Source organism: Nelumbo lutea, chromosome 5 (assembly GCF_056320005.1).
Source record: "Nelumbo lutea isolate HS-2025 chromosome 5, American lotus-T2T, whole genome shotgun sequence".
Lineage (NCBI taxonomy): Eukaryota > Viridiplantae > Streptophyta > Magnoliopsida > Proteales > Nelumbonaceae > Nelumbo > Nelumbo lutea.
Genome location: NC_142688.1, coordinates 31,859,173 through 31,915,987, shown reverse-complemented (window position 1 = coordinate 31,915,987; position 56,815 = coordinate 31,859,173). Strand labels below are relative to the sequence as shown.

General features: G+C 35.3%; 3 protein-coding genes and 1 non-coding gene across 7 annotated transcripts; 2 read left to right on the top strand and 2 right to left on the bottom strand.

The window, feature by feature from the left end:
- Positions 1-426: 426 nt before the first annotated feature.
- On the top strand, positions 427-8,452 carry LOC148851475 (small GTPase LIP1-like). Of its 2 annotated transcripts, none has more exons than XM_088944440.1 (7): positions 427-1,778; positions 3,415-3,506; positions 3,601-3,742; positions 4,691-4,995; positions 6,320-6,373; positions 6,527-6,657; positions 8,031-8,452. In XM_088944440.1, the coding sequence occupies exons 1-7, from the start codon at positions 1,682-1,684 to the stop codon at positions 8,221-8,223; spliced, it is 1,014 nt and encodes a 337-aa protein (XP_088800566.1). In that variant the 5' UTR covers positions 427-1,681; the 3' UTR covers positions 8,224-8,452. The 2 variants fall into 2 exon arrangements, with proteins under 2 accessions (XP_088800566.1, XP_088800565.1); XM_088944439.1 differs by having other exon boundaries at positions 6,518-6,657.
- A 2,012-nt stretch (positions 8,453-10,464) lies between these two features.
- On the bottom strand, positions 10,465-15,388 carry LOC148851474 (WD repeat protein). Its single transcript, XM_088944438.1, has 2 exons — positions 14,929-15,388; positions 10,465-10,733 (listed from the first exon to the last, which is right to left on the bottom strand). Exons 1-2 carry the CDS (start codon positions 15,271-15,273, stop codon positions 10,521-10,523), a joined length of 558 nt encoding a protein of 185 aa, XP_088800564.1. The 5' UTR covers positions 15,274-15,388; the 3' UTR covers positions 10,465-10,520.
- Positions 15,389-16,192: 804 nt separating this feature from the next.
- Positions 16,193-16,266, top strand: TRNAN-GUU (transfer RNA asparagine (anticodon GUU)). The gene has a single exon. It is a non-coding gene; the product is annotated as a tRNA-Asn (tRNA).
- Positions 16,267-17,508: 1,242 nt separating this feature from the next.
- LOC148851472 (ABC transporter A family member 7-like) lies at positions 17,509-34,521 on the bottom strand. Of its 3 annotated transcripts, none has more exons than XM_088946449.1 (18): positions 34,398-34,521; positions 32,681-33,059; positions 32,110-32,189; positions 31,841-31,985; positions 31,618-31,737; positions 31,407-31,525; positions 29,294-29,452; positions 28,567-28,729; positions 28,354-28,479; positions 27,815-27,898; positions 27,360-27,724; positions 26,425-26,625; positions 26,161-26,270; positions 21,813-21,897; positions 21,591-21,719; positions 20,671-20,776; positions 19,093-19,181; positions 17,509-18,097 (listed from the first exon to the last, which is right to left on the bottom strand). In XM_088946449.1, the coding sequence occupies exons 2-18, from the start codon at positions 33,024-33,026 to the stop codon at positions 17,792-17,794; spliced, it is 2,733 nt and encodes a 910-aa protein (XP_088802575.1). In that variant the 5' UTR covers positions 33,027-33,059; positions 34,398-34,521; the 3' UTR covers positions 17,509-17,791. The 3 variants fall into 3 exon arrangements, with proteins under 3 accessions (XP_088802575.1, XP_088802576.1, XP_088802577.1); XM_088946450.1 differs by having other exon boundaries at positions 34,345-34,476; XM_088946451.1 differs by lacking the exons at positions 17,509-18,097; positions 19,093-19,181; positions 20,671-20,776 and adding an exon at positions 21,244-21,325.
- Positions 34,522-56,815: the final 22,294 nt, after the last annotated feature.

Here is a 56,815-nt window from a genome sequence, read left to right as displayed (position 1 = left end):
AAACGGAATCAATTGTCTGAATGATTTCCGGGCCAAACAGTTCAACCGTGTGAGTGAATGACGTTGCAAAAATCATGGTTTGCCCATTTAACCCATAAAGAAACCCACTAAAACCATCGTTTAATAAAAATAATATGTTCAATTTTATTATTGAATTGTTGTAGGTATACAATGGAATAGAGGTGGAACGCAGTCTATTTATCCCTTTATTTATTTTTATTTTTCTGATTAAATTAATTCAAACAGAATCAAAATTGTCATTTACCGGTTACCACTTCTGTATAATGGAAGGTCGAATAAGGAAATCCACTGCAAACTATATAAAGCGGTGTTTTAATAAAAGCTGTAAAAAGGGTATTTTAATAAATGACCATCAAATTCATAAATTGTATTTATAAACAGAATTAGACATTCACCTCTAAAGTTAATACAATCAAATCGATCCAAATCATCCTACTCGTTAAGACTACAATGCTTCTCTCATTTTTTCTGGGTCGTTATGATTTCAAATGCCTTTTCTGTCTTTCTCGGCCATTAAAGAAATTGAAAACCATCACCCATTTTGGTTCAATTGAATAAAAACAAGCAATTTCATGCGTAGGCGTAGAGAGCGGGAAAAGATAGTTAATTTCTTTCTTTCTTTTTTCTGTCCTCTTTGTAACCAAGAACTGATATGCAAGTTCCAAGATATGCAGGGAATGAGGGATTAACGGTTTTTCATCTTCTTTGTTTTCATTTTTAACTTCTTAGCTTCAAACACTTGTCACATTCGTTAGCTGGATACCCAAAGAAATGATTTAACGACACATTAATGAATAACCTCTGACCCACTTAGCGCGCCAAAAGAATAAGCGAGAATGACCGATAAATCATGCTCCAAAAGACTTACACGATTTTTGGGTGTTTCCTTCGATGATTAGAAGAAGTTTTTCCACCAATTGATTGGTGTCAGATGAGAGATGGCAATATAAGATGGGTATGATTGTTTAGTAGATTCCAGTTTGACGTCAAGGAAGTCCCTGAAGTGCGGGATCCTCATTGCATTTGCCCCGTTTTCTTTTTCCTTGTTCAAGCTTTCACTTCGACTTCTCTAATAAAGAACAACCTGTAATCGCATTAATTTTTGCTACAGATTCCTCTGCTTGTATTATTAAACAGGTCGATCCAGATGAAGGGAATTGCGTTCAATTGAGAGAATTACAGTCTACGGTGTCGTCTCAGATCTCTCTCGTTTTCTAATTGATATGGAATGCTGAATACAGTTTTAGAGGGACCCATTTCGTATTTTCCGTCGCTGGGCGATAATTTCCGTTCTTTTTATTGTGAAATTGGTTCTTGACGAGACCCATTTCGGATTTTGATGTTAGATCTCTGAGGTTGTGTGGGTTTTTAATTCTGAAATCGGGACGATTGTTTCATCTCTGGAAAAGGATTTTAGAGTCTTACTCATGATGTACTGCATGGGGTTGTCGAATTTTATATTAGATCTTGGCCTGGTTTTCCCCTGATATAGATTGCAGAGCGGATCTCGGAGTACTCTTCTTCAGAATATGTTATTTTTTGTGGGAACTGTGTATGTTTGCGGGGACTTGATTGATGTAAGACTGTAGAAGGAATTCGCGCGCTTTTGTTTCCGATCTTATCTGGAGGTGATCTTGGTAAAACTGTTAAGACAAAAAGCATGTTTTGGAAGGAACGTGAAAGAGAGAACAAAGAATCCAATGGCTCTCCTCCTCCTCCTTGTGGGCAGGTTCGGGTACTTGTTGTTGGAGACTCAGGTATGCTGTTATTTTCCCTTTCCTTTTATGGATGTTGAGTTTAACCTTGGAGGCTTACTGTGCGTTAGAATGTTTGATGTTAGTTTTCTACGGTGAAACCTGATCTGTATATGACTATGGGATCTAGAACATGCTTATTTTTGTTAATCCAAGTTGATTCAACCTAGTTGGGTTTTCTATTAGAGCGAATCAAGTTGAGTTGGTCAGGATGCTCATTGGAACCAGTTGAGTTCTGCTTTACAAAGCCGGTGCAACTTTGATTCTTGAAAATTCCACTTAGATTGTGCATTATCGGGGGTAGTAGGGTATGCAGTCTGATGGCATTAACATAAAGCACGGCCATAAATATGAAATTACATTTTCAAGAAGACTTGAACGTGGGTCTTGGAATGTCAATCGATTACCAGTGGTTCTTGCATGAAGTAATGTGGTAAATTGGTAATTGACATATACGAGTACTTGAGGAAGTAGAGAAAGGTTGTGAAGGGTTTTGATTGGTTTGAAATTCCATTACAACTAACTTATATATTTAAAAAACTTGAAAAGTTTTTTTTTTTTTTTTTTGAGAAAAAGGTAATGTATTATAAAAGGCAAAAACAAGATATACAAAGCCCTGCTCAAAAAGAAATTGAAACAGGGGAAGGAGACTGAAAAGCTGATTACACTGCTGATCTAGAAAAAAACTTGAAAAGTGAGCAAGAGTTTGGATGAATTTTATAGATTCGACCTCAAAATTTTTTCATTTACAATAGTTTAACACAATTCACAAAAATTCTACAAGACTTTTGAGGAACTTATCAATTTTTTCTTAAACTTTAAAAATTCCAAGCCTCATGACTTCTAACATGAACATCCTACTGACAATGTAACAAGAAAACTCTATTTACTGAAAACTGGGCATATCAAACAATATCTCATGTTCGTGTACTTATTGTTTAGGGAAAACTTGGTCTGGCTTAGTCTTATCACTTGAATGCTCAAGTTCTATTCTTTGTACATGCTTTTTATATTGAACGTTTAGCTTAAATAAATGATTTGCACTGGATTTTTCTGGGGTATTTCCTTTTATGTAAAAATTATATGAGCTTATGGATGTTTCTGGTTTTTGAATTCGTCTCAAGAGTCAAGACCTTGTATGTGTGCCAGACACTACCAGGAAATGAAGAAACCCTTGTAGCTTTTATAGGCATAATATGCATATAGTAGGTTGTGATCCACTGCACAATTTCTCCTAGCCTGGAATCTCTTAGGACAAAAAATACTGATTGTATGATTTTACATGCCAGATTATTTTTTGCCATTTTCTTTTGGATTTTCACCATTTCATTTTTTATCATAAAGTTAATGATTGTTGGATTTATTTTTGGTGTAAGTTATGTCTTAATTGTGGACAATCAAAGGTTAGTCTCTACAACTGTATGTGCTTAGACTTGAAGTGTATAACAAATGCACCAAACATGGACTTGTTTGTCTTTTCCATCTTGATTCATGTTGTCTAGTTCTCCTCATAATTCTAACAAGAATAATTGGTTTCCTTTTATCTTTCTTGTTTCAATTTATTTCTCAGCTACAGTGTAAAACAATTCTTAGCTTTATTGTCAGATATTAAACTTCAAATTCATCCATCTGCTGGTAGGTGTTGGAAAAACTTCACTTGTTCATCTGATTGTTAAAGGTTCTTCCATTGCTCGCCCTCCTCAAACAATTGGATGTACAGTTAGTGTAAAGGTGAGGATTTACTTTCTTTCACTTTGTTAAGGCAATTTGGAGTTATACCTGAAACCTAGAAATCATGATTATTTTTTCCTGCTTCTCTGTCCAGCACATCACTTATGGAATTTCAGGTAGTTCATCTAATAGCATTAAAGGTGATACAGAGAGAGATTTCTTTGTTGAGCTTTGGGATGTATCAGGGCATGAGCGGTACAAGGACTGCCGGTCTCTTTTCTATGCACAAATTAATGGTGAGTCAACGGATTGCTTTTTTCTTCCCTTGATGTGCCATATGTCCTAATTGAATCTTCACAAGTAATTAGATGTTGCAAGATAAAGGTTAAAGTTTTCTTCTTATATACACAACTCTTACATAAAAGTTGGGTGGAGTAATGCATAGGCATTTTATAAACAAAGGATGGCGCTTCATTGATCTTTTACTATTTGTGTCAAACCATATGATCAAGTCCACAAACTTTGTTGCAACATTCAATGAATATATCTAGCTGAAAAGAAGCATTTTCTATTACTATGTCAGAATACCTGTACATACCTAGCATATCGAAAGTTTAAAACTTATCAATCTTTATAAATTTGCATGTGTATGTTTTATAAAACCTGGCAAATATAAGTACAATCAGATTCAAGAAGTATAAATAAGCATGGTATAAGCATATTAAATGGGGTACCTGCACCTGTATTTGTGTCCATAATTTGAGGAGATGGAGTCCTATGTCAATATCAGTGTATGCATCTGAGCATCGTAGTATTTAACACATTTGGTGGGTGGAGTGGAGCTAGAATACTTAATAGGTCAATCTTGTACATATCATTCTTGAAACTAACCAAATTGAATGACTGGTACATTGCTTTAGATGGCCAAAAGATAAGTATGAACTGTATGGATTGTTATGGGCATTTGATGGGGTAAGTTATTTTATTTTTTTTTTCAAGATGTTGTTTTTGAATGTGATGGATCTAAAACTCCCCACATGTATACTTTAACACAGGCAAGAGGATGTATTTTTCCTGTTATCAAGTTCTAATGTGAGCATGCCTTTATTTAGTTGATATGTTTTCAAGTTCTAACATAAGCAATCTGTCATTTTTTTAGTGCCTGTTGCAATTTGGACCTCTGCATTGTTCAGTGCAGTAAAATTATTAAATTGCAGTTTTCTTTTGGTTGTGATTCACTTTAGGTGTTATTTTTGTTCATAATCTCTCCCAAAAAAGGACAAAAACAAGCTTGCAGAAGTGGGCAGCTGAGGTTGCAGCCACTGGAACGTTCTCGACTCCTCTTGGATCTGGTGGCCCTGGTGGTCTTCCTGTCCCATATATAGTTGTTGGTAACAAAGCAGATATTGTATCAAAGGAGGGCCAAAGAGGGAGTGGTAGTAATCTTGTTGATGCTGCTCGCTTGTGGGTTGAAAAGCAGGGCTTGCTTCCATCCAGTGAGGAACTTCCACTGATAGAGAGCTTTCCAGGCAGTGGAGGCCTTATTGCAGTGAGAACTCTTAATTTTAACCTTTAATTTTCTCTAATGTTATTCTATGAAAGTTATATCCTGTGATGAAGCTGACTGTTGTAGATACAAATGTGTTATTTCATCCTGTAAATTACTGAATGCATTTTTCTTATTGATTATTTCATATCTAGATATCCAAGATGCAGATGACTAGGATCCATTTGTATATATTTTGTGAAGTTTCAGTTATCCATTTAATAAAAAATAATTAACTACCATGAAGATTCGACTTGGGATGAATGTTATTTTTTCATGGTATGTTATGAAAATATAGTTCATATCTGCTTACCAATCAAAGAAGATACAGTTTTTGCTATTTCCAGCAAGCTAAGAGTGTAAAATTTGATTGATCTTGATTCAGAAAGAAAATCTTGGCTAATGACTAATTTGAGGCTTCAATTTGATCTTCTGCTTCTTATTGGCGTTTTCAGGATAAAAGAGAAGGTTTTATTTTAAGAGATGGGGTCCATGTTGAACATTTATAAAATCTACAGAATTAAGCTACTGCTGCTAATATTATTCAGGGTTTTAGCTTGGTTGTTTGGAATTCTAATTCCTTGCATTGTTCTAGACTTCTGAAATGGAATACTAGCTTTGGCATGGGCAGCTACTTATGATAGGAACGGAGGTCCTTTTTCTGTTAGTGTTTTGGAATCTTTTTTGTCGTGTGGGTTACCTGCTGCCATTAGTCAATTATACTTTTCTAATTTAGTAACCCTATAGTTAGGTGAATGATATAGTCATAGAAATCTTCTTGGTTATTTAGGCCTTCAGATCATGACATCAACTCATGTGCTTTACTCTAAAATATATGGTGTTCTAATGAATTACTGTACGAAATCATTTGAATTGATCCCTAGATATGCAGATTTCTTGACTCTCTGAGGAAAGGAACTAATAGATATGATCTATATTGGGGAGATGACTTGACGGGTAGACAACTGCAATATTGCAACTGCCAAATGGGCTATCATGAACTTACTTTGTTATTGATAAAAAGGAATTGATACAAAGTGTTAGTAACAAGAGATCAGGAGATCTTTGCTTTTTATTAGAAATGATGGTAGGAGTCCTTTTGGTGACTACAAATTGTGTGGAATAATAACTTTTCCTTTCTCCATCTATTCTTGCTAATCAGCATTCTAGACTTTCTAGTAATCAGTTTCTATTAAATGATAAATTTGTTCTTTCAGTTTTATTTGGTAAGAGTTTAGTTCATAGCTAAGTAATTTCTCGATCCTGTTCTTTGGTAGTATGCAATTCATATACAATATGAATTTTCATTTATGTTCAACATCTGCAGGCTGCCAAAGAAGCAAGATATGATAAGGAATCTCTGATGAAATTCTTCCGTATGGTCCGTCTTTTGGCTTTAACCCCCCCCCCCCCGGGCAAATACACACAACCACAAGTTCACACATACACAAACAACAAAAGAAAAAGAAAGTAACTTTCTTTGTGCATTTTTCATTACTGTTGCTGTCTGACATTACTAGATCAGTTTTTCCAGTTGATCAGGAGGAGATATTTTTCAGATGAGTTACCTGCAGCAAATCCATGGTCTATAACACCAGCACAGAAACCTTTCCATCGTTCAGGCGAAAACTTGAGTGATAATGATCACTTCCAGAATAATACAAGGTTTATACTATTGCTCAACAACCATATTTCAAATGTTTTTACCCAAGAGGCTGCTTTTTTTTTCTCTTTATTATCAGGGGCAAACTTTATTTGTGGGGTGGGGTGGATGGGGGTAAGGGGCATGGGCATCTAAAAATTTGGAAACACTATATATATATATATATATCAAGGTTCAAAATATCAATATGCCCAATACGCCAGTATGGGCGTATCGGGTGAATTGATACTCATTTTGGTGTTTTTTTTCCGCCAACTGGTTCAGGGGAGCCGGTTTGGGTCTTCGCCACACCCTGAACCAGTCAGACCACCGATACACCCACTGTAGGGGTGTATCGGTGGGGTGCCGGAATGATACGTATTGGCCGATACGTGTCGATACTTTGAACCTTGATATATATATAAGTTGGGGTGAGAATAGGGGAGGGGGCACCCTAATAGAGAGCTCCTCCAATATATATATATATATATATATATTTATATATCAAGGTTCAAAATATCAATATGCCCGATATGCCAGTATGGGCGTATCGGGTGAATCGATACTCATTTTGGTGTTTTTTTTTTCCGCCAACTGGTTCAGGGGAGACGGTTTAGGTCTTTGCCACACCCTGAACCGGTCATACCACCGTTACACCCACTGTAGGGGTGTATCGGTGGGGTGCCGGAATGATACGTATTGGCCGATACGTGTCGATACCTTGAACCTTGATATATATATATAATATATATATATATATATATATATATATATATATATATATATATATATATATATATATAAGTTGGGGTTAGAATAGGGGAGGGGGCACCCTAATAGAGAGCTCCTCCACCTTAAAAAATGATGCAGCAGTGGTCTCCCAAAAGAGGAATCATGGCTCCTTCCTTGATTTATGTCCTACTCTTAAATGGCATGGGTGTTGATTTTATGGTTCTAGACCTTTTCCTTATCATGTATTTATCCATATTTGCAAATCACTAAAGCTCAGATAAAAAAGAAGTTTGGAACCATGGGTTTCATCTGGAAATTCAGTAGTGTTGGAATTTTGCTGTTTTATGCTCTCTTTGTTTGCATAAATCACGTTTTGGACCTTCTTGAGTCAGCTGACTTTATGAAAAAGTATGGCATTAAACAAATTTTACTCATCCTAATTATGTCCTTGATTTTTTTCTTCCATGTATGCCATTGAGTGTTTTATTTGTACTTAAGGGATATGCATATGCTTTCATCCATTGCTATTTTACAAGGTTGTTTAATTAGAATATGTGTAGTATGTGTATGCACGAGCGCACATGCATGTAATTGTCTGCTGCTCTTGTAAAGTTGTAATATCTCTATTTTCCACTAAACTTACCAGATTTCCCATTAATTGCAGTTTAATCGGTGACCCTTATAAATACAGTGTAGTACCTCCCCTTCCAGCTCAGCGAACTCTCGCTCCACCTCCCACACTTTATCCTCAGCAGCCAGTATCTGTATCAGACAATTACAGCCTTCCAAGATTTGTTCTGAATGGATCCCCAGAGATTGGCAACACCAGATCAAAGCGAACAGATATTAATGTCTGATTTCTCAGTCTTGCCTATATTGTCTTGGAGAAAGCCCGAGTTCAACCAACTTTACCTACACTGATTGGGGTTGAAAAGAGGGGAATATATCTGTAATTTTGATTATTTTTTATTCATTTGTAAGTTGTCCATTTGGTTAATATCTGTAATTTAAAAGTTGCATTAAGATTTGGTTGGATGTGTAATGATTGATTACTATAACTGAAAGTAAAGGCCATTTTCTCAACAATCAACTCCTGTTTTGCTTTTCTTCTTCAATGTGGAAGTAAAATAGTGCTGCAGCAGCATTACAGAAAAAAGAAGACAGTATCTGCTTAACAGAGTTCCCGAGTATTGCTTCAAGGGTACCTTGATATACAGCATAGAGGAAAGCGAAAAATATGCACATAAAAAATTTCTATAGGTTAACTTTTGGCCCCATAAAAAAATTTCTATGGGGTTGATGGTGAAGGTAAAATTACCAAATTGCCCATGAGATTTGATGGGCTGAGAGAAAAAAAACTATCAAATGACAAGAACGGGCATGCTAATGCACTATTTTCTTTTTTGTTTTTTTGGATTGAGCTATCGTGCTTCCAAACCCTTGCTAAAGAAGAAACCCATTTTTGTCATTTTGATAGCTTTTTTTTTTCTCTCAGCCCATCAAATCTTGAATTGGCAATTTTGTAATTTTACCTTCACCGTCTATTTCATGATAGAATAGGGGTAAAGTGCTGAGACACAGAAGTTCAAAGGGTTTTTGTTGCAAAACAAAATTCAGGGGGCTAAGTGTCACCATCCCCTACAGAGTAGCAGTCTGTAATGTATCATCATCTATTGTGAACTAAGGGAATGTTTTGTATCGATGGCATTTAACTGATAAACGTTTTATACGAAGTTTCTTTGAAAAATGAGAAAAAAAATCGTCTTTGAACATGGTCTTACAACTCAGCACCACTAGGCACTCCATGCGCCAAACAATATAAAATTGTCCATAAATATGATATGCATCATTTTTGGCACTTTCTGATAAACATCTCAAGAGAAACATTTATCAGTTAAACAGCTCAACCAAACAATAAATGGGGCATTTTTTTGTTAAACACCTATTTGGCGCTGAACTCACATTGTTGCTCCAGAAAACCATCTACATGTAAATGTACAAGGTGCCAACTGTAGCTAAAGAGTGTCAAACTGTCAATTGTGGGCACAACTGTTCATCAATCTAATTTGAACTTTGAAGCAGATATTTATAAGAAAAATATAAACATATTTTGAAGTAGATTGCATTTCAAGGAGGAAGTGAGGCCATTGTTGTTATGAACAGGGAAAAAGTAAAGCACTTTCTATGGTATTTCTTATGCATTCATTTCAGTACAATGAGCGCTCTTCTTCTCATAGACAAATCTTGCTGGTTGGTGCAACTACATCCTTTGTTTGTTCTGGGGATAGGCATAGTAATTCGACATTTTTCTGGGGAATCTGCGAAGCTTTCAAGGAAGGTTTAATGTTTGCTAAGGAGCTTTTTGATGGTATCAGCCAATTGTGTTAGGAAAGTAATTCTCAGATAATTACAGATCTTCTGGAGGTAAACACTGAACCTCCATGGCGGATTCATCATGCTATTAACTCCTATTGATTTTATAATAATCCTGTCAATAGGTGGGACCCTCCCCCATAGACGCCATATGCACTGGTAAAGCTGTTTGTTCCTTCTGTGTACTTCAAGAAGAGGTAGACAAGTTCATACATCAGCTCTCTCCAAGTGCAAAAAAAGATATGTCATATAGCCATATAGCTGGGACTCGGAAGTTCGTAATACCAAAGCAAGATGTCAGAATTGCAGATGTCTTCCAAGCAATTGAGAATGCAAAGTTCTCCATACATGCTTGGGGTTTTACCAACACCACATTGGAGGATGTCTTCATTAAAGTTGCAAAATAAGTACAATCATCTAATATGCTACCACAACCAGTAAGACCTATTACTGAGTGATTGATTCACATACAAACAAAGACAAAAATATTGCTGATAGCTACTAATTGTAGTTTGTTATCTTTTTGCTTTCTTGAAAAGATAGCTTTCAGTACTAAGATTGGAAATAGGAGCCAAAACATGGACTGACCATTAGAAAGATTTCAGTATCAAGCATCTCTGGTTGCCCCACCTGTGTTGTGTGTATAATTCTCCTATATCCCCAATTTGCTCCCAACCCCAATAAACATGGCATGCTTCTATTAATTAATTGAACAATTGAAAATATGTATATAAGAAGAAAAGCTCTTTAATATCTGAAAAGTATAGATTACATTTGTTGTTCACCAGCCATACTTTTTCAATACATCCTTGGTTCTCTTCCTCATGCGAGTGAAGACTATAACCACACAAGCAAGGACCCATGGAGGGAAGTTCCCGCCTAAGATATTGAATCTCTTCATCCATTCTGGAGATTCCTTAAAAAGCATAGCTACTAAAATGGTTATAATGGCTATCCCAAGCAAGATCTTTGTTATAGGCTTGACTAAGGAATCCTGCAATCAATAAATGAGTAAGATGAAAGTACAGTTCAGTTTAGTTAAATACAGCAAAAAACTAAATTCAACTTAATCAAAAGATGAATTGAATATCAGAAAAAGATGCATTTAACTTTGGAAATTGATTTAATAACCTCCCTAGAGACAGAACCTTTTTCACATCAGATTAGTATTTGCGTAACACCCATACCCCTACCTTGTGTTCTCATAAGTCCCATCTTTTGACATCCTTGAAATTTATGGGGGAAAAAAATACCTGACACCTATCCAGCAGTGAATTTCTCATAAAGTGAAAATCCCCTTATTGCATCACAATCCTTTAACTTTTAGAATAACAGCAATTAGATCATTTGAGTGACCAATACCTCTATCAATGATAACTGGCTGGATTGTTAGAACAGGTTCAAACAACCTTATAAACTCTTCAATGACTCTTCCACCACAAAAAGGGTGTCTTTTATTCCCATAAAAAAGAAAGAGAAAGAAAAATTGGAAGAAAAAAAAGGAAAGGGAGGGTGACAACTACATAGAAATGTCCTCATTTCACTTTTATCATCATCATCCAGGCTTTATATGGGGTCAGCTACATGAATCCTGTTTCACCATTCAATTCTGTTATGCCATATCCATTGTTAAATTATGGACTCTTAAATCATTTCTTACTACTTTGACCTATGTCTTTGTTAGTCCACTCCCAGCCCTTCTAGTATCTAGCCCCTTCAACTTGCATGGGGTATTGCAAGTATCTTTGGATACTGCACTTTCTTGACAGTGTATATTTGGTGTTATGGATCACAGTGGGTTATATTGATCAAGGTGATTTAGGATGACAAACATCCAATAAAAATACTACCTATTTACCATTTTGGATAGGGGCCATTACTTGGTGTAATAGTAAAATTTCAGCCTGGCATGCATGAGAACACAGGTTCAAGTCTGAGGACAGCCCCTTTGTGAGGAAAAAAAATGCCAAAGTTTAGGATCATACCCAATTTACTCCTCCCAAGACCCCAGATAGTTGGGACCAACATTAGTGGAAGCCTTTATTTACCAATTGGGATGAGAAGTTTAGAAAGAACAATCAGGACCGCCAGGAGGTTAAATATTGATAAAAAAAAAAATCGCCAGGAGGTTAAAAATTGAACAGGCACGGGAAAGGTAGATGCAGTCACTGTGGGCCCCTCATCCAGCCACTTTGTTGCCTTTAGGCCCCATTTCTGTGAGAATTTGTGTATTAAGGCCCAGAATAAATGCCATTTCTCTTTTCCTCTGGTTTAGTCCTTGGCTTGTAGCACAATTACCTACAGACCAACACGGAAGACTCTTAAGAGAGACCATAATGATTTTTACTTTATCTTTACTTTCTTTACTTGTTGCAAGTTAGAGTTCCCACTAAGAGGAATCATAATATTCCACATATAATGATACAAATTCCAATTTTTCCAGAGTAATGAAAAATTCAGTTATGAACCTGCAATATTCTTGCTTTCTTGACAACACCCCCCCTCCCCAAGGAGAAAAAAAAGGAAAAGAGTAAAAAAAGAAAAGAACAAATGCCTGCTTTTTTATATTGAGAGTTTTCTCAATTATGGTGGGACGATGCCAGTCCCAAGGCCGTATAGGGGTAGTGAGATTCTTCCATACTCCACCATTTGTTCTTTGTCATTCTTGTCTTCCATTTTGTTCTTTTTTTGCTCTTTTTGTTCTGCACAATGACACTATTAAATCCATCTATGAATTCCTTCAAGTTTAAAAGAAACTGTATCTGCCTCATGGGTCCAAGCCATGTCAATTAGAGAGAGAGAGAGATTTTGGAATTTGGACAAAGAAAAAAGTGCTCTTAATAAGTGTTCTTTGGCTTTGAGACAGGAAAGGGAGAATGGGTGTAAAAGGGTTCAAGTTTGATTTGGGCTATAAATCACATGGAATTGTGTATTAATTTTTTTCATAATTTTCTCAATAAAAAACTTTTCTTTTTTATGGTGAAGAGTGGATTTCTCTCTCTTGTGGATGTAGATGAAAGGTTGAACTAGACAAGTCTTTGTTTCTCTTGTATTCTTATTCTCAATTTGTTGGCACTATAGGTAAAAGTATGGTCTTGTAGGAAAATCTAGTACGGTTGTTCTATACAAAGAATGGTCATGACAGATTATGGAAAATAAAAAATGATAAAGAAGTGTCACCCTTGTACCATCTTTGCATAGTCTTTAGAAACTAACTATAGGTGGCAGCTTCATTTCCCCTTTCCATTCATATACTGCAAGGTTATGGTTATGGACACTAATATGTCAATAGGGGTAAAAGAATGAAGGGGAAAAAGAAAGAGACTGTCAATATTACATTTTTTCCCAATTTAGAGAAATTGATAACTGAAGAGCATGAGTAATGAGTTGATGTTTGTGGTGAAACTAAAGGACTTCCTCATATTCTTTCAAATACTTGGGATTCTTTTACCAGTTAAACCCTAAATTTTTTTTTTTTTTTTGAGAAAAGGTAAAGTAATTTTATTAAACCAGATAGAATACAACAGATCCCCCAAGGGAAGCACCTTGGATAGGGATCAGCCAACCCTAAACAACTTTACAGTTGCCAGAAATTCCTAGACCTCAACCAAGCCCCTAGTTGTGAAGCTTGAATCCCCTTTGAGCTGAAACCCATGAGACCAACTTTCCAGATGAAAAAGAAATAAGCTCCTCCAAATCTTTAGAGGCATTTTGGAATAACCTTTTCTTCCTTTCTGCCCAAATGGTGCTGATCACAGCAGCCGGAATAGACATCCACACACTACTGGCAAGCTTAGAGAAACCAAGCAATTCCCAGCTCCACAGCATCTCCAAAGCTTGACCATACATCACACACTCCTGATTCTGGATCTGCATCCCTCTCTTAGACAGATTGACTATGGTTAAACACCTACCCAGAGCTGCTGCCTAAACCAGATCATTGATTTTCAAGGGGGATATCAGGTTCCAGATTCTAGTTGCAGGCACATCTACTAGGTTCCCATCTGAAAGTTGAAGGGCAAAGGTTTTGACTGAAAACTGTCCATCTACACTCCAATTCCAGCTCCAACTGTCTTCTTTGTTCAGGTCCAGAGACTGAAGAGAGATCAGCTCAAGCAACTATGTAAATTTAACAATTTCCTAGTGCTGAAATTTTCTTCTAAAAGAAGGACACCAAACAACAGAGCTACCAATTAACTCAAAGCAGTCTGCCACAGCTGCATCCTTGTTTTTGGTTAGCTGAAACAACTGTGGCAGTGGGAATAGGTCTGAGAGAGGGCTGTTTCCACACCAAGTGTCTTTCCAAAAGCCAGCCTGTCACCCTTTCCCAATTTAGGACTTAAACTTCTACTGAATCTTGGGAGAATATCCATAATTTTCCTCCACAAGGAGCAGCCTAATGAGGACAGAGATGAAGTGGTTATCCAGTCTCCTCTATCGGTATTATATTTGGATGCAATTAAATCTCTCCACTATCTACCTCTTTCCACTCCAAATCTCCAGATCCACTTCCCTAGAAGAGCATTATTGAAGTTAAACCCTAAATGTTGAGGGCCTTGTGATCCTTTTTCTTCTATTTTCAAAACTTAATACACTAATCATAGTTATAAAAGGTAAAGCAAAAAAAAAAAGTGAAGCAAACGTTATAAATAGTTGTATTTAATGTGATACTTTGAACTTCGAAGGAAAATTTCTAACACAGCTTTATAGGGAGAGTTAATTACTACACTAATAAATAAGATGGAATTTTACCATTTAGTTGGAAAAAAGAAAAAAAGCCAAGATACCATCGAATTGGATAAGAAAAAACTGTCATCCAGATATCAGGTTGCAACTAATTGCCTCATCATAGTATCATACTTTTGTATAAAGTAATTAGATGTCTGGGAAATTTTAAGGAACAATCACTCAGTGAAGATAAATGGATAGGGAGCCCTCGAGGACCTTAATCGATCTTTGCCGCCCCCTAAGTCATTGTACAAACTTCTTGAACTATGAGATGAATCCTTCTTGATTTTTATTTCTAATCAAGCTCCCACTAAAAAAAGAACTTTTTTTTTTGGCAATAGAACGGTAAAGACAGATTAAGAATAGTTGTTAATTTTTATTCGTTTCATTGGTATATAGTAAAGGGAAACGAAAACACAATGAAACGGAGACAGATGACTAAGGGAAAACGAAAACATCACCTTTGGTTCCCCATCAATGAAAATAACGGATCCGTCGGTATAAGGTAGCAACGATCTTCCATTTTTAGCATTGAAACGAATGGGAACGCTTCTTCCAGAAGCAGGGTTGAATGCGAAAATCGATTTCAATCCGTATTTCTCTAGGATATCGTGGACCTCTAACCGGTCTTGATCCCAACCTCCTAAGCTCGATTTGAAGATCTCAATTGGACCTTTGCCTCGTCGAAAGAGGTGGATTTCCACCTCTGGAACTTTTGTCCTGATGGTTTTGGGCATAGGTTTCGGTGGAGATTCATCGCTGCTTTTGCAGCTCTCCTCGATCTCTCCTGCGCTCTCTTTATCCATTCCCTCTCCTTTTCAGTTTCTTTGTTGCTGCCGGCAGGGGAACTGAATTTCTCTCCGGTATCAGTAATAAAGCTATTGAGCCCAGTTTGAGAACACTTAAAATAAGTAGTTATTCAATACTAAAATAACCACTCAGATCTGACACTGTGAGGACTGAGGAATAATTACTTACTCGTATTCTTTTAACTCTATAACGAATCCTAACCGTGAATTGATGCCGAATCCACAGGTAGGATGCGGCGTATAAAGAGCTGTAATTCAGAATTGTGCATTGGACTGCAGTGTAGTTATCCTTTAAGCCAGCTATTAAAACTTCCATTACTCTACGCTTCTAATTGTATACTTTTTTTTCAACGACAATCACGATACACTTCTGCAACCATGTTTCAAAGTATGGGCAAATCTATGATATAGAAAAAAATACGATATCATAGATTTGCCCATACTTTGATGAAATCATTGCTGCAACCAATGCCATATTAATTACCAACATCAGTCATATAGCTTTGCATATCTTTTAGAAGAGGCTAAGAGAAGCACTTACTTCCGTTTTTCTGATTCAGAAATTTGAGTAGAACTTGTGTGAAGTAGTACTTCTAGTTGAATTCACACTTGGCTCTTGGTTGGGTGCGTCTTTTTTGGCTCACTATCAAAATGATTTTTTAGAGGTAAAGAACCCAGACAGGCAAACACCTAGGTGGTGTTCATTCCTAGTTTTCTTTTTTTTTTTTCTCTGTTTTTGAACCATAAAACAGCACTTGGATGTTCACCGGATTTTTTAACGTTCTCGTGCCAGGCCCATCTCAGAATGTAGAGAGGCCCATTCTATTTAGAGGTAAGTAGAATGGAGTCAATAGTCACAAGTTAATATATATATATATATATATATATATATAAAGAAAATAAATGATTAATGAATGCTGGAATAGCTCAGTTGGTTAGAGCGTATGGCTGTTAACCATAAGGTCGGAGGTTCAAGCCCTCCTTCTAGCGTAAATCTGATTTATATAGATCTAGAATTTTTAGATTCTTAATTCAATGATAAATTAAGAAAAAGAAAAAAAAAATAGCTCTACAATTTATCCAGACCAACATGAACTCTACAATTTACAGTTCATAGCCAATTTATATACTTAAATTCATTTTAAAAAATTGCCAAAGGTTAGGTTTGTATCAGTCTAGTCATTCCACCCCAAATTACTGACGGCGTAAGGACAAATTTGGAAAATATTAAAAAATACAGAACCAAAGAAATACATGTATATCTTAATTCTTGGGGAGATCAATACTGTTTTTATCTCTTTTTATAAATATATATAAATGTTAAAAATAAATTATTATTTTTTAAGTTTCAAATAAATTTGCAATAAGAAGAGAACATAACTAAATGTTGAACTTTAAAATAGATACAATTATAATTTATAACAGACGAGTAAGTTTGGCCTTCGGGTAGATGTGTTATCTTGCAATCTATTGAAATAGGTTTAAGTCTCATTTGCAGCCTTTTTCTTAAATTTATACATCAGGCAATACTGTGGATATTGGTGGAACAATGCTGAGTTTATTCCACCTGTATTATGTATATCTGTAACACTAATAGCCCATTTGGTTCATGGGAATAGGGATCTAGAATCAGATCATTTGAGGGAATGATCTGTAACACTAGGCGGAACGGGAATCCAATTCCCATTCTTGCCAGAATAGCATTCCCCCATTTGAGGGAATGGACAATTGGGCATTCCCTCCCCCTCCACTTGGGAATGAAATATCATTCCTTCTTATTCTAATTCCAATTCTGGTTCCTGTTTGAACCAAACATATTTCCAATTCACAAGGAATTCCAATTCTGATTCCAACTGTCAACCAAATAGACCCTAAAAGCTGAAATATACGTATCAGGTACTTCAAAATCATGAGCAATTGAGGATATCATATAAATTAAGGACATAGGATTTTTTAGTTGGAAAGCACTTTTCTAATTTTCTGTTATCATCTGGTAATGCAATATCTGGATGACCCCATTTGCACAATGAACTTGCTCCTTCATAGCTGTTAAAAAAGTAAACACAAAATAGGATGATTTCGACAGGGAAAATATTTAAGTTAAATATTGTGTAGTGCTTTTTTGTAAAGTCACACTTTCATTTGTTTATTTAAATTAATGTTTCATTTTCATTTAGCTAAAATAATTCAAAGGTTGCACTAAGTTGTCATGAGAAATGACAGAGACCGCTAGGAGAATTACAGAAAGTTAGATTATGTGTCAATAATTAACAGATCGATGTCTCTCTTTGCATGGATTCAGAAACTTGCATAAGAAAGAAAGGTCCAGCGAATTGAAATTTTGAAACAAAAAAAAAAAAAAAAGAAACACTTCTCTTTTGTTGATGGTATATTTTTGCTTGCAAAATAAGGGGGACTAAAATTAGAGCCTACATTCACCATGAACGAAGATGCTATTCAACTCTCTTGCTCAAAAGAATGGTATTAATACAGAATTTGCACTTGATTTACCATCTTAGGTTGTGGAAATTCTCTGACCTTGTGATGCCTCATGAACCACATTAAGGAAGACATCTTCTAGAGAGACATCAGAAAAACCAAATGCATGAAGAGCAACCTCTCTCTTAAGGTTTTGAATGGCTTGAAATACTTGGGAAATCCTAACATCTTGCTTAGGCAGCCGAAACTTCTGTGTTCCACCTATGTTGTAAATCTTAATTGCATTTGGAGAAAGGCTGTTGACCATGGAATCTACATTCTTCTCATAAATGGGATCCACAGATATTGTAAGCACATAAGAGCCACCATATCTTGACTTAAGCTGCAAGATAAGAATCAATTTGAAAAATCATTAAGTTGTAAGGAACCAAGAAATTTAGAGGGCCCCCAAACTATGTAGAACCTTTTAAATTAAATCGCCACATATATCTTCATATCTGCACACAATGTTTCATAGAAAAATTCCATTCTGAATCTATTTTCTTGGTTCTCAAATTTAATTGGTTCAAAGAGAAACTGGTAAATTGTTGAACCTGACCTAGAAACCTTTTTAAGTTATATTGCATATTTTAGATAGCTTCAGAAAAAAAAAAACTTGCCTAAAGCGGCAATTCACTTTCTTCAACCATTCTTTTAGTGCTCAGCCTATGTGGCTTCCATTACTTGCCTTACATCACCAAATCTTTTAAATCTAGATCCATCTGAAGACCTTATACCTCAAAGCTCCTAGGTCAAAAACTGAAAGGAATATGTCATGGATCACAAGGGATGAATTAATCAAATGGCACTTCTAGACACTTAACGCATGCTGTGCTTACACACATGATAATATGATATAGGCCTTTTTCTAAAGAATATTATATTAATAGTAATACGAGATAAAGATATCCCATTTACAAAAGTCAGACAAGCTGGTTAATGAGAACTACAGCAACTGCAGAATAAGCTATGTAAAGAATATACGATCAAGAACTATAAAGAAAAAGACAACAGATTCCAACAAGAATAAATGGACAATAAGAACCATGATGAAATTACCAGGGGGTGTTCAACAATATGGTTGGTACTGTTGACTGTTGTTGCAATGTTTCAATTATATTTTTATCAATATAATATAATATTAAATTTCACAAATGTAAAAAATATTTGAGAAAATAACATTACAGCCATTAAAACCAAAGTAAAGGTAGTAAACTATCAAGGTCAACCATCACAATGTTCACAAATGGATACTTATTTGAATAACAACAAAGTGCTATCATCTTAAAGATGCATGTGGTTTGGTTCCTGCAACTCCAGTATTGAGATAAGACTTACCTCTCTTGAGCTTCCCAAACACTGCAAATTGCCATTCACAATGATTCCTATGCGGTCACAGAGAAACTCAGCCTCCTCCATGGAGTGTGCTGTACATCCATTTCCATGTCTATATTAGAGCCCTACTAATCTAATTCAAAGGAAACAAATGCAGAATCTAAACAACCACCTTAATATCTTGAGTAAAAAAACAAGTTTAGGGCATTGATCAAATTGTTGTCACTTGCCAGGAATATTGATTAATTGGTACCATGTTGTCAGTTGACAGGAAAACAGATAGTAGAGGTATTCATTTTTTTTTCCTTTTGTAGGTTCCAGTGCTTTCTGTCTTCCAATAAAAAATGTTGCTGCAAAATGATATGCTATTAACAGTGAATGGACTAAATAAAGATTTGGATTGGCACCTTTTAAGCCCCAAACAAGTTATTATTCATTTTTTTCTCTTTCATAGTTAAGTATTCAAAAAATCAAAAATGGAAGAGACTTCTAATTCTCAGCTAGGAGTGCAAATCAGGCTGTGTTAGGTCAGGTTGAGGTCAACATCAACCCTAACCCAAGTTGTTGAAACCCCAACCGTAGCCCTAACCCAACACAACCTTCACTGGTCAGGGTTGGGTGGCTGACTGGCTGGGTTGGGTTGGGGTTGGCCTAATTTCTCTGTTTGTTTCTGCTTTAAAAATGTTCTCACTTCTTAGACTTAGAATTAACTGATTAGGGTTAACTCACTTTAGCATTTGTATATATATGGGCACAATTGCACAAATACTAAACTTATGTTACACTAAAAAATCTTGACCTTTGAACTTAAAAATGATTGCTGATGGCCCAGTAACTGAGATGGTCATTCGGCATCCCTCCAAATATGGACGCATGAGATCAAACCTGCATAACAGTAGGCTGCCCATGTTTAAGGTCAGTGGACCTCATGTGCACCTTCTGTGTCCCCACCCTTAATTCCCCTGTAATCCGTAATGTGTAATATGTAATACCAAATAAGAACTTGAAATTTGTTGATATGGACACAAAGACACACAACATACACATACAGACATTATATCGATACAAATATACATACTTATATGGATGGCTAGATGAATGCATACATACATAGATACATGATCATTTACATAATATTTATATATGCAAATATGAATAGACATGTTGAGTTTGGGTTGGGTTGCCTGAGTCCTCAACCCCAACCCAACCTGATTTTTTCGGGTTGGATTTGGGATAACCCATCCCAAGTTGTAGCCCTATTCTCAGTTGAAAATCCAACCCAAATGAATATACTATATTCTTCTAAATGAAAATGCAACTATAACTAAATATCTAATTCTTAGAAAATATATCACCAATTAGAGTGATGAATCTTAAACTAAACTCTTTCTCACTGCCCTTGTTATTTCGGTCATCTTCATCTTTGTATCCTTCTATCTTCGCCTCAATTAATTCTTTCTCTTTGTTATTATTAGAAGAAAGCTAACATCAGAATAAACATAAATAAACTAAGTAATCTCCCACTTATCTTTTCAAACCACAATTTGCTTCAATAAAAAAAAAGGGGGGGAAAAGGCTTACTGGTAAGAATGATAGCACGGTCTGCCTTGGCTTGCTTTATAACATTCCATACATAATTTCTTGACTCTGGATCTAATCCAGTGGTAGGTTCATCCAAAAAGACAACCTATAGAGGTAAAAAATGTTACATGATAGATGATCAATTAGAAACTAAATGTACAAGTTTTATAAATAGCAACTTTCATTAATTATTGCAATATTAGTGGGTATAGGGGGCGTCATAAGGAATGAGGAGGGAATATAATTGCATTGTTTTCAGGCCTGGTTGGTCTAGGGGATTCCATCTTTTCTGAGTTCCAAGAAGTTCTGCAGAGGGTGCAGCTTGCAAAATAGCTAAATGTGGATAAATTGATAGTTGAGGGGGATTCCAAGCTGGTAGTTGGGTGGCTAAAAGGCCAGAATCAGTTATTTGGACCTACAAGGAAGCTGTGAAGAAGTTCAAATGGCTAACCTCTAATATGATTATAATAATTCAGTGGCCAAGAAGGTTGGCTAATGGCTTAGCAGATTCTTTAGCTAAGCAAGGGATTTTTAGGGAATCTATCTTTTGGACCCAATTGTAAATTGTTTTGTACCTGAGGCTGCATCTCGTGCCTCCTCTTGGGATGCCTTTCTGTACACTTTTTGGTTAATTCTTAATATTATCTTTCTTTTCCTATCAAAAACGTTATTACAATATTAGGATATGAGCACACATGCAGAACAAAGAGACTACCAACAAGATCTCCAAGTAAGAAAAATTAAACTGATTAGGTTGGAAGATCACTATTGTCTAGTCCCTAGGCCTATTTTTTCTTAAATGAGCTTTAGGTAATCTTCTTGCAAGCATGCCGTCTTGTCCTGATATTATGTTATATGCTATAACTAACAGCCTATAAATAGTTAAGATGATCGAATTACTCAATTGTGTCCATACATACTCGTGTATATCTTATGAGAGAAATAGCAAGACTGAGCCTTCGTTTCATGCCTCCACTATATCTACCAACAAGCTGGTCACCTAAGTTACCTTCACAGAGATTCAAGCTTCTTAATGATTTATCGACTACCTGTAACACCCAAAATGCAGAACTGACTTATTTGTTTCTATGTCTCCAATCTGCAATATGATCTGAAATCAAGTTCTATATAAGCCATCTTACTTGGTGCAAGGCTTTGCCTTTTAAGTTTCTTAGCCTACCATAGAACAAAAGGTGCTCCCTTCCAGTTAAAGTCTCCCAAAGCAAGCTGCATTAAATGCTAAAATTAAAGAAAATAGGAAGAGATAAATAAAAATACTTCATTTCCATATATCATGATTGATTGCAACTAGAGATTAATATAGTTGATCAAATTTTGAATAGTCAAAACTTAAATTACAGGTAAATTAAATTAAATTTATTTTTCCAGTACAACTGTATCATGAATACCTCAAGAAAAACATAGATATCAAAAGGTGAATAAAAATTGAGAATCTACTCGCCAACTCAAGAAGATCAATCCTGTAAAATGTCTTGATATCCACTCTTGTTTAGCATTGTTCCTCAAAAGAATTTCAGACTTTTAGAATTTCTTTTTTAAAACCTTGGCAGACCTAAAAGAATCTGAGGAATTTGCATACTCCCATTCCAAAACATCTTAGATATTTTTGTACATACCTATTTTGCATAAGGATGAGTTTCAACATTTTCATGTTTTCCATAGAAAATCAAGGTCGTCGATAACTTTATGTGTCTTTTTTTGAGGAACAATAACTTTGTGTCTTAAAAAAAAAAAAAAAATTGTATCTTTCAGAAAACCTCTCACAAATTTTAGATTGTAAAACCAATCATAAATACTGTATTAAACAAACTTAGCATAGTAGACTAGTGATTCATATGTTAAAAAAGGGAAAGAAACCATGGAAGATGAAATTTAGTTTATTAAGATTCTACAGTGTAAGAGAACAGACATGTGAAGTGCCACAGACCCGGTTTAGTGCATCCTGAGTTGAAACTGAGTCAGCCCAGTCCAATGGCCAACCCAAGTCACGAAGCAGTAATTCAGAACAAATTATAGGAGCAGTGTAAGGATAAACTAGTGGATGACAGCTGGCCATCCATGATGAGTTGGCAAAATTACTATAAGGTTCCAAAACAAACTCTTAAAAGAAAGAAGATATATATAGGTGGAGACCCATATCCAAGGGGGGATCTAAGACCCAATTCCTCTCTCCCTCTCTCTCTCATCACTGACATTATGCAGGGACCATGGTGATCTGATCCCTCTCCAGAGGGCATGTAATGTAGTGCAGCCCCTCCAGGGGTCCAGCCACTTCTTCACTCCACTGGTTCTGACCATTGTCCCTCAGATCTTCGGAGCCAACCATCTCTCCCACATCCATGGTCAAACACACAGTGGTATTCATAGTTTTTGTGTGATAAGGAGATTGGTAAATTTGAGTTTTTGAAAGTTATTTTAGTAGTCGATCAAGACTACAGTCAGTCGTGGATTCCAAAGGATTTCAGATTGAGAAAAGTAGAAGGAAAGATGGAGAAGAAGAAGAAGAAGAAGAAGAAGAAGAAAGCAGAAGTACACAAGGGTTTTGAAAAGGAGGGACAGACCGAATGAATCTGCTGCTGCCACTCTCTCAATATTTATATGTTATGTTCACTAATTGTAGGAAAGGGCAGAATTGCCCTTAATGCTTACATTGCAAATAAAACAATAATAAACTGAAATAACAAGCTGTCTAAAATAACTACCAACTAACACTGACATAACTAACAAAGATTACATGTGCTGTCATAACACAGTGGGGACCACAGCCGTGGGGCCCACATTAGTGTTCTCTACAATTTTCTAGCTTTTTTGTATATCATAGAAATAATTAGTCTGAGGAGGGTGGGCCTTGGTGCAACGGTTCTTTTGCAACCTGGGTGACCAGGGTTCAAATCTTGGAAACAGCCTCTTTGTACGTGCAGAGATAAGGCTGCATACATCTATCCCTCCCCAGACCCTACATTAGCGCGATTGTCGTGCACTGTGCTGCCATTTTTAAATAGATAGTCATATTAAGGTTCAAAAGAATTTAATATCCATCAAAAAAGAAATTAAGGAGTTATATAAAGAGATTTTAAAATTTTGAAAAGTTGAAGTTGCAAACACATCAATTTTCTTGCAGATTATTTTTTCAGGGATCAAAACTGATCTGTTTTACCTGATTTGTGTGCCATTATCATCCAGTAAGACTAAGATCTCGTCAATCCCACATGTTTTCAGAGACTTATGGTCATTTTACTGATAGGATGCCAATTGTTATGGGATTTATCCAATTTTCTAGGTCTACATTGGAGTTGCTTTTCATTGGTTTAGTTTTAGTGGGATTCTTAGTGGGCATTTGTAGCTTTTTTAAAGGTTAGAGTGCATATTTGAGTGTTGATTTATCTTAGTTATGAAGCAGTTAGGAATCATTTCTGAACAGTCTCCTAGTAAAATTGCATTTTATAAAGGGAAATTTGAGCCCTTATGTGGAGCCTATAAATAGAGTCATGATTAAAACTTTAGAGGTGATTTAATGAATAAAAATTCTTTCTTTTCTTTCCTCTCTCTCCTCTTTCAAGGTTTGATCTTTCTTCTGTTTCTCTTCTCTATTTTCTTCTATTTTTTAATCTGAAACTCTTTGATTTGACTTTTCTTTCTACCATACCAGGTTTCAATTCTTTCTCTACTCTCCATGTATACCTTTGTTGGACTACTCTCCTTCCCATCCTACTAGATCAACAGCTGATCAAAAAGTGCAAATTAGTATTTATTAGTTTTTCATCAAACTAAAAAACTACAGGAAACTGCACTCTTTTCAAATGCAACTACTATCGTAACAAGTTAATGATCAGATCTCAAGATTCTATTTCTCCTGTGACAATGCAGAATCTTTGTGAAGTAGTTTTCTAGATAAAATTAGATTTATTTCAAGTCCTTTAATTGGGATTTTCTCTATTAGAAAGATTTTCCAATATCTGCCAAATAACAATTTTATTGTTTTTTGTTTAAAATGGACTTTTGGTGAATTTTAGAGGAAGAAGACAGGAAGAAATTACTTGAATGTTATTAAATGATTTTCCCAATTAGATGCTGTCCATGGATTAGGTATTTCCATAAATTTTGCTAAGAAGGTTACCAAAATAGATATTGAATTAAGATATATTCTGATAACTGTGGACATAAAACCCAGTTATCAGGTTTTGTATAAATGATAGCTATACTATTCAATCAACCTTGAATAGAATTTTCAGACGCATGGGAAGGCAGATAAAAAGCTTTCAAATGCCTATCACTACCACAAGTAGGAATTCCAAGGCCACCAATCTAAACTCATCTGCATGTGACATGCCTCCACTAATCAGTTATAAGGAATCTTAGAACTAGGTGGCAAGACCTATTTCTAGCCAAAGAAGTTTGTAGAGTCCACTTTTTTTTTCTTTGTTAAGTGGAGTATAAAATTGTATCAAATAAAGAAAAGAACCCCCAAAATGCACAAGCTATAACTTTTTCATAAAGGTGAATGAAATGTCCCAAATTTCAGACTAAATATCAGAATTATTACTATTCTACCTCCACATTGCTCAAACTCGCTGCAACTTCAACAATAAACCTAGCTTACTTCTGCCTTTAGATTAAACCATCACTTTATCACATTTAAATATATATACACCCTCTTAGTTTCTCAATTTAACATATCAGGAATCTGAGACAGAACTTCTCAAAGCAAGTGTAAGAAGTGGGAAGCAACCCTGGCACTCCAGATTTCTCATACCCTAGAACAAGAGGCTTTTTCTTTTACTCAAACTCCCCCAAGGTAAGCTACATTAAATGCTTAAGTTAGGGAAACTATAAGAAAGAAAATGTAATCACATAAATCAATAAAGAAATCTTAAGGTAGAAAGTTAATGAAACAATCAACATTAAATTGTGAATTATGTATAGATTTCTGTTGGTAATAAGCATATTAATGAAGTTGGTCAAATTGCGAGAGGCAAATTTTGATGCAGAAAATTTATCAATTATAAAAGGAAAAAAAAAAAAGAAACTCCATTTAGAAATTCATATGGTTAGTTAAGCAGTTGGAGTTTAAATCTCAGAAATCCGTTGGGAATTCAAGGGTGTTTATTAAACATAATTCTGTATTATGAAAACTGAAACCATTAAAGAATTAAAAACTTCATATATATTTTCACTAAGATAAAAAAACATTAGATTTAAAAAATAAATAAAAGAAATTACCTAAGCTTTTCATTTTGCATTCCTTTTAGATCTTGCTAGATTTTCTTAACATATCTAAGATTTCCGCAAGAAGATAAAAAAAAAAAATTATGAAGGGAAATAGACCAAACATCATTAGGATTCTCCTCCGGCTTTTTCCTCAGGATTTATCCATATCCATATTTATTCAACACATCCCAATTTTCCTTCAATATGATTCAGATTTAACGTAAAGGAAAAGTTCAGAAGTTACATGAGAGGAGATCATACTCCTGCTGTGGACAAATCGATATTCTTGTGTAAATATGATCCATATTTGATACAATGTCCATATAATCGATGAATGCAGTACCAGATGTTGGGGGTAGAAAACCAGTCACCTGCGAGGCACATGGACCACAAATTGGTTTCATATATGTGCATAGAAGCAAATACCAAGGAAAAATACAGAGAATGCGAATCATAGATAAAATGCCACATCATATGAATTTTGAATGCATGTTTAGGATTGTAAAACGGCATGGAGGTACTGACCATATTAATAAAAGTGGTCTTTCCAGAACCACTAGGGCCAAGCATACCAAAGCATTCCCCTTGGGGTACAGCAAGAGATAGACTTTGGACTGCATGCCTCCTAGAGTTTCCATCTTGTCCAAGGTAAACTTTCTTTAAGTTATGGCAAAAGATTGGATAACTTCCATTTGGTTCCTTCATTAGTTGTTGAACTTTATATCTCTGCAAAGGAAGGAAGAAAAATGGTATATTCAAATGTAAGACCAGATTTGTTGTCAATCCTATTTCCTGGTTATTACAGATAAGCTTTGAACATCTGTGGTGAACCAAGGACATATCAGAAGAAATAAACTTGTCTCTCTAAAATTCTATAACAAATAAGAATGTAATAGCCTATCATGACCCATGAAATAGACCAGAAGTTGTTTAATTTCATTAACCAAAACATACATTTAGGATAAGGATTTGCTGAGCTATAAAACATTATCTGTCAAGTTTCATGACAGATAAAAGATCTTTCGATTAAACTTAACTGTCCAATTGAGTCTTGTGCTTTTCGGCAGTCAGTGTCTTAATGGAATATGTAAAAGTTAAATTCATCATATGGAGAAATCATCAAATTAAAATTGATGTGTTCACTTCAATAAAATATGTTTATCACATAGTCAATGACCCAGATCACTAAGCATGTGCACCAAGTTTATAGCGAATGATACAGGAAATTAGGTCAATTGACTAGGGTGATCATTCTTATCCCAGCCCAGTCCAAGCCCAGCATTGTGTGTGTGTGTGTGTGTGTGTGTGTGTGTGAATCCATGCATGCATGTATTATATTATATATTACATATAATTTATATGTAAGTTTGTAGGCCCAGACCAGCCCATAACCAGCACTCAAAATTGCCTCTAAATGAAATGTCAAAGTGTGCCCTCAGTCTTGCTACAATAGATTTTACCTCTTCAGAGATGTCAGGACTCTCTAAATCAACAAATATAGTTGATCTCTCTCTGAAGCTTGGAAATGTAGGCAGTTGTTTATCCCTCTTCCAGAAGGTCCCCAAGAAAAATAGAGGATGTCTGGTTATTCCATTTCCTGAAGAAATAACTTGATTCATGTAGTATGATACAGCAAGCAAGAGTAACCATTCCAGAGCCATAATGATCAAAGTTCCCCGAATGCCATCCTTTTGGTCACTCAGATCTTCCCACTTCATGCCAAAAGTTCCTAGATTATGTCCTGCTAAGGCAGACTGTGAAAGTTCATATAGCCCCCGGTACAAAGAAAATCCAGGCATCAGCTCCATAAACATCAGCCGCCACCCTAAAGAATAGCAATCTTGTGGTTTAATAAAATCTTTAAGAAGTTTAAAATTCAAATGTATCATCTCACAGATAGCCCTTGGGTTCTTACTTGAGAAGGTTGTGTCTTCAATATAAAAATTGAAAAGGAAAGCACCCAGAAGTCCAGATCCAAAGACATAAATATATCCTGCAACTGCATAGTAGGCACCTAGTTTAGAAAGCTACTCAGGGTGAAACAGTGCTGATGATGCTGGCCACATTTCAAGCTGTACATTCAACCAAAGTACTCCTTGATCATGGACCATTGCTAGTTCATCTAGGAAAATCCCCAGAGACCACTTGGGATCGTCTAATTTCCCCTAGTATCATGGAATTCTATAGTGGATACCTTGAGGAAGCCTATACTTTTGTCTTCAGTCCAAATTTAAATGCAGACAGGATAGTTAAAACCCTTCACTGGGTTTTCAACTAACCTGACTTCTGTGATCCCTTCAGAAGATTCCCTAACATTAATGTCTCAGCACATATGTGTATTGTATGGAATTAAGGAAGTGTTGGTAAAAAATATTATTTCAATTATTTCAAGCCTTACAAAACCAACACCCATAAAGAATAAAAACAAAAGAATAGTGAAAAGGTATGGTATACCTCTTGCAGTTTCAGCTTCCGAGAAAAATGCTGCTGCTAGAAAAGCAAGTACAATTTGTAACTTCAAATAAAGTAAATAGAATACAAACTGGATAGAAAAACTATTCAACCGGAAAATCTCCAAACCTGTGAGAAAGCAAACACAATAAGAGATTTGGAAACAAAGTATAACCCTAGGTCAGTTGTAGTTTATTACTTGAAAGCAAAGCCTACCTACAATGGATCCAATAATGGCAAACCAAGTCATATAAATGAATGATATGACTAAAAAATACCCATAAGTAATCAGCCAGTAAGGACCATCTCTAAGTCCATGCAGTTTCATCATGATTGTCAGCTTGTGCTGCTTTTCATAAACTAAAGACGTCAAAAAAACCTACACAATTCCACAAGATAGTCAAACCAATATGGAATCATAATGAACACACAGTAAAGCAAAGTACACAGATCAGAAATAAATTTCTCAGTTTAGTGAATGAAAATAGAGGCTGAACTATAGGAATATACTACCCCAAATATAGTATTCAAAAAATCCTAATGACAAAATAAATCATCCCTTCTTCCAGCAACACAGAAATCGAACCGAAAAAAATGTAGTTCCTAACCATCTTCCCATCTGGAAGAATAATCAGAGAGATCTCATCTCACTACCTTACACTAATTTTAATTTAAATGAAAATTAAAGTGATGGCTATACAAACATTTTCTTTGACAAGGGAGGATACAATTTCAATCACTGACGTTTCTTTTAAATTAACCAAACTCAATCATAGACCATCATTAATGTGTTCTCAAATAGATTTAAAGGCCAAAGAAAGATTGAATCGCCCAAATATCAAGCAAAACAGATGTATAAAACCATTCTTCTTTGGGGAAACACAGAAAAAATTTTAACACATTCTTAAACAAGCCAAGAGTGAAAAAACAAGTAGAGGCATACAGGGAATAGCAACTGGATGACCCATGCAAAGAGAAGTGGAGACAGAGCAGAAGACAGATCAAGCCTCATCCTTGTCCCTGGCTTTGGCATTTCTTTCACAAATTCAAGAAAAACATGCAATTGATCATCTCTGAAATTTCGAAGGAATGCATTTGAAATCTGCATGAAAAAGAAAAGAGAAAAGAAAAGGATCTTTCACTGAAAGGACTATTTCATACAGTCAGGAGAGGTAATATAGGTTGTATAGAAACAATAGATGAAGCAAATGGTAAGAATAGCATTATGATGAATTCCTGAAGCAACCAATATGCACACATAATGGCTATACATTACATGCTCTATGGAACTGGAAAAAAGTAAACACATAAACAAGGAAATCTAACATGTACATCTAAAACAATAGGAATTCCTTATCAGATCATCACAACATCAAATTGAAATGCATGATTGGGATGTATTTGTGCATATTTTAAAAGTGGAAAGGTGACACTGGGTTTCATTTATAAGGAAAATTATCAAAGATAAATCCTAGACAAATGGGTTGGTCAAACTCATTTTTAAATATGGTGTCTTCAATACCATGTATCGGCTGCATCATGTTGTGCCCAGTGAATTGTCAATTTTGGCTTTAAACACTGGACCTAGAAGGCTAGAAGATGTAATATAGATCCATGGTGCCCAAGGCTTAAGACAGGTCTAACCAACCAGCAATTATAGCATTATTATTTATAAAAACTCTTTAGTTCAAAAGCCAACTAAAACATTTCAAAAGTTGTATCATAACCATGTTAAATCTACCAAAGTGTGGAAGCCAAACAATTGATATGTCCATTCCTTGAATTTCAATTGAGGAATGGTAATGGTACAGTTCCTTTTCTAAGTTCCTGATTCGTCATTCTATGCTAATTCACTCCAACTAATTTCTCTACACTTTTCCCAAATTGTTGAGCAATTCATCTAGAAATTAATTTAGTATACTTCATCATCACCTAAAAAATTGTTTACTTTTCAGTAATAAATGAAACTGAATAAACAATATCACCAAATTAATATAACTTCTGTCATAGTTTGGTAAGCAGTGTTGCATGGACTCTCCTAAATGGACAACGTGTCATGTCAGACACATGTCAGAGTCTGACACTGCACAGATTCTTGAGGGCACTTCTACATAACATTTCCATTTTTTATTTCCTAGCTTATTTGACATGAATGAACAGCTAATCTACAAGATGAATCTATTTTTGGTATTAAATGTCAATTAGTAACAAAAGCAATCTAGGTATATAATGTTAGAATTCAAAAAAAAAAGAATTATTTTAATAGTATATATGTTTTCCATAGATGTGTCTTCAAGTCCATGTTTTCTCATCTTTCTGAGTCAGACTCTTAGGAATATGTCAGATTCTGAGCCCCATGTCCTTGTTCATGCAACACTGTTGGTAAGTATTCTGCTACATGTGAAGGTCTTATTTAAGAATGACTAAATAAAAGACAGGATGATGGCAATGATGATGATGATACCTCGCTTTATAAGATTTGAATTTCTGAACATACTAAGCTTTTCCGTGAGATCTTACTTTCCTCACTTTTTGGTTGGATTTTCTGGAACATCTTTTTTCTTGTTAAGCTATAAGTGGAAACCAACTGTTTCTTGTTTTAATTTAAATTTCAAACATAAAATTGAACAAATAAGAAAATTTAAGGATTGGACATGTTGCTTCAATTAATTTTTTAAATATCCTTCACACATACTACTATTCATGTGGTATATATTATTAAGGAATATGTAAATGTATGGTATTAGTAGCAGATATAATAGAATTAATCAACGAATTCTTTATTTGGTTTTAAGGCAATATTTAGATAATAAGTGACGTAATGAGCAATCTTCATATTGAAGTTAGACCTCATTGATTAAATTTTCAGCACAAGGATAGATTTCATAAAATACTGAAACTAGAGAAGGAAGGAATTCCCCAATATTAGTTATGTAATTACAGAAGACATGATACCAAGCAGGAAATAGCTTGTTGGCTTTATAATATTTTTCAGATCAGGAAAACGCACTTCAAAGCATAATCAATTAATAAAGATCCAAAAATTAAAGGCATACCATGTTCAGAGCTCGATGTATCCGCAGCAAGCGTGGAACTGTAACCAGATTGTTATATGTGGAATTGTACCAAAATCTGACATTATAGTTAACCTTACTTGTGTTCAAGAAATCATAAGCTGCATAAAACAACAAAGTATTCAGAGAACTAAGTCCTAGATCCTAATCTTAAAACATAGCATGCACTGGTTAAACATAATTTCAAACACACCCCCAAGGATTTCATGGATTTCTTTTGCTGAATTTCCACCCCGATAGCCTTGAAATAGTTCTCTGTTGATAACTGATGAGTTCTTCCTCCACAAGTACAAACTTTCAACACAGTCAATATCTATGATCAAAAAAAATATGGGGCACTGTAAGTACTGTTACAAAAGTGCTGCTAAAACTAATATGCCTCTCTTGTCAAAACAATTTAGGTAAAGTCTATATACCATGATGGAATGTTGCACTGCCTACAGTCATAGGGATAGTGTAGCTGAAGTTCCCTGGGCAATGAGGTAGAATAATATTTATTGAAGAGTTGCCCAAAAAGGCTCGTTCCACAAAGTTGGTAGTCCCAGGCTTGCTGCTCGTTCCCTAAGAATTTATATCAAGAAAGAAATAAATATATGCATCTTCTGTGCCAACACATGAAACTTGAAACATATACAGGTTAAACAAAGAAGTAACGTTATTGTTGCTAGCATAGAAAGGATGATACAATGTATGAGAGTGAAGCCAAGTCCAAAGCATTTGTTGATTCTTCTGGAAAAGCATCTTGTTCGACCCTCTTGACCAGACCTGCAACACTTGAAGAATTATGGTTCTCCTAATATAAAAACAAAGAAACTCTCTTGTGGAAACCTTGATTTCTAGAGAAGGTAGGACCTTTTACCTTCTCCACTCCTCTGTACATGGATAAACTGTTAGCAATTCACCTAAAATTCATGAATTATTCAGGAAAACATATAATAAACTAATAATTTGGCCCCTGAAAGTATGAAACATGCTGAATTTTTCATCCTGATTTTTTATACTAAAATGTACTAAACACATACACATATTTTACCATTTGTTTGACGTATATTCTATTGCTTTTTTTGTTTTACCAAATCCTTTATTTCTGAAAACAAATTAAACTCATTCTTTTGTGAAGAAAATTTTTGCCATATGCTGATTGCTAACAATGCACGAATTGGCAGGCATCCACCAGGAACAAGTTCACCATTTAATGGTTCCAAAATGAATTCATGTTATAAGATGAGCAAGGAAATCAAGTCCAGTTAACATACTCTCTGCAACACTTCTGTTTTGTGCAGTGAAGATTGAAGTCACTGGGCAAGAATGTGTTTTCAAGCAAGAATTATCCCATAAGCCTCTGAATGAGTGAGCATCTGTTTGGACAGCTCTGTAGGAAGAATCTGGCACTTGCAACAAGGCAGGCCATTTTTCTGGCCGTGGTATAGGACAAGCACTAGCTTGCTTGTAAGTTGAGTACTCCAATCCACAGACCATCTTACAGGTGCTATCATTTGTGGGAATGCACTTACATCCACAACGATACCTTGGATTGTCTAGTTCAGAATTGATCACCAGTTGTAGTAAAACAATCAGCAAGCACAAGAACACCGGGAACATGATTAGAGTGCCATTCAATTTAATATTCCGTCTCTGCAAAAGCACAATATTTTCAATTGATCAGAAATAGAATAACTAGTCTATTGTGAGCTGTGACCTTGATGTTTAATATCAGTAAGCCATCATAATATGCATTCTAGCATGAGCTATCTTAAATTTGCATTCTAAAATGGAAAAAAAAAATACACAAGTAAATAAGTAACTAGGTTAAGTTAATGAGTTGAGAAATGCATTGGACCTTTGAGAACCTTATGACCAGACCGTTGATACAAACCATGATATATCAATTATATTTCCACATCATTCACATTGAAGAAACACTTGTTCTATAATTTCCATCATGAGACCAATTCAAAATCATTACACAGTGTTATTGGAAGGTTGTTCTGATGAGTTGGACTTTCACAAGCATGTGTTATGTTGAAAAGGAGAGGGAGGGACTTTATTCTTGGCACACCACGATGCATGGGGGAGGGACTTCTTTTAAAAACTCGTTACTGGGGGGGGGCAAATCGTTGTGGGATGTGAAATGTGGGGGGAGGGACGAATCAATGGGACAAAGGGCTGAATCTCAGTGGATCATGGCAGCAAGGCCACTCTGCCACTTACAATACCCCGTCACTTATAAACTAGAGAGGAAAATCTTCACTAGGACAAGCATAACTCTGTAAGATATGTTATAGCCATTATGAAGTACAGTTTAGTTAAAGATATTCCCAGTTGTTGGACTAAAATGGTTTTGCATTTAATTGTCTAATGCTGCATGGGAAACATACATATAGTAGCCGGATTTATTCTAGACGGCTAATACTTTCACTTCTACGGATTATTATCTTTTCCGGGGCATTCATCACATTTCTGATGGTCTATCCTGCCAAACGAACCATTGAAGTACGTAGGGGACCATGTTTCTGCTCCGTATTCACACAGGTCCTCAGTGAGGCCGATGGTAAGACGGATACAGTCTTTCAACATGCTCGACATGTAAGTGCAATCAGAAGAGGATGAAAGCATCTTCAAATTAGTTCCTTCAGGAAACACATTATGTCATTATCATTCAAAACTACCCTAACATCCCCTATCGTTCATGACATCTAACAATGATTTGTTGTCAAATAAATCACAAAATTGACATGTAAGCAGTGATAGCAAGGGCAACTAAATTGAAGTCGTTTTCAGTGCTGCAAGGGCGAGAAACACTAATCCAAACGACTAGTTTCAGATATTAAAGCCTAAATGCATATTCAGAAAATCAGTCTTTGTAACCATAGATTTGATTAATAGAATCGAACTTCCACATTGCGACAATCTTAATTACCTACTTGCATTTATTCAATAAAATGATCGACGAGAACTCAAATTGAGGATTACTTGTCACTTGTAGTTTGGCTGCTCTTTCCTCTTCGTCTGCTCTTAAAATTAAAACTAGAAGTTTTGGCATCGATTGCCGCGAATAGCACGAAGCCATTTTTTAATGCTCCGTGTTTTTCCCTCTAACATACTTTTCACCACTAGTAGCATATATTAATGTGACATAAATAAAAGCATAGACACATGTCCATTATCATCGACAAGTATCATCTGTCATTCATTTATATTGTCACATCTCATTTATATGTCATTCATCTAACATTTGGATATCATTTGGCATTCATAATAGTGTTATGTGGCAGATATTTCATTTGAACACAATTAGTGATAATTATATGTCATGTGACATTCATATTATATATTATTAATTTACATTTAAATGCCATATAATATTTATATATGATGCCGTGTGATATACATACAAAATACGAAATACTATCAAATAGAATCTAATGTTCTTTAGTTCATGAAAATAGTGGGTGTTCATAGTTTGATTTGGTACGATTTAGAGTAAATAAAATAGGGCCTGAGAATTTCTTGAGTCAAATCAAATTGTTTTAGAACGACTTATTATGGTTTCTAATACATTTGGGCCATTCTATTGGGTTAAATCCAATTAAAAAGCCTGAACCACATATATGCTTGTATGAATAATAAACGTTGTCTTTTAGTCACTACAAAATCATTAAATCATTATAATTGGTATACCATGTAAGCATTAATTTATTTATATTTTGAGGAATTCAGATTCAATCCTCATAAAATTTGTCCTCACACCGTCCTTACAACACTTGCAGCCTTGCATTGAGAACATGCCTCCATGGATGAAAAAATACAAATACAAAGATGTTCCAAATACATGACTGTAAGTATTGTGACTCTATTTTGAAAGTATTTCTTTTTAATAATTTATGAATTACGGTTTGATTTAATTGATAAAATTCAGGAAACCAAACCAAACTATAAATAACAGTTCGGTGGTTCAATTCAGTTTCACGGTTTGAACCATATAACGAACAGTTGAACACCCGTATCAAGAAATACTGTTGAAACCTAGTTCCACTTCAGCCGTGCCCTAAATTATACGGCTCCTCTCGTAGCCAAGGAAAAGACGAAAACTAGTTTTATCATCTTGCATGGTTCCAAGTGGCCTCATTCTAAGACACCCTTACATAAAATACAGTTTTTATCCCATTGTAAGAGGTAGCTCCACTCTTTATTGCAATTCATCCCTTAACTCTGTTTATTTGTGGTGTAAATCCGAACTGGATATAAATTTTGTATTTGATTCAGTTTTTCATCCAATTCTTTGGACTTCTGCTTCATATAAAATGTGAACTTATTGTCTCATTTGCATTCATTACCAGCGCAAAATCTCATCCAGAAAGCTAAAGCAAAATTTGCAGCACTTTCTTTCTGCTTCAGATCTCTCTTATAAATTAGGAATTACATCATCTTGCTTCCTTCCATACTCCCAAACAAACAAACAAACCTCCTTTTAACTTCGTTCTCTCCCATATATACATGTTCATGGGCCGGGTAGCCTGATGACCCAGCCCACACCCCAGTCGGGTTTAGTCATGTAATTAGGCCCGCGGGTCTGACCTCGGGCCTAATACAATAAGCCCGAGTATGTTACGGGCCGAGCTCGGGATTTATCAAAAAAGCCTACCCTGAGCCCGGCCCGACCCGACTCAGCATTATATATTTTATAAAATACATAATATGTATTTTATAAAATTATATAAATAATATATATATTTATAATTTAATATAAATATTTTTTTATTTTTTCTTTATAATTTCTCTCTCTCTCTCTCTCTCTCTCTCTCTCTCTCTCTCTCTCTCTCTCTCTCTCTCTATTCAGCCGCTTCAGCAATAATAACAACATGGGCTAAATTTCGGGCTCGGGCCCAAACCCAAGCTTCAGGCTTTTCATGAGGGTCGGGCTTAGGCCCAAGTTGTAGGCCCAATGGTCGGACTGGGCTTGGGCTTGGGCCTTAGAAAATTCTATTAATACAGAGCGAAAGCTCAGCCTGAGCCCCCGACCCGGCCCATGAATAAGTCTACTCCCATACAAATTACAAAGCACCAACCATTTCATTCGACTCTCACAAAAAAAAATCATAAAAGTCAAACATAAATTAAATTAAATTTATAATCAGATTTTTTCCCGAAGCAAGGATACAACCAACTTGAAAAGATTGGAAGCCTATTCCTGTACAGGTGGTAGAGGAAGATGGTTGCATTCATTTACCTGTTTTTAGCTTTTTTTACCTTTTACATGCGACAACTGAGCTGGCGTTCCAAATGGAGCCATTAATTTAATTTTAGGGTAAATCGATGAAACCTCCCCTTTGGTAATTACAATTACTTCTTTCAATTTTTTTTTTTTATATGGTTGCAGTTAGACTCCCTCTATTAGAATTAGAGGTCTCAATCGACCGGTTTTGGATTGGATCCAATCTGATTCAAACCTTATCAAATTGGATTTAGACGGTCTACTATAATATTTGAATTGGGCCAATCCAAAATAAATTGGTCCATATTCTTATTGATCTGAATTAGACCTAAACCAAAATTTCAATAATCCGATCATGAAGCCAAATCCTTGTTCAATTTGAAATCGGTCAAAACTGAAGCTGGCACAAATCATTTTTATAAAATTACTTTTACGAAAGCACTTTTATAAAAATAATTTTATGTTACAAAAGTACTTTTACAAAAGTACTTTTGCAAAAGTATTTTTATGAAAGCACTTTTACAAAAATATTTTTATGAAAGCAATTCTATAAAAGTACTTTAAATGAAAGCACTTTTACAAAAGCACTTTTATAAAAGTGCTTCTATGAAAGTATTTTTATAAAAGCACTTCTACGAAAGTACTTTTACAAAAGACTTTTACAAAAGAATTTATATGAGTACTTTTATTAATGTATTTTTACAAAATCACTTTTGTGAAAGCATTTCTACAAAAGTACTTTTTTAATGCCAAAAGGGTATATTTTTTTTAATTTTCAGATTTTTTAGTTTCAATATATTTTATTAATTTTTTATATGTTATATTTTTGTATATACTTTTTGATATTTCATTCGGTTTGGATTGGATCCAATTGAGTCCATTTACATTTTAATGGATTGGATTGGATTGGATCAAATTCAGTTCAATTCTCACCTCTAGTCAGAATCCTCTAACAAGAGGCACAAAGATGTCCAAAAATACTCATGCAATTACAATTGAGGCTGGTTTTTTTTTTATCAAAAAGCAATATAAAGTTTTGAACAATATAAAAAAATAAGAGAGTGACATTTGTAACTTTACCTTTGAGCAATTGATATGAAGGGAAATTTTGGAAAATAAATCAATTTCAAAGAAGAGATTGGAAGGATTTAGGATAGCGATTGATATGAAGAGAAAAATTGGAAAATAAACATTTTGATCAAAAGTATCTATATGGGCATTTTGGACATTTTTATGCCTCTTATTAGAGGATTTTAAAGAAGGGGTTTACTTGCAACTGTGTTAAAAAGCACAGGGAAGATGATTGAAATTACCAAACTTCAGGAAGATTTCAGCAATAGTCAGAAACATGAGGGGAGGTTTTAGCAATTTACCCTTAATTTTGTAAACTCCAACCCGTGTTTTGGTTCAGTGTGAGCCTTCACTCCGTAGAAAGTAACCATTTTTTTAATTATGCAAAAATATCAACAAATAATATCTATTACTTTTAAAGGAGAGCAGGTGTGAAATCGTTATGTCAACCCATGTGATAGATGGTCTGAATTTGCTTTCAACCCATCATTGACCCAGCTGGTTGGACCAGTCATCCGGTCAAGATTCTAGTTTCAGTTATTCTATAATTCATTACTTAACAAAAAAAAATATTGACTTGATCTATGACTCATTGACTCATTCACCCTTTTATTATTTTATTATTTTAAATTGTTTATTGGCATTATGCCATAGGTTGACCCATTTGACCATATTGGTTGAATCAGTGATGGTTCACCTGAAGAAAAACGGGTTCAGCCTCTAGGTCGATCGGGTTCTAAAATATATCTATACAGGCAAAATGATAAAAAATAAAGAACAAACATCAATTGAGATGTGTCCATAACAATTTTCTTAAATAGAAGCTCATCCCATCTAAGAATAAAAGGGTTCGACTATGATACCAAATACATGGTATCCAAAAAAACTTGTGAAAAGCTCTTTTGGTAGGTACCATGTTTTTCCGGCATGATAGATTTTCCCAAAAAAAATCTAGTACAAACATGATCATCAAGTTTTCTAGTTCATTTTTCAACAACCACTATATACAGCACTAAATAACGAAGACATGAATATAATTTCAAGTTTTACAAAAAAAAAAACTAATACAAAGACAATATGCAGCAATCTCTAGATAACAGATGAATTGAATATTATAAGAGTGAAACATAAAGATGATCAGAACAATTTGTTGTAAATGATCGGAAGAATTCACAAAGAATCTCAATCCAAATTTCAAGGAAGGGATTGCTTGATTGTAAAATGTCAAAACATAGAGCATCACAATGTATGCCAAAAGAAGAGGCAATTTCATCTCAACTACAAAAGCCATTAAATCACAATTCCTCCAATATTTTTATTAGACAAAAATTAAGGGGCTGTTTGGTAAGTTTTTTTTAAGGATTTTCTGGAAGTTCTGATAATCAAAAGATGTGAGTTTTTGCATCAAGATCTTAACAGTTTGAAGAACATTTGATTAAGACATGTCTTTCTACACAAAGATGCATTGAAAATGGGCATCATGCGTCTTTTTCGGGACTACAACTTTCGGTGACTAAATCTTTTCCCAACCAAACGGGAAAAGGCCAAAATGCGGGTTACCGGGCTTCTAAAAGGCCGACAGCCCACGAGAAAAGATGTACCAAATGGGGCCCAAATCATAGTCACTGCATCTATTACATTTAAAACAACACAATTTTAGCAAATGATTTTTTAAGAAAAGATTTTCCCAAAAATATTTACAACAATTAGGCTCAGCTTTGGGAAGAATGTAATGCAAATACAAGGCTTTAAAGTACATTGAAGGTTTCGCAATTTGCACGGAATATATTGTATTTGCTCTCTCCGGAAACTAAGCTTTAAGCTGTGTTTGGTTTGAAGGAAAAAATAGGGAAAGGAAGAAAAATTTTAGAAAATATAGGAAAACCTATATAAGGTTTATAAAGATTTCCCTACATTTCCCTTCTTTTACTTACCTTTTTCTTCAAACCAAACATAGCCTAACTGTAATTTCAACTCTCACAAATACTTCACAGCGTCTGCATCTGGGTTGCAGAAATTTTTTCGTCACTCCATCTTATTAATCATAACTTTGCGGAGTTGACGGGAGTGGACTCAAAAAAAAAAAAAAAGTTGAAGTCTATTAATCCCGCCTTCATTCTCCCCTCAATCGTTTTCTCCCCCCAGTTCCCACCTCTCTCTCTCTCTTATCTCTCTCTCTCCATTCTCCTTCAACAACACTGTCGTCCGATCCATCGCAACCACCAGCGGCTGACGACAAATAATGTTTCTCTCTCTCTTCCATGTTATTTCCATCTCTCTCTCTTGAGATTCTCTCTCTCCCCCTCCTTCGTTCTCCTTCAGCCGCCACTCTCACCACCCAAACCAGTACAACAAAGATCGCTTTAGAAAACGCTTTTGTTTTACAGAATTGCTAGAAAGTTGATCATGTGTTGGATTCAGATATGAGAGAAATTTCTTAGTGGCACAATCCTTTTGGCCCCCATGCTTGTCTAGGTAGAAATTCAAGTTGAAAACCTCGAGCAGAGCAATCTATATAACAAACTGTTGGTGGGATCTCTTCCACAATCCATCAAAAGCTTATTTGGCAAGCAAAAACTCCCTCTACAGGAATTTTTTTTTTTCAGGTAGCAATACAACTAAGATAGTAACATTGCAACAAGATGGATTTTAGCAAAAACAAGTTCTCAACCCAAATCACCTTAGAGATCAACCAATGCAAGCTGCTAACATTTATTGATCAGAATAGGAGTGAGTTACCTGGTGAGATTTCACCTAAGATTAGAGGTATACGAATCTTGGATCAACTGAATCTATTGAGCAATATGAAAAATCATTTTGCACTAGATGGAGGGTTGGGCTTCCGATTCCAAGGAAGAGAGAGAGAGAGAGTTCTGACGGTGCACCAGTAACGGTGGACGTTGGACGACACTGGACGGTGATAGGTTGTGAGAGCCTGATGATGGTGGAGTGGCCATAGGCCCTCATTTAATCCTCAACATGTTGGAATATCCAATGGCCATTTGACAAGCCACATGTTGATAATTGATAGTTGATGGTCATCTCCATGCAATACTCTCACACACAATCATTTATTTTTAAATAATTACTTATTTATTTATTTTCTATAAAAACAAAATTATTTGATTGCTTATTTAAAAACTTTTTCATGCATGGAGATACCAATGTTGTTGGATAATTTGGATCCATATTCCAGTTCTTATTGGGTCAATGGATGTCCATTTGAGACTGGGTGACCAAGTGGTTAGATCCTTGGTCAAGTTGAGACACTTGTCTCAAATCTAGTGGAGCATAAATTCTAATGCTTATCTCAATTGGTTATTCTAATAACTATTGTTCCTAATGTCAAGGAACTTAACATTGGAAGAGAAACTATTTAAGGGACCTCTCCCAAGTGCTTCACAACAATGAGAAGCCCTTTACTTAGAAGGGAAAATCATCCTCTCAACTTTAGCTCTAATCAGGTTAAGCTACTCTCTCTTGCATGTTGTTTGAGAGATTGGTGTCTCGGGTCCGATATTGTGAAACTACTCCCATTCGCTTTACGTGCAGGTAAAACCGCCAGAGACTTCAGCCGTTCGCTTCGACTCGCACTTGGTCTTACACTTGAGAGGAGAGAGAAGGCAGGGAGAGAGCGAAGGAAAGTGAGGAAACAGGACTTTCAAGTCTAGACAAGAAAGGGACTTGGTTTTACCAACATCCGTTAAACCAGATTCTGAAACCTATAAGTGACATGGTGCTTTCTCATTCACAGATGTAGAAATTTTTCAGCATCCTGTATGCAAACGATGTGAACTCCCTATTGAAAGGTATTTATCTTTTCAATGCGGGATGCAATAATGAGGGACAAAACAAGAAAACACTTGTTTATCAAAATTTAGGAGAAAACTAAATTTTTTAATACATATAGGTACCTGTACTTTGGGGATAGTGACAGATAGGTATCTTGAACTTTTAATTGTAACACTTGAATATCTTGAATTTTCAAAAATAGACACTTGAATCCATCCATTAATATTCCGGAGTTAAACATTGCATAATGTAAAAAATACGCTTCTTATATTTTTTTTGAGATCAGTAGATAATGTTGTCGGACAATTGAATATGTTATTTGTTGTCCATGTGAAAATGTCATTATTGACATTTGATTCAATTACCTGAGAATGATCTTAGAAATACACAATAAGAGCATTTTTGGCATTATATAATATCTGTCACTACCCCCAAATTATATATATATATATATATATATATATAATTTTAACATGACAAGCCCATTACTCAATTAAAAATCAAACAAATAACAAGATTAAAAAAATGTATATGTGGTAATAACTATATATCATCCTACAAAGACAAAAATGCCCCTTTAAAAATTTTGAATTATACTAAAAAAATTTAGAACAGGAGGTGCTTGGGTTAAGAAAAGCCAGTCAAAACCCTTGATCTCGAGGTTTCCCGCCACTTGTAAAAGAAAAAAAAAAGATTTATTAGGTAAAATATTAGCTACCCAAATACCAATTCTTTACGACCTCGACAGTTGACCGCACGCACGCACGCAGTTTCTTTTGGTTCATTCACAACTCCACATCTTCCTCCAAATTCAGTTCATGCATGTATTGATTATCAATAATGAAGCAGTTATATATCAAGGAGGGCATTTTCGAAAAAAAATATATATCAAGGAGAAACCAACTCCAGAGCTTGCTTCAACACAAAATAATATCAATTCAGTGAGAGTTTACTTCGACGAGACAAAACTAAATAAATGCTTACTTTGACTTTGAGACATGGTTTCAGAATCGTCGTGATCCGAACGGTGGACGGTCGGACCATTTGGCCTGCAACTATCAAGGAAACTGGTTTTATTTCATCCCTGAACCACTCCTTCGCCACAAACCATCGATTAAGCTGATTGAACAGTCAATTCATTTGACTTAGACAACAGTTTTTGGCTGTTTAATTTTTTATTTTAATTATTTTTCTATTTTTTTTCAATTTGCAACGGGCTATCCATTCAGATTGGATGGTAGAACTGCTGATTCCAGTTCTGGGTTGGGTTTTAAAATATTGCTTTGAGATTCTAATTAAACCGGGTCTAAGGTTCATCAAACCGTCACCCGGGAATGATTTTGGTAGTAAACCGTGTTGTTTTGTGGATAAGTAGTAGGTTAATCCGGGTTAGAGTAGGTAAGTGGATAATCAAACACAATTGGAGCGAGCGAGAGAGAGAGAGAGAGAGTCCTTTCTTAACTGCCGCAACCTAATTAAGCTAGTTGTTTTCGTAGGAATGTAGAATCCCAGTACGAAAAGTAAGATATACCGTAAAGCAAAAACAGTTTCGTCTTTAGTGGATGAACACGGTTTGATATTTGAACCAAAATACGAAGAAATCTTCTCAGAAACGAAACCGCAGAAAGTAAAATGGAGGAAGAAAGAATGAAAATCAATGAACTTCTTCGTATTTAGTTATTTACTATATATTCAGAACTTGACATGACAGAGAGAGAGGGAGAAAGAGAGAGATGAACAATGCACCTGAAACGTAGCATTCTTCCTGAACAATGCATCAGCTAGAGTAGAAAACGAGGCAACCTCAGTCTGGTTGGTGGTGGTGGTGGCCGTGACCGTGGAAGCCAAGGAAGAAGAAGCCATCTTCCTATTGGTTTTACAGAAACTTATGTAGCTGTTGGTAGAGATTTATACTGAGAGAGAGGGGGGGGGGGATTTCTACGTAAAGTGGCATGGCCTATGTCTTACTTAAAAAACTTATAAAAATGGTTGACTTACTGAAAGGCTAAAGCCCCCCTTTTTGGACAATCAGCCATAATCTTTGGAGTCGGTCACATGGATAATTTAAAGGTTGAAACTTGAAAGGTGTGGAACTTGAATACCTATTTGTGGAAAACCCTTACATAGTGGGACCTAATACCTGACTCATTCCTTGAATTAAAGTCGTTAGATAGTGCGTGGGACCCAATGCCTGATTTCTTCCTTAGAGGTTTGGTTCATGCCCTGAACATTCTGTGATAAATTCCCAATTGTCAATTACAATGCATTCTTTTTACTTTTACATCTCTCATTCGTAAGTCATAAGTCATAACCATGTAGTGTTTTGGTCCTTTTTGTTGAAGCTTCATCGATTGGGTTTCCCTTTTCACGTATTTCTAAAGCCTGGAAATTTAATATCAATCAACGGTCAGGATTCATCTGACCTATACGGTGGGGCTCAGATTTCTAAGATGAATTGAATAACCCTGTATTAAAAACAAAATAGGGTACAGATGAGCCCTATACATTCAGAAAATAGAATCTTTTGATCCTTTTGTGTACGGGGTCAGAGGAATTCGTGTGAGAGAGTTCGAAAACTCGCATCATGTGCATGAAAGAGTTCGAGAATAGTCCATGGACAAAGGCTAAGCACAGCACTAAATAACCTGATAGATTGAATAGTTCCATGGGCAATAGCCCGTGGACTCCGACAGACAGTGGACGGTGGAGAATAGTCCGATGGACAAAGGCTAAGCACAACACTGAATATGAATAGTTTGATGGACAAAGACAGACTCTAATAATCTGATGGACAAAGGCTTTAGACGGAAATAGGCTCTAGGCTTTAGGTTGAACCCATCAAGTAGAATCATGGTTTTTAAAAATGAAGTGGTGACTGAATCAGTCAGGGGTCTGGTTATCAGTTTGAATGGTCCGATCATTTTACTTGAACGATTGGTTTGTTCTGATAAAAAAAATTAAAATTTTGAAAAATGGTCAAAATTATTCAAATAGTTCAAACGGTTCGAACGATTAATTGGCCGATTCAGCAGATTGCTTACCAAAATCAATGATTTTGAGGAAAAAGATGGTTTTGAAGAAAAACAGAACCAGTCAGATCCAGTTTTTCTGGTCCGACCATCCGGTCCAGTCCGATTTCGAAAACAGTTGGCGGAATATCATCCATCAGTTTTGACGTAATTTCAAAGTAGGGAAACATGTTGCTTTAAATTTGCGCGGCTAATTGATTGGTTAAGAGAGAGAGAAGAAGTATTGCTATTATTTCAAAATTTATATCGCATCAATTATAAATGTTGGAAGTAGAAAAAGAGAAATTCATAGGATGTATTGAATTTTGCCAAATTATAATTTTGCAAACTTTTTTAGATATTTCAATTAGATAAAATAAACAAATTTATTTAATATAATTTAATTTGTTATCTTAATTTATTTATATTAACTTAATTCATTGAGCATGATAAATTAAATAATTTATTAACTTAGTTAATCTAATTATAATTTTAAAATTACATTAATTACTTAAAATTTTAAAAATAATTTAACAATTACAACTAATAACTTTAAATTAATTAATAAATTCTTTTAAAAAATACATTAACTAAAATCAAGTAGCTTAATGTGCTTTTAAAGGATAATGTTCCTTAGCTCAAAATAGACTACTACCACTATTATTACTATTATTATTATTAATGGATTTGTCTATTTTTAGTTGATTTGTTTCTAAGATACTTCCATGGCTCCATAAATCTAGAGGCATAAATCGGGTTGTATTAGCCATGTCACGATCGAGCGGGTTGTGTTGACTGTAGCCTGCCTGTTAGTACGACCTACAAATATTTATATATATTATATATTATATAATATATTAATATATATAATTTTATTTACAGTCTTATAATATTATTTCGTTTTATCATTGCATATATAAACAATTATATACATCAAAATTCATATAAAATAAAAATTTTAGATATTTTTTATTATATTTTTGTTTTTTTAATTGATGTTAAATTTTTTTTATTTGTTTTAAAGTTTTTTAAAAAGCATGGCTTTGCCCAATCTGTGGCCCGGCCTGGCCCAAAACTTGGTCCACAGACCAGCTAGCCCACGACTCGAGCCGATCCCCCAAAGTAAATTGAAATCCTCTATATTATTGTTTTTGTCCGAACAGATAACATAAATTTTGCTCTTTTTGTTTCATATGCACATTATAGTATTTTTAATTCACAACTCATTAATATCATATTTTTCTATATAGCCCAGCTAAAGAAATTTATAACATCTCAGTCTGACTTGTTTAATAAAAATTTCTCAGCTAAAGAAATCTCTTGCCCACCCCCACCTAATACAAAAGGCTTTAACTGATATCCATCTCTCGTTCTCGTTGAAGCTCAAAAGTAGTACACATGAAACGATTTAAATGCATTGAATCGGAAGTTCTCTTTTAATGATGAACAAGGAATGAAGGTGCACAAGTGGGAAGTGTCTCAAAGACGGCACCAATGCCAAACATCACCTTCATTCCTTGTTTGGTACTCTTTTATTAGGAAAACATTGTTCTAGACCATGCTTTGGAAATCAAGAAAGTGTGGTCTGGAGCAATGTTAAATTTAATGTTTTCTGAGAAAAATGGTGCATTGTTATTGATGCTGTTTGATCATAGGTAGTGTAAGAACCGAGGTCACAATCAGATAATTTTTGCTAACTGGGTAAAGCTGAGGTGGAAGGACGAAATTGCACAATGAGATCTAAAATCAAGAAAATGTCAGAGGCCTGAGGAATTATCCCTGAGTAGATATTCTGACACTTAAGTCAATAGAAAGCAGTGGACAGTCGAGCCGAATAATTAGAGAACGGTGCTAGTCCGAGCAAAGTAACAATATGGGAGTCAAAAGTTGGAACATTTACCTTGAATGGGAGGTAACTTTTTATAACTAATGATCCATGTCCTGATCGGATAAGGCTTCCGGGGTTGTTGGGATGAGGTTACCCATCGAGGTCTTCAGGATAAAACTTAATCCCCAGCGGAGTTGTCCCCATCCGCGTGATGATCTCTTATCTTGGTTGCACTTATCCACATGATGTGGTGCCAACGTGGCTAAAGAAATAAGGTACGGCCGTGGAGTTGACGCAGTGCTGACATGGCCGAGGAGATAAGCTAGATCATGGAGGTGACGCAGTGCTGACGTGTCGAAGAGATAAGGCATCACGTGACATCTGGGGCCAGCTCAACCATTACCCAAATAGTTACCAACAATGCAATGATGTGGCATCATCTTGAACGTGGGATAATATAAACCATATTAAAAACATTACTGTCACTGTACCAAGCAAAAACAGTATTGTTTTCTCAATAAACAACCTATAAGGCAGCACCCATTCCAAACAAAAAATAAACATCATTTTCAAAAAACGTTAAGATATTCCCAACAGCGATGCCAAACACTTATTTAACGTCGGTTTGCCTCTGCTCAAACCGTAAAGCTAGAGACTAGAGTAGATGGTAGGCCTTCTCGTATATAATTTATGTAGTAGTGAATTGCCTATGTATGTGCTCCAAAGTCTGCATGCGGCGTGCCACTATATGTCTAGATCTAATGGTTGAATTCTTATTATTAGCATATCACTTTAATGCTGAGATCAATCATTCAATTTGATCAGCACGCCACTTTAATGCGTGGCTTGGTCAATAATTGAGTTTTCATATCCGCACGCCTCTAAAATTCAACATGGTTTTTTATATTTCTTAAATTTATCATGACGTTTCAAAACACCCAGAGTCGAATCATCGAGTTTGTCTAAAATTCACATTCCCATTAAAGATTTTTGTTAGATGACCCTTAATGACCAGTAATAAAAGTTGTCCATAATCATTTAATTATTTTATATGGCCAAATTATTTCTGAATAATCAATCAAGCTTATTAAATATTTTTATAACAAAATTACCTCAGACTTAGGCCCGGGCCTACATTAGACCTGCAAATTTTAGAGTCAGGTTTGAACCTAATACTTTAAGCCTGGCCTAGGGCTGACGTATTTAACAAGGTTGATTGACCATTTAAGGGTAGTTTAGTCATATAAATTGTAAAACACCTAAATGCTTACATTGACAACTTTTATTAATGGTTACTAATGGTTATCTAATGGAAATCTTAATAGAAGGTGAATAAAACTCAATGACGAGGGGCTCTATGGATGTTTTGAAAAGTCATGGTGAGTTTAAGAGAAATGTAAAAATGTCATGGTGAGTTTTAGGGGTGTTGATAGATTGGATAGCAAACCAGGATTCATGAAATCTCACCTCAAAACAAATAGTTGGGTTATTGAGTTTTGGAGCATAGTTATGCTATTGTATATCTATACTCCAATTTTTTGAAAATTTTCAACCTTTGTGGTCAAATGTACCAACCCTTGATGTAATAATAATAATAATAATAATAATAATAATATTATTATTATTATTATTATATTATTATTATTATTATTATTATTAAAGATGAAACACACAAAAATACAAAAAAAAATGTAAAAAACATTTGCATACATCTCTAATAGCATATATTTATCATGTTAAACAAAAATAAGTGTGACAAATAAATATAATTTTTATAGAAATAAAAATAAAAAAGTTGTAAAAATTTTAAAAACATATTATTTACTATCATCATTAACATAAAAAATTGGCACTTGTAAAGCGCATGCAAACTTACTAGTTAATTAGAAATAAGACAAATTGCAAGAAGTGGATTATATATGCATATTCTAGCAGAAATAGCAACAACCTCACCTTTGCACATACAAAGAGTTTTTTAACAAGATTTGAATAACCTTGGTCATATAGGTTATAAATGGAACAACCCAATTATTCCACTAAGGCCCACCCTCACATATTTAGGCTAAAAAATATGTAAAATTAAGAATTATATTTGGGATGAATTATGAAAAATCAATGTTGTTGGGTTGATAAATAACTCAAGAAAAGATCTTTTGTGACTATCATGTGCATACGTGTTTAAACATTTCTAATCTATAACTCCAAATAGCCCTTATATCAGTTTATGAGACCATTTGCAGAAAATTGATAAATTACAACAAAAAAATAGAAAATAAAGAAAAAATAGAAGATTACAGAAAAATACAGGAAATACAACAAAAAATATGAAAAATATGAAAATACGGAAAAAAAACACCGAAAGTTGTAAAAAGTACAACAAATTGAACACAAAGAAAAAGAAAAAAAATACAAAAAAAAATGTACAACTTTAAATGGGCATTTTCATAATTTTAACTTTACTGTCTAAGTCAAACCTATTAATAGGACAAGGGCAAAGTGCTGGAATATTTTAAAAAGTTTTAGGTTTTTATGACAAATGAAAGTTCGAAGGACTAAGTATCACTTCCCCACTCAACTCTGCACCCTGCACATCTCCCTGGGTTTTTATCTTGTCAACGAATTCCATGTTGGAACTTCCATTACTTAGGAATTAGGATTCAAAGCCTATAGTGACGATGATGACCACAAGGAAGATGATTATAGTGGTTAGTTTTTGTTAATTAGAAAGAAGAGCCAGCCCCTTCATACCCTTCATTCAAAATTTTATTAATTAAAGTAACAAAATAAAGTGTAGAAATGGCAAGGGGCAGGGTGGGATTGGGTTTTACATGCCCTGTCCCTAATCCTGAACTCAGTACCTTCTCCCAAACCTCACTAGGGCTAGAAATCCCAACCCCATCTCTGTCCTATCCCTAATCTTCAAAGTTTTAGGTTTCTCCAAAACCCAATAGAAACCCAATCAATGATAAAAAACCCATCCGACGGAGTCATAGGGTGGGGTGGAGTCCCACGAGAATGGGTCAAATTGCCATCAATACTATATCATAAAACAAGTTTTTGAATATCTAAACTTGGGTTAACAATGCCACTGGAGCTAAAGTATTAAATAATACTTTTCAATATATTAATACTATAGATTCCAAATCTTGTACTAGCATTATAAAACAAGTATCTATATCTGAACTTGAGTTAATTTATGACTTAAAAGGACTTTCTCACAACTTTCCCAATTTCAATATTTTTCTCATAAACCAAATACAACCTCAATAACCATATTAATTAATCTCACTATTCAAATAATACCACTGGATCAAAAGAACAAAGGTTCTTTCATTTTATGGTACAGAATGGACATAGAGCTCTGGTCAAAGGGCCACTTGCACGTGTATTGCCCCCTCCAACCATTTTAGAGGGGGAAGTTGAGTTTCATTAACTAAGAAACCCATGCTATTTTTTCAGATTTTTGTGGGGATTAGAAAAAAATTATTTTCTTGGGTATCATTTACTTGGGTACTCCCAAATGGATAAATAACTTCTCACTTGAGAGAAAGTTGACAATACTTGGATGGGACAAAAATGCCCCTATTAATAATAGATTTTAATAGATTTTATGGATAAAATGGTCAGTCACATTTACTTGGGAAATAAAAGATTATAGGTAAATGCACTTACCCAGGTAAGTAACTTACCGAAATGCAAACAAGCCTCACCTTAGGAAAATGATGGCCTCGTTCACTTATGCTTTATACAAAATGGAAACCAATTAAAACCTTTATTCTTGAATTAAATAGGCCACGTTTGTTTGAGGTGAAAAATCAAACCAGGGTAAACTTTACACCCCGGTTCGATTTTACACGTATTTGGTAGAGGTTTTAATATTGCCTCGTGAATCAATGTAAAAGTCCATTCTCGCCAATATTTATATTCAAAACCAATGAAAAGCTTACATCAATAAATCTCCATCCAATGGTCTCCTCTCTATACGAAGAGTCAAAGAGAGCATGAGAAGACATCCTCTCCTTTGATCAAGAGAAGACCTCCTCCGTCCAATGGTCTCCTTCTGCATCCTTTGTTTTAAAAGAGATTGTGTTTAGTTTCTCCGGGTGCTGCATTTCCCAGAAGGGAAGGAGCCTGCCTTCAAAGAAGAGCTCATCGGTCGTTAACATCCTATCACCGGTAGAGTTGCTAGAGAGAAACTCAAAATCTGCATTGCGAAATCATTGTCATCGACGAAGTCGACGAAGAAAGAGATCTGCGGGCTTGATGCTAGCTTAATGGAGATTCAGAATAGAGTTTCAAAGCAGAGTTTCAAGAGGCTCTACCAGAGCAGAGTTTCACTTTTACATCAGAACAACCAAACAGGATGAGAGAAAATTTCTAAAACACCCCAGTTCAATTTTCTATCGATGACTAAACCGGGATCAAATTTTCCATCAGTGTAAAATTTGAATTTACAGTTAAAACAAATGCAGCCTTAGGTGTTTGTCAACATGTATGATTATTTTTAAAACAAATTAGATAACAAATTTCCATATTAGTAATAAAAACAATTTATTTAACGAACAGTTAGCCCCTGGAACTCCGATTGCAGATTATATAAACCTTCACCAGTTCGGGGGAGTGCAGATGCCCCACCAAACATGTACAGTCTTAGTTTTAAATCAAGCAAAAACCTTAATGCTTGAGGACACCAACAGCAGCTCAATGTTCGACAGGAGCAGCATGAACATAAGCAACGTTTTTGAGCAAAGAGAATCTCAATTTAAAACCTTGTAGTATTGAGTGGGTTATTGGCGCAACAGGGTGGTGATGCCCTACATTGACAAAGGAAAGGTTGTTCTGGAGCATCTTAATTGTTTCGTGGATCCATATTACCGTTTAGCATTTATCGACTTTGAGTGCAAAGTTTGCATCCATTTTTTAGATGCCAACTTTGCTCTCATTTTGAATGCAAACATGTCTTCAAATATGTATTTGCTGTAATTTTCAAGACATAAATACACTCTTACCAAACACTAGCAAAACTGAACAAGAGTGCAAATATCCACTGAACTAACATTTGCACTCTTCCCAAATAAAGGCTAAGAGTTCATGTTAACTCAATATTTGCATTATTATGTGAATTACACAGTTATCATATTGTAGGAAAAAAATTTTGCCTTTGGACAAAAAAAAAATTGACATACAATATACATGTATAGATAGATAACTAATATAGTTGTCAAGGCAATGCCTAGGCAACAAGGCGCCCTTGGAGGCTTGCCTCGCCTAGTCATCAAGCAGTTTTTTGCACTGGGTTATAAAATACTTTTATATTTTTATTTTTTTGACATTATAATTATAAAATAGACATTATTAAACTAGAATATTCATTTTATGTGTTTATATGCTAATTTCTTTTTATTATTTTCTTATTTTGTTAGGGTTTAATCAATTGAAACATTGCTAAGATACATCTCTGTGTATTGGCAGAGGTGTATTAATGCTTATAACGATACTCCCCCTATTTTTTTATTTATTTGGTTTTCAATTTCATTGGTATATATATTGTTTAAAAAATGGGTCCTCGAAAACACCTATAAACAAGTATCAGGACCCCAAAGATACAATACAATACACCCGATAGGGGCGTATTGTATCGAAATTTTAATCCTTGATTGAACCCTAAAAAATTTCAAAACCTGAACCAATAAGCAAGGGAAGAACTTAAAATTTTGTCTAATCAACACATTTTCTTTTTTATTTCTTATAACAAAAGTACGGGTTCAGGCCCTATATTTTTTGAGTTTTCTTTCCTTTGTTATTTTTCTTTTCATAAAATGCTGATTTTCTAGACTTAAATATGAATTTATACTTCTCTTTATGAAAATAGTGAATGATTATTAAGGAAAGATAGTTATGAAACCTAGGGAACTATCCTATGATATATGGTTTTACTTAAAAAAAAAAATCCATCGCCTACGCGACAAGGCACCCCCCTGTCGCCTAACCTCACCTTGGTGCCTTGAAAACTATGATAACTAAGTAGATAATAAATACGCATATCATAAATACTTGCATACAAAAAAAAAACATAAATATATAGACATACATTTATGGATGCATAGTTGCATGAATAGTGAATTTGCATATACACAAATATTTACATGCATAAATGCATATTTATATAATATTTATACATATGAAGTTAAGTTGGGTTTGGGTTGGTCAGGACTTCAACCCTAACCCAAGCTCAAAGTTAATTTGGTTCATACTTTTCAACCGTAATCCTAACCTGAACTTCAACCTAACCCAACTAGGGGTGCTAGCGGATTGGATCATGAACTGATCTGAATTCAAATCCAATTCGATTTTTGAAAAGACTGGATCACAAAATAGGACCTGTTAGGAAATAAGATTGAATTCAAATAGTATCTTGTCATGCCAAATTTCCAACAAACCAAGCAAAGATGAGTTTTGGGCCAATCATTATGGACTCCAGATCTCATGCCCGTGTCCACCCACAACACTATCCCCCATAAAACTATGTAAAAGGATGAGATGTTCTCCATGTGTGAATGCAATGTTATTTGGGTAAACGTGGGCAGAATTTGTATGAACAGAGATCCGGATGACTTTAAAAATCCTGGTCAATGTGAAAATTCATGTAGAAACACTTTTTGTGGATGCAAGTATGCAAGTATGCAAGGGAGTAATTAACCAACAACATCTAAGCTACAGCTACTTCTACATAACAAATGTAGCCAATGTGCATCAAGTTTTTTAGATCAGTTTTTTTTTTTTTTAAGTTTGTTATTAACTTACCTATGTAAATAGGTCAAACCGTCAAAGAAGAAAGGACTCCGGACGTCCTACCCAAGAGAACTCTGCCTACCTCTACTTACAACACACTACCTATTCCCCCGTGAATTTGGAACATCTCCCCTTACATAATACCATGCAGAGGATGAGATGTTCTCCATGTGTAACTGGGATAAACATAGGCAGAATTTGTGTGGACAGGAGATCTGGACTAGAAAGAATGTCCTCTTTTATAACGTCATATAAGGTTTGCAGCTTCTCGGTTAAAGAATGTCCTCCTTTATAGCGTCACATATCTTTAGAAAACCCATATGATTTGAATTCAAATATTCCTTTCTGGAAAATTTTCCCTCTTCATCAGGCTCAGATCTTCAAGCCACGCGTGCCGTCCATAAATAAACCATGAATTACGGTTGCCTGAACTGAAGAGATGGGAAGAATTTAGGAAGAGAATCCCAGAAAGCACAGACAATAATTGCAAAGTAAATAAAAAGATGTGCCAAACACCACCATATTCTAATAATAACTATTCGATAAATCAAGGAATGCTAGGGTGAAGACACTCTCCCCAAAACAACCATGGTCCATGGAGTACCACCAAATCAAGGGCCTTGTCTATAGAACACCCGGACCCATTTGGACCCATCATTCAATGGGTCCCACCTAAGAGATTATCTGTATAAAAAATCAGCAGTATTATATATATGATTTTGGACTATTAGATCTGGAGTCCAAAGCAATTCTTCGCACCATGGAAATAAATTAATGTAGAACCATATTATACGTATATACCAACTGATCTCCATTCTTATTGTTGGTTATTATATACGGGAAACGTGTTTCTATCCCTACCGGCTAGTGGTCATTAATGTGAAAATACGTAATCTAAGCTTTACCAACTTTCTATATTCAATACATCTTTCGAATTTAATTCATAATTAATACATGGTGACATACCAAGCCTTATATAAGAGGTGAAGCCGAGGGTGCTGTCTGTATCTGCATGTAGAGGAGGAGGTGAAGAAATGGAGGTCTGCATGTGGAGTGTATTAGTACTCACTGTTTTAGTTCTATCCTCTTCTTATCAAGGTGCTTATGGAGACATAGTTAATAAAGCCCTGCATCATTCTATGGTTTTAGATTCGCATCCATCAACTTCTCAGGCTTTTGCATATAAAAGGCTTGTTCCAACTGGCCCAAATCCGGCAGAGTCTCCAGATCACCCCAACATAGGATCAGACATACACCACCCCAAGACTCCAATGGCGTCAGACTCCAGAGGTTTTGCATATAAAAGGCTTGTTCCAACTGGACCAAATCCGGCAGAGTCTCCAGATCCTAACATAGGATCAGACATACACCACCACAAGACTCCAGTGGCGTCAGACTCCAGAGGTTTTGCATATAAAAGGCTTGTTCCAACTGGCCCAAATCCGGCAGAGTCTCCAGATCCTAACATAGGATCAGACATACACCACCACAAGACTCTAATGGCATCAAACTCCAGAGGTTTTGCATATAAAAGACTTGTTCCAACTGGCCCAAATCCGGCAGACTCTCCGGACCCTAACATAGGATGAGACATATGCCACCACAAGACTCCATTGGCGTCAGACTCCGGTGGATCTTGATCTCAGGCTTAAATACCTGTTCTTTGAATCACTATAAACGACGTATTATGCAATAAGTGCAATGATGGTTTACTTTTAAATGCCTATTGTCTACCTTATTTCAGTAAGGAATTATAGCAAAATGTAGAGCGGCAAACAATCAATCCCAGCTCTAATTGTGGTAGAATATATTTCGAGCCAAAAAAGTTCTTTTGTTTTGTTTCGCTACATGCATCACCATCTATTTGTATCTATATAAGAAGAGGAGTGTCTTAAACGCAAGAAATTCTCTCACTACAAGCTTCACACGGATTCCTTTAGCTTCTCATTTATTACACGTGTGAGAAAAGAAAATAATAAAATGAAAAATAACTAACTAGATTTTTACTCTCTCAGGATCATTTTACTTGATGCTCTCTTTGGTTCTCCTTATCTTCTAATGACATGATAGCATATATTTGTATGCAAACCTCCTTTCTTTTCTTTTTGCCCAAATTTGTTTTTCAAATAATGTAGAGTACAAATTTGAATATATTTTACTTGATGCTCTCTTTGATTCATTATATAATCAGAAATCAGTTATTTTAAGTCATTTGCATCCATCCATTCTTTTCTTTTCAATTAAGAAAGGCGAGGCTGCATAGGGTTATTATTCATTGTGGTGTGGATTGGTGCTTTTAAGGCTGTGTTTGGTTTGAAGGAAAAAGTAGGGCAAGGTATAGGGAAATCTTTACAAACCATGCATAAGTTTCCCTATTTTTCCCTTCCTTTTCCTTCAAGCCAAACATAGTATAATTGTTAGCAAAATTTGATAAATTATGTATAGTTTTTCCATGTTTATCATCCAAAATAGTTATTCCGAAGTTGTAAGTAAGCTTCAAAGTGGTAGAGGAGACCAAAAATTGTTTAACATATGGTTGGAGAATGAAACATTGTTGGGAGTTGAGTGATGGATGGTTGTAGCTTTCTGGGTTGGTTTTGTAAGAGTGTTGTATCAGAGAATGGACAAGATTATGTATTACCAATATAATAATATTGGTTGAAGGCAGTTTCATCTCAAGAATCAACAATATGTTTTCTCCCCAGTAGACTTGCTGATCCAGTGGTTTGGATTTTTGAATAAACCCTGTATCCTCTGATGTCTATTTACTCAACACAGATGGGAGTTTTTCTAGTGCAGGCGGTGGTTTTGCTAGTTCTTTTATTAGGCACGTATAGCTCTCTGGTTCTTTTGTTTTGGGTAAATGTGGACCTTGTTTGCAGTGCAGAAGATCTTGGCTTGGAGAACTTTGTGATAGAATGTGATTCTATTTCAGTTGTTGAAAATCTGAGTAAGAAGTCTTTTGCTGTTTTGTGTTGTTCTTTTGTTTTTCCTTGTTGTGCGTTTGTTAGTTTAGTTTTACTCTCTGTTGTCGTCTTTCTTTTGTTTTATGTTGTTCTGGATTATTTCCTTGATTATGTAATACCAAAATGCCCTACTATCACGGGACTAGTCGATGAGGCCCTGTGCGGCGCTCGATGGGGTCGAGAAAGCCTACAAATGCAAGCAACAACACACAAAAGACAACAAGAAGGCACACAAATTAGACAAAAGGCAACTTGTATTGCATTAATCTGTGGTAAGCACAAACACACAGTATAATGTCGAGGAGATTTCATGCTTAACCTTTACACGCTTATGAGCTCATTCGACTACCTACCTCCCCTCAAAGAGTACGTTAAGCTTTTGGGGGAGTGACATTAAGAAACATCAAAAATGTGAAAAAACATACTACAATATTACAATAGTGCCATTAGCAATCTCCCATACAAAAGTACATGCATAGCCCACCCATGACACACACTTGGACACTGGAGTGGTTGTTATAGGCACGATGGATGGCACTTGATGGCGCGGCCGAGAGAACACTTGTTACAATCTCCCCCACTCAATTTAGTATTCGTCCTCGAAGACTAGCTTTTACTTGAGGCTCCGATCTGCTGTTGATGAAGGAAGGTTCTTCAGCTGCTCCACAAAGTTTATCTCTTCCAAGGCCCGGGCATGATGATGGGTGGAAGTCTTCAAT

Bases quoted from the DNA above. Each gene is read 5' to 3' on its own strand.
- LOC148851474 (XM_088944438.1), bottom strand. From the start codon at position 15,273: ATGGATAAAGAGAGCGCAGGAGAGATCGAGGAGAGCTGCAAAAGCAGC. The intron at 10,734-14,928 runs GTGATGTTTTCG...TATTGATTGCAG, and splicing joins TCATTGATGGGGAACCAAAG to GATTCCTTAGTCAAGCCTAT.
- LOC148851472 (XM_088946449.1), bottom strand. From the start codon at position 33,026: ATGTTCCCGGTGTTCTTGTGCTTGCTGATTGTTTTACTACAACTGGTG. The intron at 26,626-27,359 runs GTAAAATCTATT...CTTCCTTTGCAG, and splicing joins GTCCTGACATCTCTGAAGAG to AGATATAAAGTTCAACAACT. The intron at 26,271-26,424 runs GTCAGTACCTCC...TGTGCCTCGCAG, and splicing joins AGACCACTTTTATTAATATG to GTGACTGGTTTTCTACCCCC.
- LOC148851475 (XM_088944439.1), top strand. From the start codon at position 1,682: ATGTTTTGGAAGGAACGTGAAAGAGAGAACAAAGAATCCAATGGCTCT. The intron at 4,996-6,319 runs GTGAGAACTCTT...CAACATCTGCAG, and splicing joins GCAGTGGAGGCCTTATTGCA to GCTGCCAAAGAAGCAAGATA. The intron at 6,374-6,517 runs GTCCGTCTTTTG...TTACTAGATCAG, and splicing joins TGATGAAATTCTTCCGTATG to TTTTTCCAGTTGATCAGGAG.